At 41.0% G+C, this 72,089-nt stretch overlaps 1 protein-coding gene across 1 annotated transcript; it reads left to right on the top strand.

Annotated features, from left to right (window-relative positions):
• The first annotated feature begins 21,475 nt into the window (after positions 1-21,475).
• On the top strand, positions 21,476-41,612 carry SLC30A8 (solute carrier family 30 member 8). Its single transcript, XM_041407595.1, has 8 exons — positions 21,476-21,555; positions 29,724-29,932; positions 33,745-33,891; positions 37,439-37,592; positions 38,109-38,298; positions 38,675-38,780; positions 40,332-40,466; positions 41,467-41,612. Exons 1-8 carry the CDS (start codon positions 21,476-21,478, stop codon positions 41,610-41,612), a joined length of 1,167 nt encoding a protein of 388 aa, XP_041263529.1.
• Positions 41,613-72,089: the final 30,477 nt, after the last annotated feature.

The following is a 72,089-nucleotide window of genomic DNA, read 5'->3' on the forward strand; positions in this document are numbered from 1 at the left end:
GCATTCCCATCTATTAATGGGAGGAATATCAGTAAATTCTTCTTTTAGCAAATTTCTGCCATCTGTGTTACTTTTACCTAGAGCATTACTAGGAACCAAGTTGAAGAAGGCACCTAAATAGTGCAAAGGAAGGAACTTCAGCAAAGACAGACTTAACCAGGTTTCCATGTTGCTGGTCCCTTCTCTTTGTGGAATTTGCTTTTTCTTTTCTTTATTGTCTTTCTTTCTCTTTTTTCTTTTTAATTTTGCAAATTGACCTATGCTCCATAAAGTTCTTCTGACCTGTCCTCATGCTCTTTTTGTGTGAAGTTTTGAAATATCATCAAACATACGGACTTCTTTTATTATATTTACTGAAGCATATTTGACAGAAAAGTTGGCACCAATAAGTAGATTTAAAAAAACTAGATTCTACAGTTTTCCATTATTTACAGTTTAATTCAAGGAAAGTCAGATAGACTACTTGCCTAGTTTTCAAGAGTATGGATTTATATTCAACCAGAATTTCATGTATATGAAAGAAACTAAGTGAATATATATTTTAAGGAGATAACAAATCTTGATTAAGAGGGGTCTGAGCAACAAATACTTAATCATGTGCTTATTCAGCTAGCATGTACTAACTAGAACTGTTTAAAAAATGTTTCCCTCCCTTTTAATTATTTTGAATCCTGAAATCAGCGTAATTGATTCTCAGAATGCTTCTGAAAACAACTCCAAACACAGGAGGTGTGGTTTTCTCAAACTCTCCATAATCAAATCTGATTAATTTCCATACTTTGTTATGCTTGTCTCTCCCTTTCTTGTTGAGAAACCATCTACATCATGAGACCTTTCTGCAACAGGCCATAAAGAGAAATGTCACCTTCATGCCAGCAGGGCAACATGCTAGTAAAAGTTGAACCATGGAACAGCAAATTTGTTTGGAAAATAAATAAAAAACATCCACATATCCACAGAGAAAACTTTTGGTTGCAAAGTCATTTATCTGGAAAAAAAAAAACAAAAACAAAAACAAAACAAAAAAAAAAACAAAACAAAACAAAAAAACACCAAAAAAAACAAAAAAAAAAAAAAACGAAATTGCTCTATTTTCAATTATTTTAGCTGGCAGTTTAATTAATTCTTCAATTTATTTTCAAACTTCAGCCTCCAGCCATTTGATATTGTTGTTAAGGAATGACCTGCTATTTATTTTAAAATCATTCTGTTATCTGATATCCTTCTCTTATAGACACTTTTAGCCACTCTGCAATATTCTTTGGCTTTCAAAAGCTAAGTAAGTTCACCTCCTTTCATTTTCTCTCTTCAGGTCACAAATCTTCCCTACAGTTTCCCTCAATTCTTTTTAACTTTCAGAATTCCTTATGGACTGTTTTCTATGAAAGTTTTGAAACACTTGTCTTCCCTTTTCAAGCACACTCCTAACACTCTTTTTTCTAATGTCATTGTGCAGGTTCAAGAAGACAGGAATACATCTGAGTACTTACTTAAAATGTCTCACCACCCCCTCACGTACCAGAAGTAACTCTCCTCCTAAGGTCTGATATCAAAACCGCACCAAGCCCGTCTGTTCCTTGGGCCTCTGAAAATATCTGAAGTTTCAAATCCTTGTCATTGAAAGGATCAGATCTAAGCAGGACCATGAAGCAGGTTCACCAGGTCCCCATCAGTAGGTACAGTGGGAGTGAACAGTGCTCCTCGGACAACAAAAGAGCTCCACAGTGTGGGTGCATGGCGCTCACGTCAGCCGTGCCATGGCCGAGAGACCTGTGAAGATCGTCTGAAAATGTGCTGCACACTCCCACACAACATGTTTCTCATCTGTTTGGCTACTTTCCATCTTCTTGAGGTGTGAGAGAAGGCAGTGATCTTTGTGTGACCTTGCTTTTCCTGTTTCATGGAGCAACCATGACTCCTGCTGGAGATTTTCTGCTCACCAAACCCAGAGTGCTTTCAGCACACATTGCATAAATGCACATATTGCCTCACCATACATTAAGGAGAAACATGCTTGTGTTTCATTCATATACAGAGAGAGATGACTGCTCAGATACTGTTTTCAATGCTTCTACCACAAGACCTTCTGGGAAGAAAAGATACCTTTCCTTCAGCTGGGGAGAGCTGCTCACCTTGACCTCCTCATTTGGGCCGTGGTTGCTCTTGGGAAACAAGTGAAGCAGCAGGTTAAGTAAAGGAAGTAGTTGCTGTTTTCTTCATTCTTTTTCTGGTGAAGAAAGCTGAAGACACGATTATGATTTCTGCCTGGAGGCAAGACAATCTCAACAACCCATGCCAGTTGAGAGCTGGTTGACTGCAACTGCTCAGCTTTCAGGTAGAGAAAAGATCCTGGGTGAAATCTGTAACCACAGCCAGGCTGAAACTTGGGTTCCACTGTCTGGGGACTTACCAAGATTTAAAACAGAGCTCAGGAGAAGAAATCAGAGTAAAGATGAGAAGATACTTGAAGCAGTAAGAATGATTTGTCAGTTCCACAGATCCAGTGCATTTCCTTATCCATATGAGCCATGACCCAGAAGAGGTTCAGTACTGAATTGTATGTCCAAAATATTTATTAATCAGAGTAATTGTCCATCTTGCCACTTCTAGGAATCCAAGACATGTCTTTTTTTCTATTTCCATGCTAGTATTTTATGGAGACTAGTAAGGATAGAATAATTTAGGCTGAAGTACCTGAATCATATGCAGTCATCAAAATCAATGAACTAATTTTCAGAGATGCTAGTTATCTCTCAGTTCCTGTGGGAAAAAAAGAACCTTCTGTTTATTTGGGACTTGAATAGACATTTTCTATTTTTTATTCATTTTGCTTCAGTAAACCTTTATTCACTGAGAATATGTGGGTTGCTAGCTGTTAATTATTATGCTAACAGTATTCTGCTAAAGGTGGTCTGAAAATCTGTTTTCCCACTTACTGATTCATCTAATTTGAAAAAATATATTAAGACTGCTTAAAATAACTGTGACATTGATACTTTATCTAGTCCCCAGTTTAACAGAAGCAGTCAGTATCGTGTCTTTGCATGAGCAGATGAAACTGTATATAGCCACTCTAATTCTCCAGTTCTGTGATGGGATTTCTTTAGCATCTTAAGCTTAACAACAGTGCTTTCCACATGGAAAGATTTAGTATCCATAAAGGTCCTCCCCATAATGTGGTACTACAGGAGGAGTCCCTACATCCCTCTGAGGAACATGATTCTTTAGTGATTAAAGGTAACTCAGATTCAAAAATCCTCTGCAGTGCAGGCATTTAGCTCAAGACCGAGACATCTAAATTAAGATGTCTAAATGTAAGATCTTGATTCAGGTGCCTAAACATAGATGCCTAGTGCTTTTCAAGATGCCCTTGTGAATTTGCTGAGATGCTCATTTGGCCTTCAGCTGCAATTCTAGAAGCAGATGGGTCTCCTGCAGGTCATGGCTGTATCTACCATCTGTGTGGGTGTCCTAGATCATCTGAAATGGCACATGTTCACTAATTGAACAGAACCCTAACTACTCTGGGATTGAGGATCATAGAGTCAGTAGAGATTCAGCTCTCACCCGGTTGGCAGTTGGATCTGTCTAAGCTTCCCTGAGGGTACTGACTATAGCAGTGATTTGGGCACCAAGTTCCCATGCAGACATTTACTTGCAAACACCTAATTTTGGGTATCTTCATCCCAAACTAAGACCAACCCATGCCATGTCTGTTGCAACAAAGGATGAATTCAGAAATGGAAGGCAGAACATGCTGAAAAGAGAAAACTGCTATGTGTATGCCTTTGCAAGGGCTCAACAGGCGATACAAATATCAGCTGGCACCAGTTCCCCTCCAAATGTTTCAGTGGATGCCATGTCTAGGACAAAGGTGATCACAAAAGGGCAACTTTCTCTTTCTACCTTCCACTGCTTGAGGTTAAACAGTGCCTCTTCAATGCAAGACTGACATCAGTGAGCAGATGTAGGCCAAAGCTGCTCCAAATACAAGGACAGTTTTTTCATAATTGTCCTGTTCTTTCATTAACACAATTGGTTTAAGCACCAACCAATGAAATTAAAAATAATCTGAACTTGATTGTGCCCTTCTGTTTCACTCAGGAGTATCTACCATATGCTTGACAGAAAGGGGCAGTATTCAATGGTAGTGTATTTGAAGTGCTTCCAAAATTAGCCTTCTTGTTTCTTACACTGTTAAAAACAATTCTCTCCTGCTACTCAATGCAATTTACAGGAGGTGCTTGGAAGAAAACAACCTTGAATTTACTTATGGCACTAACTTCCATCATGATAAATCTCAAGGTGAGAGTAAACAGGAAGGTATGAGCCTCTTTTACAACCGTGTTTCTGAATGACATTATAGTCAAAGATGTTCTTTATACTCTCTGCTGAAAAAAAATGCACTGAATTTTATTGGCAGCATCTCTCTGACAGATGCCACTACTGTCCTTGTTTAAACCAGCATTAAAACATTAAATATAACTTGGAGAAAAAAACCTAAGTGTTTTAAAAGTTTAAAGTTATAAGAGTTAGCATTTAATGAAATACAAAAGTAAAAGAAAAAAATACCCAGAAATTAGAAATGAAAGTCAAATTTGATAAAATAAAAATTCTGCATTAAATGTAAGTTGTGTGGGACGCTTAATTGCAGAAATTAATACAAATATACATAAAATGGAATAGTTTGCATAATTGACAAAAGTTCTACTTGTACATGCCAAAACCCTACTTTCTGTCTTAACCACTCAGTGAGTTTAAGTTTTTTGATATCTACTTCTAGCACTGTTCTTTAGAAGTAGTGACAACTATTTAGAAACACTTTTACAAGACAGTGCCATGCCAATAATATGAAAGATGACTTAAGAGCTCCTTCCTAAGTGTTATGAATAAAAAGTTATCTATTTTTGCTTGCCCGGGAGCAACACCTGGACACGGCAGCACCAGGAGAATGGGAGTGGCATCAGAGCTAGTATGCAGATGAGAAATGCATTGCACCAAATTTTACAGTTTTCCAGGAAAACCCCTAAAAACAACGAGCCAACATAGAATTAGGGGACCTGGGTGATGTCTAAGGATGGGTGCGAAGTCTAGTACCTGCTTGGATTCTTTTTTGCTTCGCACCCTGACCTAAAAGGATGTTCACTGGGGAGGGGACCCGAAGTGTTGGACCGAAAAGCAGGAATCTGCGAATCTCCCGTGAGGACGCAGTCCCCAGCTCTGCCTGCAGACCAGCGGGCAGAGCTGCATCACCCTCCTCCTCCGTGCCACTCTTGGGGACAGCGGCGGCGTGGGCGCGACCCGTCGACTTCTCTCCACCTGAGCTGAATCTCTTTAATAAAGGCATTAAAAAAGGAGAAAGATCTCCTGCCCATTTATTTCACTAAGTATTAAAATGCTGCAAACAGAGAATATATTCTTCCTTTTAAGAACATAAAATTGTGTTCTATTTGATCTGTCACCTCTGCATTTATTGAGATAGTTATCAGGGGTTATTCTGAGGTTTGGAATAAAAATCCAAAATATCCCTGGTAGATGTTTCCAGCCAACCATTAATTAGTCTGAGTGCCTCAGTTTCTTGCTTTACTTTCTGTATTCACTCTTCCTATGATTGCCTAAGTGAGATTTTCTGTGATGTTGTGCTGGATCCTCCAGAAGTCTGATTTTATCTTTCCCAGGCATCATCCTGCAGTCAGGATCTCTCCCACAGATAGTTGCACCAACAGCAACTTGTGGGCAAGTAGTGAGAAGCTTGGGGTTTCTGTAGAGCTGCCACTGAGGACCTCACTTCTGTGAAAGATAACAGCCTTCTAGAAATCCCAAATCAGGGACCTGAATAGGAATGGCTTTAGATATCACAGACCCACTTATTGCCTTATCTGATCTGATGGAAAATTCAGTGATGTTGGTGGAGTTTTGCAGTTCGACAGGAGCCACATGTGGCCATGAAAGTGCTTGGCCCGTTAATCGTGCTGCCAGTAACACTGAACACGATAGGCACAGAGTAGGGTATAATATTTGTGTAACATTTTCGCAGCACGTTCTGTAGTGACATGCTTACTCATTATGAACAAAAACACACTTAGGGAATGGACCTGTAATTCTAAGTGTTTTGACCTCCACCATCTTGATAGGTATTCAGTAAATCTGTACTGAAGTAGAATCAAGAAAGCTATGCCAGACCTTAGCTCTCATCAAGAAATATTTCTCCTGATACTGCATTAAAGAGCTTTATATAAATACCTCTAAGGCAGTAAAAGATAGAAAGCAACTGCTTACATCAATAAGTCATTAGCAGCAATTAGGACAGAACAAAATTGGCATCTGGCTATTCCAGATAATGGTAAAAGAGATGCATAATTGTAAAAAATCATGAAAATGTAAAAGAAGTATTGGAAATCCATACTCAGTGATATAACACAGGCAGCCTGAGCACAAGCTGCAAAAGTCACTGGAATTTGACAAGCCTTTTTGAGCAACACAGTTCTGAAAGCAGAGAAAGGCATATGAAGTGTGAAATAGCATGTAAGTTAATAGCAGATAGACTGCCTGGTCTTCTCCCAAGTTCGCTTATAAGGTCTAAATAATCATCAGCAAAGTGAATGCAAACACAGCCTGTTTCCTCTTGCACTGGAGTCACCGTGCTGATGTCAAGTGAGTAGCATTTTGTTAATAAGAGTAAAATTTGGTCTATAATGAGAAAATAAGGCACAAATGAAACAATGACTTGACTAAATAGAACTAATCAAGTGACAGATTGGTGTTGATACAGCTCACAAGTGCAAGCAGGTGGGAGCTTCAGGAGATGGGACAGGTACCCAGCACACTTCAGTTCAAATAAATAATGCAGTTCAATACCCTTCATTTGGGATCTTCCTACTAGGAATCATTTGCAATAATTCAGGCTGATTTAGACACCCAACCATGAGTGTGTGAATCTCGTGCATGTATCCTTCATGCATGAAGTAGCCAAAATCCTCCTTAAATCAGGAAATGTGGTTGCTATTCATGGGGTATTTATTACCCCTTTACTAGCTGTGGAAAGCAACATGACTTTTTCCTGCTGTGTAAGTTACAATACTGGTATTTTTGCACTTTAAAAAAATCTAGTGGCTTTTCTTGTGAAGGAGATTTGCTGTATTTTTCCAGCTAGCATCACAAATACTCTGAAAATCCACAGAAGTGACTGCTAATGAATATGGCTTTGAGAGGTCTAATATTTCTGTCTCTATAGTACCCAGTCCTGCTGCTGTGACTACCCTTGATGGGCTGAAAGGCCGATGCCTGTGTGGCTGGAGGCACCTTCAGGGGCTTTCCTGCAGGTCATTAACCCTTTTTCTGCCCACCCTTATTGGAACCACCAGCATCTGTCATATATTACAACGATTTTTTAAAATTAATTGACTTAGTCAAGAGATTTTTTTATTTGTAGCATAATGTGAGGCATAAAGCATTGTCAATTCAATGTGAGGATCAAACAATGGTGTAACAAAAGAGGAATGCTTTTACTCAAGCAGCCTGTGCCCCTGTGGTCTGATTTGAAGGCCACTGAAATAGCTGGAACGAGTATAGTAATTTCCAATGGGCTTTGGAGCTCTCTTCTGGTTGTATCTGTGAAGTGCTGAGTATCGAGCAGAGTGGCACTTTTGGGGTTCTTTGTGTTATGATTATAAATATAATCCTTCATTCAGATGGTGTGATGCTGAAAGCTGTAGAAATCCCCCAAGGCTCATACATAGAGTAAGTGTGTTTGGTAAAAAGGAGATTCTTTTTCCCTTAAAATACTGCAAAAATGTGTTATTTCCATTTATTTAAAAGCAGCTTTCCAGCAGCCAGTTGGTATTTATATGGCTGGAGTATCCACTGAAGTATGGCAATTTCCTGATTCCAAATTGGTTTTTCTCCTGCAATGCTATCAGGTTGCTTTTATCTCAAAATGTTTTCCTGAGAAGACCAGTGACATTTTTTGGCTTTTACAGCTACAGAAACATCCTCAGAATTTCCCCATGAGCTATCCTGGTATATTTCAGTTCAAAAATTCTTAGCCAGGCACCCTTGTGTTCACTGCACTTCCCAGTGGATGACTATGAAATGAACTCCTTTAGGAATTAGCTCTTCTGAAGAGCTGTCACTGATGTTTCTGAAGATATGATGTGACCAGCAGGTCAAGGGAGGGGATTCTCCTCTCTGCTGTGCTCTTGTGAGACCCACCTGGAGGGCTGCATCCAGCTCCGGGCCCCAAAGAAGGACATGGACCTGTTGGAGTGAGTACAGATGAGGGCCATGAAGATGATCAGAGGGATGGAGCACCTCTTCTATAGAGACAGGCTGAGAGAGTTGGGATTGCTCAGCCTGAAGAAGGGAATGCTCTGGGAAGGCCTTAAAGCACCTCCCAAGACCAACAGGAGACAAGTAGTGACAGGACAAGGGGAAACAGCTTACAGCAGAAAGAAGCAGGCTTAGATGAGATGTCAGGAAGAAATTCTGTACTGTGAGGTTGTGAGACATTGACACAGGCTGTCCAGTCATGTTGTGCTCCATCCCTGGCAGTGTTCAAGGCAAGGTTGGATGTGGTTCTGAGCTACCTGGTCTGGTGGAAGATGCCCATGGCAGTGCCCATGCCAAGGGGGCTGGAACTAAATTATAGTCAAGGTTTCTTCCAACCCAAATGATTCTATGATTTATGATTATATGATATCTGGCCTCAAACTCTTAATACATTCACACTGTAGTAGAGGGGACTTGCATTCTGGTTTGTAAATGAAAAATTAATTCCAGGAAAGTTATTCTATTATTTAGTTTGCTGTCTAACTAGGAAAAAAAGGAATGAAGAAATTAGCTGTCTTATTTTATGTACAAAGCCAAGCACTTGACCTTTGATTCTCTGAATTTTTCTCAGTGTGGATCTCCTTCCTTCTTTCAAAGCTTCCACTCTGTGTCTAGGCAAGAACTGGAGAATACGTTTCAGACCCAAAAAACCTGTAATTACCTCCTTGGAGTAGACAATTCTTTATTTTCTTACATAATGGCAAATTTCTTCTCTCTCCCACCTTGAAATATCTTTCCTCTTATCTTTTTCCCATCCAAGTCTCCAAACTGCAGTGTGGCTGTTTATTTTGAAACGACCAGTCATGATGTGAAACCATTTTATTTGCAGGTAATTAAATTCATTTAACTTAATTGCACAGGTAATGCTAAGAAAAGTATCAAAGCTCTCACATGGCTGGTGGAGTTGCAGAGTAGGAGTTGCAATGTTTTGAACTGAATTTTGTACCATCATTGTCCTACCTACGCTACATATGTAGGAAAAATCTTGGGGAAAGAACCTTCAAGGATGTATTAAAGTCTGCATTCAGAGAAATGTGTACAAGGATTAAATACAAGTAGGGCTTTGTGCTTGTTAATGACAGACACCATTGTAGGGTCAGGAAGTTGGTTTGCATACAGGAGATTAAAGGTCTCATCTACCAACCCTGAAACAGTAATTTAAACTAAACATCTCTATTACTTCCTGATGCAGTCAAGCCATTATTAATTTGCTATCTTATCAAGTTTATGTGCTTCTACATTTGTCCATCAAGTGAAAATTTTAACAAAGAGCTTCAGTTTCACCATGATAAGTAGTGAAAGCATAGAGAATGTGTTCTTTTGGGAAAGAGTAAAAGCACCGCCATGGGAATTAATGAGGTGATAATTGATGGAGAAGATGCTCAGCATACCCAGGGTTCCACTCAAGCTTAGCTGTACCCCTTGCCTTGGGAGTATATGTGGGATAAAAGCCATGGAACTTCAGTCAAACACGACACCTAAGTTTGAAATTCAAGTTTTTCTACAGCTCTAAATGTGGTGTCACTGGGAATCGGGGATTGGCCTGAATGTGTGCAACACTTCACCCTTAATTCCTGGTCCCAGAGCTCTCAGCCAGCTGCTGCATGCATGAAATGAGGGATTGTTCCAAGACAAGACACTGCCTTGTAAGGAAGGCATTGCCTGAACTCCAGCCCCTGCACAGCAGAGCTGTTGGGAAGCTGCTGCAGGAGCCATCCAGAAGTGTCAGACTGGCCTGGAGATTCCCTGGGCAGCTTCTGCTGTGCCTGGATGGACTGACAGGCAATATTTATGTGTTAGATGTGTTGATTATCCTGGACAGGAACTGGCCATCCAAATGACTCACCCAGGAAGTTTCTGATACAGAACTGACCAGACTGTGCATAGGTAAGATACTTGTAAATAGTGGAAGCTGTGCAGATGCAGAAATGGGCATACAGCTCAGCATTTGGCACAAAGTTGAGATACATATTTTGTGCATGATTTAATATTATCAGTAGAAACAGGCCATACTTGTGCTGAAGTGGTCATGCAGGACCAATACCCAGAAGGATTATAAAATGTGAGCAGAAGTTTGGGGAGCCTCACCAGGTCCAGCTGAAGATGTTGTTGAAAGGACCCTCGCAACAGAGACTCCCATCACCATCTGTGCAGTAACCAACCATGCTGTTTGAGGCATTGGAGCATTACCCCATGGAAACAACCCCTCAAATCTATTTAGTTTCATCAAGTGCTCTGTGAGTGTCCATGCAACAGTGGTGCAGTGCTCCTGGGGCGCTGACAGAACTTGCATAGAGCAGCCCCGGGCAGACTCAACCCAAAGAGAGAGAAACATGATTTCACCTCTCTTTGAGCAGCTGTCCTTTTCACAGAAAGCAAAGACAGCCTCCATCTTACTCCTGATACTCCTGTTTTGGACCTCAGCTCTTGTGCTAGTGCATAATTAATGACTTTAAATATTGGATCTGTAAGAAATATTTTCTGCCAGCCTATAGGTATCATGTGGTGATTAAACAGTCTCCTGACAGGGAGAATTGAATTAAATCTTATCATGGATAATTAAACATGTATCCTTCATATCTCAGGAGTGCATCTGTGTAACTTTGGGTAAGATCTCTTGCAATCTTCTCTGCCATCTTGCTGGGGACTCCTCTTACTTACTAATGAGAGTCTACTTAAGAGCTAGGAGGACATGTCTTCCCTTGTAGGGTGCATTTTGAAGGAGAAATTAATATCTCTTTTAAACTCTTCTCAAAACTTTTGGTGATGGAACGTTTGTGTCCTTGGTTACTTGTTGCATTGAATAACTACTCCTCTAGCTAGACACTTTCTTGCTCAGCTTTCTCTTTTTCTGCAAATTGTCCTAATCTTGTCCTTGTTCTCTGCACACCCTCATCTCCTTCCTTCTGCCCTTCTACCAGTCTGCTAATCTAAGTAAAACCTATTCTATTTCAGTCATGCTCTAGAGAAAATATTTTCAAAGTTCTGCTTTTCTGAACATCAAGCCGAAGGTCTTTATCTCTGGATGTGTGACATCTAAACCAGAACATGGCACTCCTCGTCAAGGTTCAGAAGTGCTGATGGAAGGAGAGCTACTGTCCATTTTCCAGGTTTGAAGGTGCTTTCTGGCAACAGCATGACATCATTTATGTTTACAGCTCCCTGTAGCCATCTTTTCTGCTGTGTTGCCACCAAGTTGTTTTTCCTTTTTAATTTTATTTTCCTTTCCAAGTATAGCACTTTTTGCTCTTGTCTGTGCCATGCTCCATCTTCCCAACTTCAGATCACTTCTCCAAAGTATTGTTTTAAATTCTAACTCTCTCAAGTGCTTTCAGTTCCCATTTGTTCATTATTTTCACATTTGAGGACGTCCATGCGTTTTTGTTATCCAGGTTGCCAATGGGAGTATGGCACAGTACACCCAACTGTGTAGGATACAGCCTGTGTGAGTTATTGAAAATTGAGTGCAATCTTACAGCAATTACCACATTCACTTTTATAGTGTTTGATTACGCTAAATTCATACTCATTTCATGAACTTCATTGAAAAAACAGAGCTATACAGGCTAGACAGTTAAAAACAAAGTGTGATTGTGAGAACTGGATGGCCAAAGTACCTATTTGGTCAGATTTTCAGCAATAAAACATTAATCAAGCTTTTTCTAGAAATCTCACCAAATCCTTGACACTCAAGTTGCAACAGTGCAAAATCTATTGGAAAATGGGGTTGATCTCTTCTTACTTTACTAACAACAATTTATACCTGAAAAGCTATTACTTGCTATCACTGCTACAGTTACATTTTGAACTCTCCAGAATATATTTTACTTTTCATATATTTTCCTAAGATCTGCTACAACTGAGCATCTCTCTCGACATCAGTGTAACAGAAAGAACTGTTATCCACATACTTCTGTGAATAATTCAGGAAAACTTGGCTCAGTAAAATCTGAGACTCTGGCTACTGTTAAAGTTATTGCTGGCTCAGGCTACTAAATTTTTTGACTCCTTGATAAGTCATTTGAAACACAAGCTTTCCAGACTGTTTCAGTTTATTACTCTTTTTAAGTGAGCAGATCTAAATTAGAATCTCCTCAGATCAATAGCTCATTTTTATCACAAGACATTTGAACTGTACCACAGTTCAGATCAGATAAATCATCTTTCACTGCACTCAGAAGTTTTAAACTACAGATCTGTGGTGTAGAACTGCTATAGATTGGGTGCTGGGAAAATGATGTATTACAATTGTTTTTCCCTACTTATGGCTCTTCCTGAATAAGTGCCATGTTCCAGCACAGTGATTATTTTAATTGCAGATGTTTTCTCAAACTGCATGATGTATTTCTCTCTCTCAAAGCAGGCTGTTTACTCTTACATTACAGCCAGTGTTTCCTCACTGGGTGCTGCTCAGATTATTTACATCATGAAAACGACTAAGTAAAGAATTTGACTCCATGCAATCCCAATCAAAAGGAATGAGGAGATTCAAAGAGGAAGTTAAAATCACAGCCATGTCTTGGGCAGTGTACAGACCACAGGATCATGGAGAGTTCATGCTGGAAGGGACCTCAGGAGCTCTCTACCCTGTCCTCCTGCTCATATCCAGACTGAATTTATCTTTTCTTTATTTTTTTTTTTCATTTTATGCATATTATCTCTCATCCTCCCACCAGGCACTCAGCCTGGCTTCATCTCTTTGATGAGCTTGTGGGCATTAGGAGCTACTTTTAGCTACGTCCCAAGTTGTCTCTTCCCCAGGATGAGCCAGCGCTGCTCCCTCAGCCTGTCCTCACATCCTCACAGGGCGAGTGCTCCCACCGCGAGCATCTCGGTGGCCCTCAGCTGAGCTCCCTCCTCTTCGGTGGTGCCTTCCTTTCGATGCCTTCCAGAGGTGATTGCTCTTTGATTTTGATACTGCTGCCCTTCATGTACTAAGCCATTGTATGTTGTTTGCTGATCAAGAACAGCAAAAGTCATTACAAGGATTTCAAAGGCAGATGACATGACATTGCATAGAACCCCTTGAAATTTTTTCTGAAACACTCTTTTTTTCTAAAGTAGAACAACCCTTTTTGTAGTAATTTCTCATTTGTTTTCTTTTACTTCTTTCAACAGAAAAAGTTCTTGAGGGCATAGGAGATTTTTTTTCCCCTTTATTTTGCCTAATTTATGATATATAAAAATAAATAAAGGATTCTTAATCTCAGTTTAAAGTGTAAATCTTTTGAAACAAACCAATATCTTTGCAGACCCTGTAGATAAGGTGAGGAGCCCTGTGAGTTTCAGGGAGAAGGAAGAGGGATATAAAGAGGTATCCTGCAGAGGCACACAAGCAGGAACATGTACTCAGCATTCAGCAGGTTACTGGTGTGGAACTGCAGCTACCAAATCTCCACAATTAATCCACTCTCAAGGCCTTGACCTGAGTCTTTGCCAGGTTATTTGCCACATTTTATGGCAAATGTGAATGACAAAGTCTCAGAAAAATAACAGATACAGACCAATATTCCCACATGTTCTTGGGCACAGGTGTTAAAAATTAAGTCCTGAGGCCTTTTTCCAGGACACCATCTATTACCCTGGTCAAAACATGGTTCCAGGAAAGCAATTAGACTCCTGTTGGAAAATAAGGATAACTTCCTTACAGCAATGTGCTATCATTGCTTCTGTTGGACTTGCAGCATTATATTACAGCATCACCATAGCGACCACAGGTAGGCACCCACATCTGTGAGTTCTGTGCTAAATCAATTGCAGATTGTGTACACATGCACTTTAATTCATTAAGCTAGGGTTTCATTGTGGTCTGTCCTTCACCAGCAATATGCAGTATTTTCATTACTGCTATGAACAGAGGCATAGAGGATGTGTTTATTAATTTTTCAGAAGACTCCAGTCTGGAAAGTGTTACCTGAAGGACTGAAAAATAGGATTGGAATTCAGAATACTTTTGACAAATTAAATAAACAATTAAAACAAAAAAATAGAAGATGCAAATAGATCAAGTGAAAAGTATTTATACACAGGTAGTGGCAATTGTCTCCTCAAATATGCAATAGCCACAATAGAGTAAGCACCAGTATAACAGGAGAAGATCTGTCTGGGTGGAAAGGGCACTTAGTAAATCACAAGATGTAACAAGGTAAGGAACATTATACTGTTTCCAGAGAAATGTCCATTGTCTTGAGTTTTATAAGCAGGATTTTGTCTGTGTGGTGGAAATGTCTCTTCTTTCAGCACTGGCATGGCCCCAGCTGGAACATGTGCCCAGCTGCTGATGCTCAGAAGCAATCCAGCCTCTGGTGAATGTCCAGGGCAGAACAGTCCAAAATAACAGCCTGAAGGAACTGGAGCTGTTTGCTAAAAGAAAAAAAAGAGAGAGGCACTACTGCAGCTTCTAACATATAAAAGGTAGCTGTAGAGAGGGAAGGAATTAATTCTCCGTTATGAAATAATGGCTTAAATTACAGTGAGGTTTAAGTTAGGCATTTGAAAAAGCTTTCTAATAGCAAAAGTAATTAAGCACAGAAATAGACTGCATGAGGAATATCCATCATTGGAGGCTTAAAGAGAAGGCTGTGTAAGCTGTAAAGTAATGGGCAGCCCAGCCATGGGGAGGAAAAGGGGGAAGGGTTCTTCTAATTTGGGTGCTAGCAAGAGGAGAATATTTACATTTTCCAAATGCAAATCTAATGGCTGTAGCACACTGCTGCCTGTATAGCACTAGCACAAGATGATCTGGAGCAATTACTTCATTTATTGATGTGTGCAAACCCTAACAGAAGGCCTGTTTTTACAGATGGCACCTCAGAATGTTAAAACACACAAACAAGGCATCAAAGCAAATCCTCTCATTCAGCCCTTGGTATGAGGTCAGCCCAGATGCTCTGCAGGAATTGGGGTCCAGCTGATGCTGCAATGTTCTCATATTGATATGCCAGAAAAAGCCAAAAAGCCTAGCAGGTGAGTGCTACCAACCTTTGTAATAATCAGCATGCTCTTACTTAGATGCCTTCCTAACAGATTTTGCTTAGATCAAATTTTTATTGGTGTTTGAAAACCCCAGACAGTGGGGGACAGTAGAGGAAGGCTGATGAAGAAGTTTGTTCTAGTAGGGACACAAACTTGTATTTTACCAAATCAGCTCATACATTGGTATCCTACAGAAATCTACAAAACCCAAATACTTTTAGAGAGAAAACTAGATCCAAATTTATCAACAGAGTTTTAATATTAGAAAAAAGCAGGAGCCAGAGTCTTTAAATATATTAAATGCAAACTTATCCATATTCACCATGTTGATGCTACCCCTGGTATCATCAGGTAGCTCAGGGACTTGATTACAGTCATCATGACAATGCTATAATAAAAGATTATGAATAGCTTGTTGCTGACTTGGGAGCAATCTGGAAATCTCATATCATAAAACCAGCATTCAGTCTCCTTAAATTTATTATATAAAAAAAAGTTATAAAAACTCTCTGCGTAATTTTTACTGTGCTCCATACACAAGAGAGCCATTATTTAACTCTTCATTTAATTTCCAGATGCTTCATATGCACCACATAAAAGGTATCCAGAGAATCCAGGCAGGAAACAGACTTATGATAGGCAACTCAAAGGTATGCATGTGTGGAAAATGCCATTAAAATTATAGCTTATCTAGTGTGTTTTGCTTCCCTGAACTAGAAGTGTTTCTACAATTTCCACAGGGTTAGCGTCAGGCTGCAAGGTTGATGTCCCTTCAAGTTTTCTGGGAGTCCAGGTGGGCACTGCCTGGGGATCACACATGTGGTGCCCCTCTGAGATGCCAGATGCAGAATCCCCATGTGTTTTCTGCCTTGAAAGACAGCCAGTGTGTCCCATTTGGAACCCTTTCCTCATGGGTACATTGCTGCATGCCATAATGCAGTGCAAGAGTGGCAGTTCTTGAAGTCCCAGCCCTGAACTTATACTGGACTTTTCAGTTTTAATTTAGCAGAAAAGAGAGAGAAAATATGTGGCTGCAAAGAAAATATTTCCCAGTAGCAATTTCCAGAAGACAAAGCAAAGAGGGCTACCTGCCTCCCACCAGGAATTTTCAGGTATGCCATCCCTGTGCCGTGGCTCAGGTGTGCCTGGGGAGCCCTCACACTGCAGCCTGGCCCTGAGTGCATTGTACACACTCAAAAACTAGAAAGGGGGTAGGCAAAAAACCATCTCATTTCTTCAAAGTTTCAGTGTTCTTGAACATTGGAATTGGGAGCCCTGATTTCCTTCCTCCCAGTAGTACACATTATTGCAAAGAAAATTTCGGGAGTCGTGGAAGAAAGGAAAAGTGCTTGAGCAATGGCCAGTATGGCCCAGGCAAGAGGGATGTGAGCACTCTTTCAACACCCCTGCAACTCAACAAGCTTGAGAAATCCTGATTGCTGGGAAGCAAAACACAAATTGTCCCTGAAACTGCTCTTACCAGGTCGCTCTGTCCTTTTCCTAATTCAAACTGCAATTATAGAGATGATAAAATGGAAAATAAATATATATGCAGCAGCTGAGAAAAACCAATTAGTTTTGCACTGGTGAGAAATAATGCAGAACTCCTTGTGTTTTTAACAAACTGGCTCTCAATGTATTGTAATGTATCTTCATGACCCGAGTATACTTAGGAAGAGCATGACAATGAAATGTATGTTGGAAGTGTAATAAAGGAACTAATGCAGTAAAGTTACTATATTTTATTAGTAGAAGAAAACAATTAAAATGATATCCAGGTAGTAACTTAGGAGCCAAATGTCATAGCTGTCTCTTTTGCTGCCAAAATATGTGTACTCTCTTCCTAACAGACTCTTTCCCCAAGGAAAAATAAATGTATCTAAGAAATACTTGTTAGCAATGCAATTACAGGCTTAATTCCCCAACCAGCTTCAGACATCATAAAAACAAAACCAAGCAGAAGCCCTTTGCAATCACAATGGAAAAGAGACAGAAAACCACTAAGTGTTCAGAGAAGGATAATATATTTTTATAACAAAAGCTGATACAGTCTTTGACAGTAACATTTGAGGTGACATTAGCATTAGTTTTTCAACTGCACTGTCTTTTTCTTTTCAGCTACAGCCTAGAATGAAAAACTTCTTCTAAGGTTAGACTGTGCTACTCCTGGACAGGCCTTTTGGGACATTCAGACACCAAAGTACCTTGCCATATTCTCAGAAAAGCAAAGTATCAAAACAGCATTTGTTGGCACTACTCACTTCTGAAGGCCTGGTCCCTCCAAGGAACTTAATGACAGCTGGGTTATTTGTACAGTGGGGGTTCAACCATGAGACCTGAGACACTGGGAAGCTAATTCAGAGCACTTCTGAAATGTTGGCCCTAAGAAAGTGAGATCAAGATAAAAGTTTGAATAAATAAGATAAAAAAGATAAAAAATGCTAAAGGTTGCTTCCTCTCCTTCCCCCATCCTACCACACAGATTAGACCCATATTCATATCACAGCTTGGAGAAAAAAACCTTGAAGAGGCCTTGCATGGGCCAGAGGAAGGTCATGTTTGTGGTGTCCTGCAGGATTCCCATGGAATTCTTGGGAGGGGCTGTCTCATACCACTGGCTTCACCAGGAGAAACTCTGGATGCCTGGGGTCTAGATTCATCCCTATCTCCTCATCTATTTACCAGTGCTCCCTGCCCAGCCTGGGCACCCTGGGCTCTCCCACCATCCACAGCAAGGCCTTGAGCCCCTCCAGAGACTCCTGTCTTGGGAGGGGCTGTCTCATACCACTGGCTTCACCAGGAGAAACTCTGGATGCTCTGGAAATTCTACTCATGTGAGGAGTAGATGTCCTGAGCTGAAGCTCCAGGTTCTGCAGAAGGATTTCCACTTGATTTGGTAGCAGCATATACTTTTACTGTTGGAAGGAAAGGTGTACACCCCCATGAGTAGTTCCTTCTAGATCCCCACTCTCAATGCAAGTTTGAATTTCTTTGACAAGGGCCTCAAAAGTCTTTTTCTCCTCAATGACTTTGTACAATCTAAAATATCCATCTAAAACATTGCAAATGACTTTTACCCCTCAGTCAGTTACTATCAAAAGTCTCCATTCTTTTGAAAAATTGGCAGCAAACCCAAGACAAAAATATTGATGTTTAAAAATTTAGTATTTTAAAATATTGAACATTAACATCCTTTTAATGATTTTTAAAGTGGATCTAAATTGGGGTAGATATTTTCCTTCTGACACTCACTTATAATGGGTTACTGCATTGATGGGTTCACAAGAAAAGAAAAGTGGATTTCCTTTAAATCTGTCTTGCTTCCAGCCTTGGATCCCAAAATGCCAGATGCCTGGAAGGGCACTGGAACTTCAGTGGGTGAAAAAAGCATATTCTCACTACAAATGTGAAAACTGTAATAACCAAGCCCCAGAAATCACAAATGCCTGGATCCCTAGGCTGCAGGTGATGCAGTACAGAGCTACTAAAGCTGATGCCAGAGAAAGGTAGAGAAACTCTTTGCAGATGATCTTCAAGATGTTTCATGGCTCATAAAAATGATCTACTTCAGTAGCATTTTCAATTAATAGATGCACTGATTTTTTCTCTGTACATTTAAGCTGTCAGTATCTGCTCCTATAATGACAGGATGAGAGGGATTGGATTTTTTTCGTATTTGAAGTGTAGTTGATTAAAGCTGAAATGGGATGAAGGATATGCTTTTTTACTAACGGAGATTTTGGATAATAATGACAAGGAGCTTTCAATTGCAAAAGCCAGTGTGATGCTTCATGTGTCTGTATTGGATGCAAATCTTGAGAAATGTCCTTGACTAGGGTCATTAAAACTGGTATGATTGGATTTGTGGCATTTTTAATGTAGGTTCAGAAACAAACTGCATTATTATTGAGAGCCCGAGATGAATTTATTGAGATGGTCTGAATAATTTTTCTGAAACAGAAATTCCACAGACAGCTGCTGTCTCTCTCTTAATGAGTTTCAGAGTCTGATAAAGAGGAAACCCAAGTTTTTGTGGATAGCTCAGAAGAGACTTCTTTCTATCCTGCCTCACAGCCTGTCTCCTGAGAAGCACAACCATCAGCACTGATAATAATAAACACAAAACAGAAGTCTAGATTAAATGCTGTGAATGATCTATGGCTTCATTTTGCTGCTATGCACCTGAGGCTCAAGATCCTCTTGCAAAATGATGGAAACTCATCTATCTCACTAACAAAAGTTACATGCCTACAGTGATTCGAAACAGAAACTGGCTTTACCTGTAATCTTCTGAGGTGGATTTTAAATTTTCTTTAATTGAAGGTGCTTAGACCTGGTACTTTGGCTTAGCACCCTAGAAAAGCTGAGAACCACTGTAAATCATGTTCCAGGTCAGGTTTATTTTTCTGATATCTTGAGTCTGCAACAGGATGTTGCTATTTGTTAATTTCTGAAGGGAAGATTAGTTGAGATGCTTACAGAGACACTGCAATAATGGTGGCATTTATGGGATGGAGAGCCAGGAGAATCTCTCACTGGGTGTGAATTATAACCCTGTATCAGGTTCTAGGGTGCACAGCTGGAAAGGTCACCTTCGTTTTCCTCCCTAACACACTCTTGGCAGCTGAATAAAGTTACTCCTTAGTGGCATTACTGGGGTGACAAGAAATGTGGCGCTTCTGTTTTGTAAGATTTCTGCAAAAGCCCTGGATCCATACTACACATCCTTGGACCTGAGTCTCTTCTCAAACCAGCCTTGCTGGACAACGACATTTTCAGGTCCAGTAAGTGGCATCAACTTTAAAAAACATTCAAGAGCCACATTTTACAGTTCCGAAGGGGATAGGAAGTTCCAGGAATGAGTCATAAAATCAATCTCTTCCACCTAAGAAGGGTGCATAAGTGGGTATAAGAACCTGGGAAAAGGCTCTCAAGAAAAGGGCATTAAAGCAGCAAAGATGACAGGAAATTGGAAAAAAATGCATTTCTGCTGTGTCTGCTCAGAAAAATACCTGAGATAGTCAGCTCCTTGGTTCACAGGTTCCAGGGAAATGTTTGCACAGATCACTTGTGGGAAGCAACATGTGGATCTGTGATGGCATAAGCCAAATTTTTTCCATTTATATGTACAAATGTGCCCCCTGTCCCCATGAATTTCAGACAGAATGTGTGCTCTGAGAGCTGAGGGAAGAAAGGGGGAATCCCAGTTCATCATATTCATATTAGAGTACCTGTGATAAAAAAAGACTGCAGAATTTAAGTGCAGCTTCCCACTGCCTTGTTCTAATTTCTCCCATGAAAGCAGTGCACAGGTAGGGCTCACAGTCTGCTTCTGCCAATAATATGGTAAAACACAATCAGCACCAGTGGCAGATTTCCCATTAATGCTGAAGCAAATGTCTGAGGTCAGGCTGTGAGAGAGGTGAGACTGGGGGGCTTCTCCTCCCCTCCAGGGACTGCAGCTGTTGATAGAACAAATGAACTGAATAAAGCAGAAATAACAACCTGCAGTCCTTCCTGCTGAAATGAAGATTTCAATAACCTGTGCTGCAAATGGCAATAATAAGCAGCCTCTTCTGTTTCAAACCATTAGGAGAGAAGATGCCAGGGGAAGAAATCAGTCCTTAGAGTGATTGCTCAGATTAAAAGGCTTGCACAAAGCTGGAGTGAGAGATGTTGACTTTCCTCCCAAGCCAAGCATGCAGAAAGGCAAACAGGGGTTTGGCTGTTTCCAGCAAATCAGGCTGTTTAATGACCTTGGTTCTCTCTTTCAGTGCATCCACGCGAGCTCCTTTGTGCACATCCATGTGTGCTCTGCTGTGCTGGACCCTGGGCCTGGGAGAGCACACATCCCCTGTGTGACCAAAGAGCAGATCCAGCATCAAACGTGGAAGGAAAAAAAAGAAAAACAGGGAGGGAGGCCCGAAGTCTCCAATCTGACACGCTCAGCAAGTTACTGGTTGGCATGGTAGTGACGCCACCGGCGCTAGGAGAGAAGCTTTCCCTCACAGGTTCTCTGGGTTTATTGGGAAGTTTATTAAAACATTTTCTTTTTAAAATATTTGGCAGAGACTTCTGCATAAGTCAAGAAGACATTTCTGCCCATATTACTTCAGACAGAGAAAAGAGAGTTTAAAGGGAAAAACCAAGCAAAACCCCATTGACTTTCTTCATGGCTACTGAAAAAGGTCTTGAAAGAACTTGTCTTGTGAGCGAGAAGGACACCAAGAAGTACTCGTTGGCCCTAGACAGGTAACACAACTCTTTGTTTCCTTCACTGACATTTCTGTGTCAGAGCAATATGAGATCACCAATCTGCCAACCGGCTGCAGGAGTCAAAGTCTGAAGAGTTTCATCATGCATACATTTTACTACTTTCAAAATGTTTTGTTCAATTTTTTTCTTCCCAAACTTTCTTATTAGATATTTGAAGCATTTACTAGACAGAAGTCTGATGTGTCTGTGTCTGTGATGGATTGAACCAATCTACTCTTGAAGCAAGTGTCTCTTGCTATGTATTTTATAAGCGTAGTAGATTTATTGTAGGATGCAAAACCTCATGGATTATGCTGCAATTTTAGGCTGAATTATAATTGTGCTATTGACACCATGTTTGGCTCAAGGCTCCTTCAGGCTTGAATGTCTAAATTATCCATTTGGTTTGAAAGAAAGGCAATGCTTTACTCTTGTGGATAATCTGTTGGGCTTACAGTTAATGTACCTCTTGTATGCCAGAGGTCTGGTGAGTAAATGTTTGCTTGAGTGAGGAAAGATCCTCTGAAAACATGAGATACTGTAGATGGGGTTAAAAAAAGAGTATAAATGTCTATCACAAAATAGTTTTGCAGTTTAACCTTTTTCCATTCTTCCTCTTGACTCAGACTAGCAAGTATTTTTAAAAGAAAATAGCTGCTCAGTTGCAGTTTAGCACCTCTTGACATTTCCATTATCTCATTGGTTTTCACATTATTTATTGCTTGGCTCTCTTAAAACATGTGGGACAGAAACTTGGCGTAAACACTGTCAGTTCAAATGGAAATCTGTCTCTTCATGTTCTTATACTGGGGTCAGCGCCATCGTATTTTAGTCATTTGAACGTCTGGGTTATTATTTAAATATTATTTCATGGCTCCATAAATATAGATGGCACTGTCCAAAATGACTCCTGTGGTAATATTTATATTTCAAAAAGATCCCATATGATTCTGCAGTTCATTTTAGGTATTGAAGACACTCAGTGTTTTTTTGAAAGTTTTCAATGTTGTGTGCACAGCTTCAGTGCTTGAGGTCCTTTGGCCCCTTGCAACCTCTGGACACAAAGGACAACACTGGGCAATCCCATTATATGGTCCCCTGAGACAGGGACAGTTGTTAGGCTGCCTTGTGAGGAAGCATTTTTTCCCCTGGATCACTGGTAATGGGGAATATCCCTGCTAAGCGGAAGGGTAGGATGCACACTGGCGGCAAGAATCCCTGGCAGCTGATCCTCCTATCTGAGAGCTGACACACCTTCTGGAGTCAATTCTTTTCTGATAATTATTTCTTAATTTAGGATTGAAATTAGTTGGAGTGAATTGCTGCAGCAATTGCAATTGTTCGACTAATGCTGTAGCTACATGCAATAGACCCTGATCTGGAGAGCTGGTCCCAGAGTGCTCGGCAGTGGTGGTCCTGAGGTGGCTGAATGATGGAGGTGGTAACACAGCTCTCCAAAATGAAGAGGATTTGTCATCCAGCCATGTGGCTTTTGTGCTGCATCTCCATTTTGCTTTTTCTGTCAGATGAAATTTGATTAACCGCACAATTTAATTACTCTACTCCATAAATAACCAGAAATGGGGGCTGAGAGCCAGAGTCTCCCTCCTGTTGAAAAGAGCTGGTAGCACAGGGGAAGCCCTTGCCCTGCTTCCCATTGCACCCAGCAGCTTGGGGTGCCACCCAGTGCCCCGGGGTGCCAGCCTGTGAGGGGATGCAGCCCTCTGGGCCTGGGCTCACAGAGCAGCTGCCTTAAGCCAATAATAGCAATAGGCTCATCTTAGCCTTTGGTATAAATTACCACATTTTTCTGTCCCCCATGTGTAACCCTAATGAGCAGCTCTAATGCTTTCAACAGAATTTATTTTGCACACAGATTGCCTATTTCCTGGCCATCACCCAGACTCTTTCTTTTTAATAAATGCCATCATTACAATACACAGGGAACAAAAGTAGTTTTATCTTGACCACGTGAGTAGGAAGCCTGAAAGGTGACCTCTTTCCCTGCTCTCAGAGTTGTGGAGGAGAGTGTTTTGCACATGCCAGACCTCTTTGTAGTCACTAGACAGTTTGGATGCATTAAGGCTTCCCATGTCAAACTTGAAATGCTTAAAAGAGGGTGGGCTTCAACTGAGCCCTTTGAAAGTCAGATCAGTTGTAGGTTTCTTGTACAATTCACATTGGGAGGACCTTGAGAATGTCTCTGGTCCAACCAAGAGATTGAATAATGTTGCTCAGGGCTGTCTCCAGTCTAGTCTTGAAAAAAATCTCTCAGGATAGAAACTCCACAACCTTTCTGGGCAACCTGCTTCAACAGGGAATTAACTTCACAATCTTTTTTTCCCTGCTCATATTCAATCGGAACTTGTTTCAATTTATGACCAATATCCTCATCCTTTCTCCATGTAGAGCAATAAGGCTCCACCTTCTCAATAGCCTTCTCAGGAATATTGGCAGGTTGTATCTAGGTGCTCAAAAAAAGTCCAGTCCCCCCCGAAGTGCTCCAGCCTTTAATCATCCTGGTCACCCTCTGCTGAGCCTGCTCTGATTTACTGATCCTTCCTGTGCTAAGGACCCCAAAGCTGGACATGATATTGTAGATATGGTGTCACAAATCTGTCTGTCCCAGGTGCAAGACTTTATATTTGTTCTTGTGAGATTAGATGGCTCCTGCTGAGCTCTTCCTCCAGATTCTTTATGGCAGCCTTGCACCTCCAGGTTGGCATCATCTGCCAACGTGATCAGGGCGCCCTACACCACCTCCTCCTCCAGGCAACAGAGGAGGGCATTACACAGGATGGGTCTCAGGACAGGACACCACTTCCTACCAGACTTGAGGAAGGTTATGAACCATAATGGTTACAGGGTCTGAAGCTGAGCACTCAGAACCTCCTGCTTCATGCAGTATGTATTGTCCATAAGTCATACAGCATCTGTCTTTAAATTAGGTGTGAACTAGGTCTCTGAGATAGTTTTGTGTGGTCTTTTCACAGTCAAGGTGGTATTAAAAGAGAATAAGTTCTTCTAATGACTAATCATTTATATTCTATTTTTTTCCTATTTATTATCGCCTATATAGTGATCCAGATAACCCTTTAGCATGGTCTAGGCAATGGCTTGACCAAATTCCTCAAGTTTCCATGAATGAAGACAGGCAAGATTATTTTTATTTCTTGCTGGCAACAGATCACTGTAATATTGACCACAAATATTCAATATCCCACTTCATAAATCAGTGGATTTGCATCTGATTGTGCCAGCTGTGCTATGAGCTAGATTTTGGGTTGATCCAGCATGGATTTCTTATTATGTTCTTTATGTGTCTTTGTATTGGGATTTTGAATACCATCACGCTAGTGAACTCAAGGCATTAAGTCTCAAAGTTTTGATTTTTATTTTGTCTCTGAGACAAGAGACAAGGTGGGGAAAAACCCAGGGGTGGGCAATGCTGATAGCAGGAAAGTTGTGTGGAAATGTTAGAGTTTGTCTTCATGCAAAAGTTTTTAACACAGGACATTTACCTGTAGATATTCCTGTCTATAGACCTTAGACTCCTAATTGCTTCCTGTCTACCAGGCTCATACCAGCAAGCAAAAAGTTTGAAGCGAACCTGGGAGATGATTCCTTCAGGTGAAGAGTGATTTTCTATAGCAAACACATAAGACATATTTTGTTCTTTTTCTCCTTTCCTGCAGGTGATATGAAAACTCTCGCGAGATCAAAGAGTCCTCATCAAATATAGGCTTTCCAGCACTCTTTATGCTGTACAGAATCAATGCTCAGGAGGATGATAGGTGTTTCTTGTGATCTCTGGGCTGTTTTAGCTGAGGGCCCTGTGGTTGTCCCCTTTGCACTGGCTTGCCAGCGGGCCCAGTAGCACACAGTAACTCAGCAAACTCAAACCCTTTGCCTTTGTCCCCCTGCAGGTGACAATAGGACCCTGCAGAATGGACTGTGTCTTCCCAATACTGGCCATATGCCATCTCCATTATGCCCAATTCAGTTTTGCCCACTTCATCTCAGAAAGAGAAATATAACCAAGGTAGTGAGTTATATGAAACAGAAATTAAAGGCATCAGCTCAGAAAATTGATGGTTCAGAGGTATAACAATGATACATAAAATCATGAATGATGTGAGACAGGTAAACAGGGAATAGTCAGTCATTTCTAACAGTATTAGAACTAATTAAAATAGCAGGCAGACAGCTCCAGAGTGACAAAAGACACATTATTTTTACACACATCATAATTAAACTGTGGAACTCAATACTTTCAAGCCAGCTGGGTTTGTGGAATAAAGATCTGTAAAGAGATGTTGGACAGGAGCTCTGGTTCAGAACTGGGGAGCAGTAACTCTCTGGGAATGTTCCTCTTTGGTACTTTGACCTTATGTATTCCTTCATGTCCATGACAGAATTTGAATACTTGGCTACATGCACCTCTGGTCTGTCTCCAGGCAGCTATTGTTATAGTGTTATGTAGAAGGAAAACTCTTGACAATACATTTATGCTTACAGGGCCAGGCCCTCAAAATGAGGCATATAAGATATCTAAGGCACGAATTCCTATCTACTGGACATCTAAATGTATGCAAACATATAAATATTTGCCTTTATTTTGTGTCCACGGTAAGGAAAAGGAGAAACTGGATAGCCAGGTTATTAACAGGGTCTTAAATATCTTGAAAATATTCAAGATTGGTACATCAATTGAAATCAGAATGGTGCCAGCATAAGGGAGGTGACTATGGCTTTGATAAATTTGTCTCTGAAGGTAGTTTCATTATCCTTTCAGGCACCAGAAAATTACTATTTTCCCTCATGAAGGAGATCATCTCCTGTGGAAAGCGCAGTGATTCCGCATTTTCCTCTTGTGACTGGGGAACTCATAATGGTCTAGGAGGATAGCAATTATTCTCACAAGCCTGCAGATCAAGGCACCCAGCAGATCAAATGAAAATAAACAGAAAGGAAGTTGTAATAAAAAGCTATTGCTAATGATTTGTGTGAAATCTGAAATATGTATTAATATTTTCTGCTTCCCCCTTCCGGGGACAACTCAGTAGAAGCCTTTCAGTGACATTCCCCTGACTATCTTTTTTACAAAGAAAAGAGAATTTGAAATGGAGAAAAGATTATATCTGTGACTGTGCAATATGCTGGCACAGAGACCTGAAGCTCAAAGGCTACATCTTGCTCTAAAACACTATGAAGGAGTTTCTGGTCTAACAGAGCTGATCTTTGCACCTTAAGCTTTTGATTCACACTTTTATAAAACTGCCTCTTAGATTCTTAGATTCTTTTAATTAGTGGCAGGCAGCTTTTGAAAGAGAAAAATAATGGTTACGTATAGAAGCTGGCAGGAGTTTTCCCAACTCATCAGGCCAGATGCTGTTCTGCAAGTTCAAAGGAGCAGTGAATGACCACCTCTGGCAACCGGGGCACTTTTATTTAGGTACCCTTTAGACAGAAAAATGTGACATTTCTAGGTTTATACTGTCTCTGTTTGCTTTTGCATCTGTCCAGCAAGATCTGTGGACAGAGCTTTCCTGCCCCTCAGTGATGCCCTGAGGCTTTATTAGTTGACAGAGAGACTGAAAGACAAAAAAACAAAAGAGACTGAGATCACAGAGCGACCTATTTTGTTAACAACAAGGAAAGGACTTGGTGGCTCAGAATATGCAGTGGTAATTTTGGCATTCCTGCCTGAGAGGCTGTTGAGCTGATCATGACTCATGTCATTAAGATGATTTTAATGTTCAATGCCAGCTGATGAAAATTGAGGTAAGGGGAAATTAATTTTACATGCAAACGATAGAAAAGCATTGGAAGTTAACTCCAGAGAGAGATCATGAGAAAGAAAATCTTGCCTACCCTGATCTCCAGGGGAGAGTGAGAGAACGACAGAATTTTATTCAGCCATCTGGAAGGAATTAATTTGTGGTACCTTCTGTGTCTAATTCATCAGTAAAATATTGAACAAAAATGACCCAGTGCACATAAGGAACCCGATAAATGTAAAACTAAAGGACTGGAGAAGGACTGGCTGGTGGGGACCTCAGCTGCCAGATGGGCAGCCCATTCCCTAGTCCAACTCCTATTTACTTGTTGATGTGAGGAAAATAAAGGAAAATGCTGACAAAAGGACTAAGAAAACTCACTGTCTCCAAGCACCAGACATTAAATGTGACCAGTTGCTCTTTCACACAAGCTCCTCACGTACAGGGGGAAGCAGTCACCTCCACTGAGCAAACAGAGACCACCTGCTAACCTGGCTGGGAAACAGGCTGACTCAGGGGAACGTGGCACCCTTGGAACATCTCAGTATTTACAGAACCAAATCCACACTGATTATCTACACTTGCAGGGCTCGGCTGCCAAGGTGGGTCAGCTCTTCTTTCACCAGTACCTCTGTGATGTTGATGAACACAAATGGCCAAGACATCAGCTCTGCAGGTGCCTTTGCCTCTTACCCACCAGTGTGGGGCATCTGGCAGGACTTCAAACCTGCTGAGCAGCTGCAGCCCCCTCAGGCCACCCAAAAAAAGCAGCTGGAAAAAACTTGTGATTTCAGTACAGTTTTTTTTTTCTGGACATTGACTACTGCAGGTTGGCAGCCACCAGCTAATTTCTTTCCAGTGAGATTTTAGGCATCTTGACAGTTCTATAAACAGTGCAGAAGCATTACAGAAAGTCACCAGGATTCATGTTACTTCCTGGAGCACAAGTTTCCTTCAGCTGAAGAAACAATTCTTCCTAGTCCCAGAGCAAACTCTGAAGTCAAAATGGGGGAAAAGCCACTGTTATTACTGGGGCAACTAAACCCAGTCCCACATCCTGTCCCCAGGCTAATTTCAGACTTGGAAAAAAAGCAGTGGAGTTTGCTGTGTTCCTGGGTAGCCCCTGCACACACAGACCTCAAACAGCTGCAATATGTGATTACAGGGACTGTGTGCATGTGCATCTTGGCAGGATTCACCTTCTGGTGCCACAGTCTCAGTGCACTCATCACGTTAGGAGTAGCTCTGGCAACAAGTGTTGTATTGGGAGAGACAGAATGGTTTTAAGTTCCCCTGGGAGGGGGTTTAGAAGTTGGTTTAGTGGTGGTTTTTTGTTTGTTTTGGGGTTGGTTTTTTTTTTTTTGGGTTTTTTTTTTTTTTGGTTTTTTTTTTTTTTTTTGACAATTTGGGCTCTTTTCTGTTGAGAGATAAGGAGAAGGGAACATCCTTGATCCTTGCTCAGCAAACCACCTTGGGCCCTGCCAGGGGGAATCTCTAGGTTGCTCTTCTGAGTGCACCAAACATTGTTGTCATCCAGGAGCTTCCACAGCTGCTGTGCAATGAGCTTGGCCCCAGACCTCTCTACCCCCACCCTGTATTTCCTGTGCAGGAGCCCTGAGAGGCACACTACTGAGATTTGGTGGCAGAGCAGGTTTGGCTGAAAAATCACTTTGTGATGGAGCAGTGCAAAAAAAAGGGCCACTTCTGCTGGACTTCTCACCTTACCATAAATTCAGTGGCACAAAGGGTTCTACTATGTATGTTCTAATATGCACTATGGGTTATATTGATTTCTTTGATTTTTGAATACCTTTGAGATTTTTTGATGAATATTTTCTATGCTCAGGCTCTTCTGGAATATTGGTAGATTTTGTACACATGTGGAAATTTGAGATAAAATAGTTTTGTGTGCAAAGAGAGGAGAGAAATATCTTTAGCTGATTATATTTAAGAAGTTTGGGGTGTTTTTTTGACTAGCCTTCCTGACAAAGCTGTTGGGAATAAAATCCTGATTTTTTAGTAGAATTTTCTCCATGTTATGCTGAACTTGGTAGCTATTTGCATGAAGTACATTTTCTTTAAAGTCCTGTGGTGTGCATGATACACACAGCCTAAGAAAGCCACCCTGTGCTTCACAAACTGCTAAATGATGTAGGAGAGCCCAAAGAGCTGGGAAACAAAGCAAGAACACTCATTTCATGTGCAGCTCCCTCCCACAGAGCCTTGCTTGTGTGAGCAAGCCTGTTCTATGACCTGCTCTGTTGTTTCCAATGCTGCTTTTATCCTTTGAAAGCATTAATTACATCAGTTCTGGGGCTGTAGGGCCAGACTCCTGAATAACCAGGGTTTTTCTTTTTTAACGTTCCATTTCTTTCTATCCTAAAGGATGAGTTGGCTTCAGAAGAATTCAAATGAAGAGAGGCAGCAGCAGGAAGCAGAAGTTACAGGAGCTAATCCAGCATATCACTGTCACAGCTACTCACAGGCCTATGAGAACAGACAGAGGGAGCAGCATCAAGCCAGGAGGAAGCTCTGTGTAGCATCAGTAATTTGCACCTTCTTCATGATTGCTGAGATAACAGGGAAGTATGTGTGTTCCAAAAGAGCCCAGTCTGGTGCCTTGCCTGCACCAGGGACCATGCCGGGGTCCCTGCATGGGACCGCGACTGCAGGGACCGTGCCAGGGGTGAGACCCCCTGGCACTAAATAACTCTCCTTTGTCCCCAGTCATTAAAAGAATTGAGGGGAGGAGAGGGTTTCAGTGAAATTATCAAAATATTTTCATATATTCATTCAAGGATTGCACCTGGGTAGGAATACAAAGATCAGTTAATGGTCTGAACTGTTCTTCCAGGTCTTTAAGCTTGACTGATGCATGTCTTAGTATCACAAAATGTTGTCTAATAAATTGGTTACATTCTTTTTAAAAGACTGAAAGATTTTATGTATTTATCCAGGCCAATGAGACCTCAGCACTGATAGAGGCTGCTAGCAGTAGGGTCTGAAAATAAAAGGAAGAGTCTTTTCAAAATCCAGGGAAATCCAGGGCCAGATTCACCATCTGTTTTTCTACAGCTAAGTCAATGTCTTTATATCAGGGCACATTTATCTTTTAAATTGGCCTGCTGGTATGCCTCTGGATCAATGGAAGATTATTCCCCTACCTAATTAGCTTTCACTTCTGGACCCACCCTACAACATCCAATACAAGTATTTGGCTTGCTCATAGAGTATTGGCTTTCATTTTGTCTCACTGATCTGCTCTCTCCATGGATTCTGTGATATTTATATCCACCTGATAGTTCCTGGCTCTTTAATTTGCCCTTCTCTGCAGTGAGCTGAGGTAAGGGAAGGCATGGGGAATCCCACAGACTTTTGCCATATGTGTTCCAGCCCATGTAACAAAAATCAGCCAGGAAGGCCTCTGAAACTCATATTTTCCCAGCTCAGACATCTCTGGAGCCCCATGAAAACGAAACAGAAAGGCTTTGTCTTCCCTGCACGTGAGAAGTGGAGGCACTGAAAGAGTTGCTGCATTTCTGCCTTCTCCTCTGGCTGCCAAACCCAGCAGGGACTTCTCCAACTCTTCCCTCCTACGTGCTCCCTCTGCATGAAGCCCTGGTGTTTGTGGGTCATGTGCATTTCCCCCATGGAAACCAGTGCATGCTGCTAATCCCCATGCAGTAATTTCCAGTGCCAGAAGTAAAGCATTATTAACAAAACCATATAATCAGTAGGCTTAAGTTTGGTGAATGTGGCTGTGCTAGAGGGTAATTGGAAGGACAGCTGATATGTTAACTAAATGTTTCATTTTGCTTAATGAATCATGCAGCTTTTTTGCAGTGACAGCTTAAGTAACAGGCTTGAAGACCATTTTGCTTCAGACCATTAAACTTTGACAAACCAGTTATTAACTGCAGTTACAGACAGCTCTCTGTGGAGATTTTTGTAATTATGAACCATACATTTAATATTTTTAATCATTAGGCAAGACTGCTGTGCCTGATGATTGACCATTGAGTGACTGACAATTTCTACTGCTTGTGGTCTTTAAATCTATAAACATCCATTATAGGGAATGGTAAGTCTTAAAGGCCACTTGTTGGGAGTATTGATAAAAAGCTGTAAAAGCCTATAACTATGACACTTATTTTACTCCTGAAGATAAAGGGTATCTTCCCCTCCCCTCCTTGCCCTCAGAGGGCAAACAGCATCCCTGGGCGTTATTCTGCTAAACGGAAGAAACAAAGCTGCATCACTCTCAGAGAGGTTGAAAACTTGTGTTTCTTTGAATGCCTAGACCTTTCCATGACAATTTTCTCAAACCATTTGTGGTGGTCATTACTGCTTTCCCAAACGGGGCACTGCTGGTTGAGCCTGATACACCACCAACTCTCTTTGAAAGACAGTCACCTTCTGTTCTTCTAAGGCAGATCCATCACAATCTCCATAGATCAGAGATATCAGTCAGACCAATACTTGCCAGTGAGGAGCCCAAATATGAAAGTGCTTTCCAATGATTTTTGGTAGTTAAGGACCACATGGATTTCAAAGCACTTCCACTTGGGCAGTAGAAAGAAAGACAAACACTGCATGTGGTCTCATGTCAGAGCAGGACAGGAAAACTTGATCAGTGAGACAAGTTGCTAAATTAAACAGACTGAGATCTCTGAAACTCACCCAAGGCTTTAGTTATGCCAGCAATACATAAAATAATAATTTGCAAACATTTTTCGAAGGCAGTAGTCTAGCAGCAAGCTTTTGAGTTTCTGTCCCACAGAACATGGAAATAGAGTATATAAAATGCAATAGGGTTTTGCCACAGCTTGCGATCTACATATTTGCTGATAGATACCTGATACCTGGGTTATTAAATCTGGGCACTGCCAGACAAGCCTTCTTCCCCCTGCTAAGGAGAACTGCCTCCCTCTTGAGATACAGTTACCCTGAAAACAGTGAAAGTCTAAGAGATGTGCCATGACCAAAAAGTATCTGTGCATTTACACTTGAGCATGTGCTGGGAAATACTTATTCCGATGACTTTTTTGTTTTACCACAAGGAATGAGATGTCCCCAAATTCTGCAGCCATGCTTTCTCCCTTTTGGGAAGTAACTTGGAGCAAAATTCTGCACTGAAAAAACTTATGGTGTTAGGTATTCTAATCTAAAATATTCATACAGAAGGAAATTAAACAGCCAGTCCATCCTGCTGGCATGAAAATTCTCCACCTATAAGGAAACGAGATATATCTGCATGTCATTTTGGCAGTGGTATGCTGCCAAAGATTTGAATGAGGCATTTTATTATGTTTTTCAGGATTCATTAATTCTCATACAGCTTGTGGTCAGGAGAAATGGGTGAGCTGAAGTTAATTAAATGACTGAAGAATGGAAATGCATTGCCAAATGCAGAAACTAGGTTTTTTGGCTCTGTTTTTTCACATGTCTACTTTTACATTTGCACTTTGATGAAAAGATTCCCCTGTAATGTGTTGGAAGAACAGTGTCCTGCCTGGGATCCTTGTCTTCTGCAGCCACCAGGAGCTGGGGCAGTTTAATGCAAACATTTAGTTTATCTGGATTTGCCTTTAGCCCTGAGATATGGTTACAAGAATTTGGATAAATGCTGAGTAAAAGAAATGTGAATTAAAATAACCCAAAATGTTTTTAATTTGGTGGGGTCTTTTCCTTCAGAATCCACATAAATCCAAACCCCCACAGAGTAAAATGATATTCAGCCACATTTATTGAGGTCTAGCAGGAAAGTTAAGTCATGCATTTCAGATTCAAAATGATAGATTGGTCCTGAGAACAGAACATTTTTGTCTATGCCCTCACTAAAATGGTTGATTGCTTATCACAGTTCTTCTACTGGGATCTTTCAATGTATTCCTGTTTTAGTGTTGCCTGTGACAAATAAACAATCAGGCAGCAGGAAGAACATGCATATTTTCCTGTAACAAATAGGAAATAAATCCCATAAGCTAGGTCTCTGAACTGTTGTACATACATAAAAATATCGGTGTTCTGTGAAAAGATAGTGGGAGGATACTGGAAATGTGATTCCTAATATGGAATTTCACAAAAATATGGCTTTTTACAAAAAGAAAATCTGATATTGACATGGTCAAATGGTACAATAGTAATGTAACTACAGGACTAATGTATCACAACTCTTACTGTTCTTAGGTCTCTAGGATATTTGTCTTATGTATTTCTATAAATTCATCCCTTTCACTGCATGAATGAGGTACAAAATGAAATTATCTTTGAAGAGGCTTGGGTCTTGTGTATGATGACTGAAAATTGAGTGTTCCCTTTGATTCTCAGCAAGACAGGTCTTGAGTTGGATGTGGCTGGCTCCAAGCCCTGAGCAGAGCCGTGATCCGGTCGGTGTCTCACACAGGTGGGCAGCTCGCCGGGAGCCTGGCAGTGGTCAGCGATGCCGCGCACCTCCTGGTGGACCTGACAAGCTTCCTGATCAGCCTCTTCTCCCTGTGCCTCACCACCAAACCTCCTACCAAACAGTTCACTTTTGGGTGGCACCGAGCAGGTAGCAAACATGGCATGTTATGAACATCATGTGGAATGGGAAAAGGGAGCTATCATAGCCAGGGACTGGAGAACAAGCTGGTGTCCAACGCAGGTCTGCAGGCATTTAGAGACAGAGTGCTAATGCTCCCACAGCTCCAATATGAAACGCAGTGAAACAGTGAATTGTAAAGAGGTAAAGAGTCACCCCGTACCTAAAAGTATGTCTTTCCGTTCATTATTTACCAGTGTTTTAGGCTGTTGCTAAATAACAGCAACTTCTCTCAGTGACTTGAGTGTGTGGAGGATTGAGCTCCCAACTTGTTATCAAACAAGTTTCTATAAAAGCAACAATAACCATAAAAATTAGGGTTTGCTCCATTTCTAAAGCAAATGATTAAATTATTTTTAAAAGTTCACAATGTTACATTTGTTGAAAAGTGAGATCCTTTAACATTTACCCTCTTCTAGAATCTCTCCTTTCATATCTCTATATCACTGTTGGTTTTTATCAGATGCAAACAGGTTTTTAAAGTACTCTGTCCTCCACCTAAACCAACCATTTTACAGATGATACCTAATACCAAAATCCTGACAAGCAAACACAAGTGTTTTTGCAAAAGACAAGACACTAGCAAAATACTAACCATGAGAATCATTTTCTGGGAATATGGGTCTGTTCAAGATTTAGACACCTAAATGTCAATGCCTACATGCACATGAGCACCTTTAAGCACAGGGTCCAAGTCTCTGATATATTCAACGAGAATCTTAACTCCATTCAGCCTCCTAAACATGGAAGTCCAGTGTGTCAGGGAAGTCCAGGATGTCAGAGGCTTACGCACGGGAGTGGCAGCTCTTGCACAAGACTTGTAGGAAACTGCACAAGGTGCCAAGAACAAAATCAGGGCCTGTCAAATGTGACCAGACACTCATAGCTAAGAAACCAGTAAGTGTTCCCAGTCAGCCAGTGAAGAAGGGAGCTGTGTCAATCACCACTGATTTGATGTCCACTGTCCACAGAGGGAGCTTAGACACTTAGGTAGTGCCTACAGGTATGTCGTAATTTAGTTGTCTTTGTCTGAAAATAAGTCTCGTGTTGGATGTCTCAGGGCTCAGTTTTGTTGCTTATATGTGAATGATTTGTGGCATTTGAAATCTAGTTGTCGCTCTGGAAGTCTATGTGTTAATTATACACCTTGTGTCAAGCTGTGCACGGAGGTGTCAGTGTACCTCAAACGACTGCAGACACCTGTGCACCAGAACCAAGGACTCAGATGAGAAATGCTTCAGGGATGTTCAGCAGTAAAGTCCAGAAACAGCTTCTGACTCAGATGTCTGTAGGCCAGGGTTGGTTGTAGCTGCAGAGAGTAGCAGGGAAGGCATGGGCCATACTCACCCTGCCCTTCTGTAGCTCTCTAAGTGTATTCTACCATATCTGCTGGAAACAGGCTGCTGGGTGATGGGAGGTTCAGTATGGCCCACGCAGGGCTGGCATTATGTAGACAACACACAGCTGAATTTTGCAGCCTTAGCAAACTGCTACTTAACATGAGTTGATCTACCATTACCTTTCATGTTTATTATCTCTTATCCTGGGGAGAAAAAAGTGAAAGAGAGACCTCTCTTGATGATGTAGGTAGGTTCAGCCACTTCAAGTAACTTTAACCTCAGGCTGAACAAAATTATTTTTATTTTGTCATTGTAATGCAGAACTTGAACACCAATCCTTTATTGCCCTTTTTCTCCTGGTAGCAAAAAAAGCCTTGCATCAAATGTTAGAAGCTATTTAATTGCATTCCATGATTGTTGTCCTGTTTCTTGCTTATTTTCCCAGCTATATTCTCAGTTTAATATGCAGGTGGGCACCTTAATAGAGTAGCTGAGGGCAGTCAGGTGGCAAAATCACTCTTCACTGACTACCACGATCTTGAAGGAGCAGCCCTCCATGACACTGGAAGATGTTTCTTCTCTCAGACTGATAGATATTGTCACGAAAAGACTCTTTGTGGCAGTGCTCAGGTTTAGCCATCTGAATGCCTCCTGCCCTCCATGCCAAAGCAGTGCAGCTACTTTCACAAACACAGAAACACAATATTGAATAAGATTGATAGTGTGAGCCAAACTATATTCAGATACAAAGCCTCTCTTGCACCTTAATCTTCCTCAGCTGTACTCAGAGATTCCCACACAAACCCACATTATTGTTTGCTGTGCTGTTAGTGCTTGTAGTTCTGAAAAAAAGAAACTGAGAACATCTCAAGTGAAGTATTTAGTGCTGCTGAACTGATCTGCAAGCTTAACTAAACTTTTGCCAAGATGCTCCATTGAAAATTAATATGTAAAGATGACCACTAACATGTTCTGTTATTGAAGATATGCACAAATCCACACAGGTGGATACATGTGCTCACAAGAGCTCTTGGCTGCTTTCATGCCAACAGCACAGCCATCAATACCTTCAGCTGGGCCAAGTTTGCAGGAGTTCAACCTGCAACTTGCAGAAAAAAAATTGTATGATTTATGTTTACTTTTATCTACTTTTAAGCAAAACTAAATTCCCCTGTCAGTGCACTTTGATTTATTATTTTCCAGTTTTAGGCAAAACAGTTCTTTGATAAGCTTTTGCAGCCTGCAAAAGTGGGGATCCCCATAAAATTATGTAAAAAATCATAGGCTGTTTTAATGGATTGTCAGTGGAGGTCTGTGCAAATGCTTTCTGGCTATCTACTGCCTTTCACTTTACTCTGAGCTTGCATTTTCTTTGGTATTGTCTCAGTTGTGCTCATTTACCCATTCAAGTCACATGGCAATTACTACTCCCATATCCTATTAGAAGCATGCTGCACATTCATGTGCACTTCCCTAGACCTCTCCTCTAACAGTGCAATAAAATCTGGCCTTGGGGACTGGATTTATTTGAGCCCAACTCAAAACCAATAGAGACAAAATTAAATTTTGCTACCCTGGGGAAAAAATAACTTCTTTTGTTCTCATCACAGCTGGTGGCACAAAAATGACTTTGTGGCATTGGCAGAATGAGTTCCAGGATGAGTTGTGCTGATAGGACCTCGTTGGGAGCTGCTACTCTCTTTCTGAAATGTGAAGTGGTGAGAGGTGTGCAGAAAGAGGGAAGCTGTGCCGCTCTCCTTCCTTCAAACCTCTGCTCTTGTGATGAAAATAATCTTGTTGGGAGAGGAAGGCTGGCTTTTATGGGTGTCACACCACAGTCTGGGCCAGGCAAACTCCTTTTGCTCCTCCCAGAACTCCCCAAATGATCTTTTACAGACCTCCAGTCTCTTAGAATGTTGCATGAGCTCAGCACTGGAAGGGGACAAAAGCAGGAGCAGGTAGAACAGGGTTAGGCCACTACATGCACAAGGCTACCCTGGATTTACTATGGTCAGAAAGGAGGCTGGCCCATTCTTTGTGAGCTTTAAGACTGCCAGCATACAAGAAGTATCTCTCCTGGCTATAAAGCTCATACACCTCGAGCCATTATCATCAAACCCTTAACATTTTTTGCATTCCTATTCTGACTGTTAAAATCAGGTTTTTTTCATTCCTAGAAATTCTGGGAGCTTTGATGTCTATGATAATAATTTGGATGGTGACTGGTGTGTTGACATATTTGGCTTGCATGAGGCTGCTACACCCAGATTATGATATTGATGCTACAGTGATGCTCATCACCTCTGCTTGTGCTGTGCTCACCAACATCCTGTAAGTTATTTTGTTCTCCTCTCATATGACATTTGAACCTTGAACCTGCTGCTGTAATTCAATTTAAAAAAACCCCAAAACTATATAGAGATAATGGCCTCAAAAATATTAAGTGTTTATGAGTTCCATGAGGATATGGAAAGGGGTCAAAAAGAGAGGTCCTGCTTCTCACTGGAAGTTGCAGTTGCTCTCTTCCTTTCTGTTAGCAGACACACTGGGAATCTACAAACCCCAGGAAAAGATTATTCTCCATCTCACTTTTTATTAGACGTCAGAATATTCAACAACTCTATAGAAAATGAGGCCCCATTAATTACCCCATTCACAGACTTTCTTGATTATGCAAATCACTGAAAACCTAGGAATTGTCTGCTCAGCCACCTCTGCATTTCTACTTAATGTGTCAGATTTTACTGTTCAGCATTCAGAAGTGACAGGGGTGGTGATGTGTGTGGCCTCACTGCTTTCAGAGATGCAGTATAGCCTCTGATATTTGCAGCTTTGCATCTCTTGCAGACTAAGCCTGATTCTGCACCAGCGTGGCCACGGACACAGCCATGGGGCACCAGCCAGGGAGCACACATCAGCCCCTCTGGAAAAGCCAGCTCTGAGCAATGCCAGCCTGCAGGCAGCCTTCGTGCACACCATTGGAGATCTATTCCAGAGCATTAGTGTGCTAATTAGTGCACTTATCATCTTCTTTGAGGTTGGTTTTATTAGCTCACATGCCTGCCTTGCAATCAAGGCTAAGTGCTATTTTCACAGCATTGTGACACTAGGTACTATGTAAATATTTCCTCTGTCTTAATCATACACACTGTAATTGTATTAAGGAGAATTATTCTTGGGAACTGAAATAACTGTTGAGAGTGTAACCCTTGCTTCTTGCTGTTTCAACTGGATGCTTTGGTGTCTCCCTTTCTTCATCTTCATTCCCTGTGCTGAGGCTCCCTAACTGGCAAAGGGGGCCAGCATTTGTTCTGTACTAGATGAATAGAATTTATTATTCTTTCATGCTAATTAAAAATGACAATAACCAACAATAATGAAATTAACAAAGTGGTGTGTTCATATTTTTCTAGCCACAGTACAAAATAGCCGACCCAATCTGCACATTTGTGTTTTCAGTCTTTGTTTTGGCAACTACCATCACGATTTTAAGGGATATTTTAACTATGTTAATGGAAGGTAGGACCTGATTCCAGAATCAATACATTTGCATTTTGACTTCTTTTCTGTTGCTTTCTCCATAATGCTTATATATGCTGAAAAAAAGTATAATAGCACATTTCTGTATCAATTTCTGATACTCTCATAATTCTGATCATACTTTAAACCTACTTCTAATTTTAATCAAAATTGTTTTCTACTAATACATTAGGTTTACACCTATGCCCGTTTTTGTAAAAACCTTCATACTGCTGTTTTGCTAATGAGCTCTGAATTGCTTTTGTTTGCCATATGTGTAGCATTTCTTCCTGTCACCCCTTTGGCATATGAGATGCCTACTCACCTTGTTCATTGTTTATTTCCTTTACCTGTGTGAAATATAAGTCTTTGCCAAGAAAAAGTGGTTTTACTGTGGTTTGAACTGTGTCTGTGAAATAGGCTGAGTGCAAGAGATAGAAGTTTAAAAGATTTTTAGTTATGTGAGTCCAGAAAAGCAAGCTGTTGGAGCTTTCCAGTTGCATTCCAGTGCATGGGAATAGACAATTCTCAGCACAGCAGCAGTAAGAAGAGCCAGGCTTAACAATATTTAATCCTGTCAGCTATGGGCCTGAATATTAGATTTGCAAGGCCAAATGACTTGAGCAGTCGCAGATGCATCTTTTTGCCTTACTCACATTGAGTAATATAATGCAACCTCTTTCTCAGCTGTGAAGACATGAGGATTAAAGGGAAAAGTATCTCTAAAAGTGCAGGTTTTGAATGGGTACTCAGTATGACTGCCTGCATGGCTGTTTCTTCTCTCTTTCACTTGCACCTACTGCTCTTTGAAGAAATAAAATATCTGTTAAAAAAATAAAAATTAAATATCTGTTGTAAAATGTTGTCACAGTAGTTTCATTTGAGCATGGCAACTGACTGTATTTTGGCTGTCAAAATAGCAGATCTCTTTGTTACTGGGGAAAAAGAAGCAGCTACCAGGAAGGGGGAGCACCTCCTGACACTCAGGAGTCTCTTTCTTAAAGCACTGACTCCCAGCTTCTGTAAGCAGTGCTGACGTGCCAAAGTCAGCAGTGCTCTGTTCCCCTCTGCACCAAACCCACTGTCCTCTTGGGGAGCTCTGGGGAGTGTCCTATCTCCTAAGTAGAATATTCTGCCCAGAATTTTCTGAAAATAAATTGGATGCTGGAGCTGCTGTTTCAGTTTACTGATCCAAGGGGAGCATGATGAGTTCATGCTGTTCACGTAGGCATAGAGATGCACTCACAAAAGATGTTGGTGCAAAACTGTGACATGATCTGGCTAAACAGCTCACTACCCTGTGTAAACTGGACATTCAGAATATCCCCTAAAGCAAGCATGAATCTCAACCTTCCATGGAGCAGTTTAAACCAAGGCATAAGATTACATAGCACAGTGAACTCTGAAATAGATGGGCTTTCCAAAACATTGAATACTTTTTTATAGAAATGATACATCTAAGTGAATAAAGGTTCATGATTAATTTTCCTCTATTGATCACAATTCTTATCCCTTAAAAATATTGGTTTTCCATCAATTTCTCCTTTTCAGGAACATCAAAAGGATTTGCTTATGATGCTGTAAAAGCAAGAATTTTAACAGTTGAAAAAGTGGACTCTGTTCACGACCTTCGTCTTTGGTCTCTGACAATGAATCAAACTGCTCTCTCTGCTCACATTGCCACAGGTCAGTAAATTTCTGTAAGCAGGGAGTAACTATTCAGCTGCTGTCTAGTAAAGGTCAGTCTTTCTTGATTCAGATTAAGCTGACTTTATATCTGTTGCTTGTTAAAAAAATTGTCATTTTGTTGGAAAAATAAAATCAACAATAATAACAAATAAAGCTCTCAGATCCTCCTCCCAGAAATCTTGTCTAAACAACAGGGACCTCTACTTAGCCCAAAACTTGAAAATTGCAGAGGCTGTAGGACAACACAGTAAATGACAAGATATTAAAAATAAATTAAAATAATTAGACTTAAACTGGATTTTTATCACAGTTTTGTCAAACTTGAAAACTGTTGATCTCTACAAGAAAATCTTACAGGGCAAATATGCATTCCTGATGTATCTGCAGTAGTAAAGCAGTCTTTAAAAATAGATGGAGTTTGGAGGTAACTCCAGTTCATATTTTAAAATATTATTTTAAATGGTAGTTCTTATCCCAATTGACAAACTGTCCACTACCCAGGTCAATTTTCTTATCTGTCTGTCAGATTTTTATGTATTAAGAAAAAAAAAGCCAGCTGTGTTTGGCCAAGGATGGGGCTAGAGGTGAAGTCCTCCATGGAGTCCCCACTGTCCAAAAACAGAGGGTCTATCAGCCACCCAAACCACTTGGCACTGCTGCTACTCCCTAACTGGATGAACTAATCTTTATTAAGTATTTCTGCTTTCCTCCAGTCTTCTGCCAAACTGAATTTCTATGATGATTACTTAGCTTAACTCTTGCCAAAATTGCATATTCCAACCACATTTGAATGAACAAAGGTTTGCTGACATGGAGGTTCCTGAAAGGAGGATAAAAAGGACAAGAAACACTTTTCAAACAAACTTCTTGTTAAAGGTTTCTATCCTAGAAGTATACAATATCCATATTAGATATCAATGTCTATATTAGAAGTATGCAATACTTTAAAATATTATCAAAATATGTGTTTTGATTACTTTCTGCTTGCTATCTGTAGCAGACTCAACAGACAGCCAGAAGATTTTGAGAGATGTTACCCAAGCCCTGTTTGAGCTCTACAGCTTCCACTCCATCACCATTCAGATTGAATCAGGGGAGGATCAGAAACCAGACTGTGTCTTCTGCCAAGAGCCCAGGGATTAAAGGGAGCAGTGTGCTATTCCAAATAACCATCACCCCTCTTACAGGTCAATGGAGACTATACGTGCTGGTTGAATGTAATTGATTAGCAACAAATGGTAATTAGCTGACATAACAAGCTCTGCCATTGCAAGCGAAGCATGGGCCTTTCTTTGTTGATATCATCTACCATGAGAGAGCAAGTATTAAATCCAGCCATTTGCTAGATTGCCTGTCCATCAGCTGTTTCTTTCAATTACAAGAGAAATATCTAAATTATTCCTGACTAGACCAGCAGATTGGCAGTAAAGCAACATTTAGAGTGACTGTAATTACAGGTAACAAAAACCTAATCAACCTTCAAATTACCAACAGACAAATTATCACAGGTGTAATGAAATGTGAGTTTGGTGTTAGCAAACTCAGCACTCACTCAAGATGAAAGAGAGAATTTAAATTACTACAAGATTTGAAGAAAGTGATGATGTTTTCCCTGCCTTTTGGCAGACACTCCTCTTCCTGCCTGCTAAGGGAAGTATCAGACAGGTACCATGGATTGCAAGAGAATGGATCACAAAAGAGTTCATTCCATTGGTATTTGGCAAACAGCTCTTTGTTTTTTTAGCTCCCCCTATTTATGTTTTCAGCCAGCCTTCAGGCAAACCCTTTTCTGCCAGGCATGAGCAGCATTCTGAACTATTAACCCATAACTTGCACCATGATAAGTTATGAGAGAAGATTTGAGGTGGATTTCTGTGTGTCCATGTCACAAGGTACCACTGAGTCATGACAATAAAACAGACCAGGTGCCCTTAGAAAATGAAAAAATAATCAGGACAAGGAAAATCTGGGACCCATTGTGAGCACCTCTCTGGTCTCACAGCTCAGAGTGACCTGTGGGGTGTTACCCAGTGACACTACTTCCCCTGAAGTTATACCAGATAATTAAAAAAAACCTTTGGCATAACACACAGCCATTCATTGTAAGGGGAAGTGACATGCCTCTCCTTCAGGTAACTAATTCCCACATTTCCTAACAAGATGTAAGTCATGGCTTCCCCAGCTGAGTGTTTCCACCAAAAACACTCCAAACCACTGCTTGCTCACTCCCACATTCCCCCTCCCCTTCCCCTGCCGTGGACTGGAGGAGAATTGGAGGCACAAAAGGTAAAAGTTATAGGCTGGGATAAGAACCATTTACTGGAAACAGCAAGGAAGTAAGAAAATGAACAGTAATAGCAGCAATAGCAATGACAGAGGATACCAGAGGCAAATGTTTCACCTGCCAGTGCTCACCCCTGGCAATACCCGGCCCTGCTGCCACACTACACGACTCCTTTCCCCATCCCTGGGAAATAATAGCAGGTGGTATAGAATAACCTCCAGGTCCTGGCCATGCCCCCTCCTGGCTGCTGCAAAAATTAACCCTGCCCTGTCCAGAAGCAGGAGAATGTGTTAAATCATCCTCTTTTACGTGTCTGGCAATGCTTACAGCAGAACTGAGAACAAAGAGTAAGATCTTTCTGCAATCCCTCTATTTTTGTCCAACCAACTGAATTAAACTCTCACCTCTTGGCAAAAGCAAGGGTTGCACTTCAAAATGCATGCTCCAGTGCTCCAAAAAACAGCTTCAATTCTGCCCCTGGCCCTAGCAATGCTTACCATGCAGAAGTAGACATAATGTTTTCCCACTCCACCGTTCTCTCTCCTACAGCTGTAAGGCTCACTTTACTAACAGGTTTGTTAGAACAAAATAAATTATGTGATACCAAGTGGTACTGACTCTCCAGACTGATAGATGGAAGGACCATTGTGTTATTAAGGTATAAATGGCCCTTGCTTTTTAGGAAATTCAGTTTTATTAGCAATAGGTTCACATTAGTTTTCTCCTTTATCATTCTAAGGAGATTAGAATTTTTTATTGGGGCTTTTGACTACAGATAACACGTGATGATAGATTGATGTATTAAGCTGGCATTTGTTACCTGGTAGGGGGAACAAGAAATTATTCTGCTTAGTGGAAGATCTTACTCAGGTAAACCTCCCACTGAAATCAGATGAGGTATTAAAACGAAACACCCGCTAGGAATTTCGTGAGTATCTCATTATTTATCAGCTTGAAAGAGCTGAGGCTATAGCAGTGATATTCAGTACAGTGATAAAGACAATTCTTGCCCTTCACAGCTGAAACTCCAGAAGATAAGACACAAATAAATCAAAGCACAGTAAGAAATTCTAAATGATGAAGTTAAGTTGTATTTCAGCCAGTTTCTCTGCTGGTATAATTTAGCATAGTTGCCTCCTTCCAAAGGCAACTCAGCTGTGCTTGTCAGGTAACCTGCATATTCTTTTCATTACTTAGAGAGGACAAATTAATATCGTGGCCTTCATATGAAAGAAAATGTCTTTCCAAGAGTTTGGAGTAAAATGAGGATATAGACCTGAATATAATATGGAATTCTGGGGAAGGGTTTTGTGGTCAAGGCCAGTGTAAAAGATAACTTGGGTGACAGAAACGTCCATATAGGACATAGATTCAGTTCTGAGATTAAGGTTGAGGTAGGGAAACAGACCAGAATTTTAAGAGCAAGAGTGTATTTTGGAAAAGATTGAAATGGGCAAATGATATGCTCCACTAAGAAAGTTATGCTGAGTAGCAGAGCTGTGAAAAATCTGGATGGAAGCAACAAAAGAGGGGCTGGAAAAAAGAAGATTCAGCAGTCGGCACCAGGACTGCTGAGGCTATCAGGCAAATTAATTGAAAGGGAAAGTGGGAAAGTGTTTCATTATGTTTTGGAAAAAGGAGCAGTTAAATATAGGGATGTAAGGAAAGGAGTTCATATGAAATAATGATCTGTGATGAAAGAAAGTGGAGGGAAAGTGGTAAAAATTTTTAAGTAGGATGTGAGGCAGCAGCTTCCATCCATAGTAGTGTAACCTGGGTATGTGAGCAGTAAAGGTCAGGGCAGGATTAGGGAGGCAGAGGAGAAGTCTGGGTTTGTTAGCAGCAGTAAATATATTTCAAGCAAAAAGAATTCAACCACATGTCTTCAGCTAAAGCTAGATACCTAAGGGAATTTTACCTAAATATGATAGATTGAAGATGAATTTAGAGAAAATATTTACTTGTTGTTATAAATATTGCTATAAGGAGCTGAATGTTTAATGTTCCTGCTATGCATATGTGAATGTAAATGAATGTAAAATGTATGTTTGTTCTTCATTCCTGTCTAGTCTGATCCTCAGGGTTATGGTCTTGGCACAAGGTTGTCTTCAGATTACTGTCTGACTGACTGGAGAGGATTTCTGCAGAAATGCTACTGAGATATGCAGAGGTCAGAGACAATTTCTAGACTTGTCTGCTTTTATTAGCTTTACATCGTTTTGACTGTCAGAAGAATAAATACACGAAAACTGACCAAAAATTGCTATATCTAAAGTATTCTTGGAACCACTGTGAAATGGAAAAGTGTTTCTCATGTAAGTGGTCTGTTTTCCATGCCTGGCTGTTTTCTGATGGAGTTCAGTCCATACTGGCAAGTACTTTACTGGGCAACCCATACTGAAATTCTCTGAATATGTGTATACTCATTTTCCTCTGAATTTTCTTTCAAAATACAAATAAACTTTCAAGACATTTTGGAGTAGAAATCTTGAAATAGTCAAATGCAAAGCTAAACTTTCTTCATTCAGCAATGAAAAAAAGGTTAAAGTGCCACTATGCACTGAGGTGGCCACCAAGCAGTGACAGAAGTATTTATAATTATTCAAACTGGGAACAACTAAGGAACAAATCTATTATTATCACCAATAGAATAGTGTCTTACTGGATATAAACATAGTTCTGTGTTCTCCTGAAATGTTATTATGAGAACTGTATATGAAATCAAGAATTATACTGTCCACTTAGTGTGAGAAATCACAACAGTAATTTATCATCTCCAGATTAAGGCAAACAGATATCCCTGTTCATGGCAGCAAATGGTGGTCTGAGGAATAAGGACTGTGCATGTCTGCAATAGGTCTCTTTCCAATGTCAAGAGGTTATATCAATTTTGTTTTGGAGCATTTTCTCCTCTGCTGTAACAGCTAGCATGCCCCAACACACATTCCCCAGTGCCTTCCCCTCAGCCACAGGAGATACACTCTCCTTCCTTTTCCATTCCCTTTGACTATTGTTCCCTTCTTCCTTGCTCTTCTATTTTTGCCCATGTCTCTTTTTTCATCAATGCCTCTGTTACCCACCTATTCAAATTTCAAACCCAACACGTACTTGGAGCATATCCTTTCTACTTACAACTCTTCCCATTCCTCTTCAAGCTGTGTGGTTAGATAAAAGCTCCTCAGAAAGAAACTGCCTTTTGCTCCATGTTTGTTGAAAATGAGGCATAATGATGCATCTTATTTCACAACAGGAACTTAATAAAAACAAAGAGCAACAGCCATTCCAGACATCACATATTAGCACATGTCCAGTACTGCTATATATTTACTTTGTACTAAAGTTATTTAGAATGTTCATAGCAAAAAAATTTTCTGAACCGTCTCCAGATTAAGGTACTCTTTCATGTTCTCAAGCTTTCTGATAATCTCTTTCAGCTGAAAAAAATAAAATCCTTTCTCACTTGAGTACACACAGTTCAAGCAAGAAAGAAATTACAGACTTCCAGTTGCTTAAGTGCCTCCTTTGACTTCTCTCTGCTTGGACTTTGTGTCAGACAGTCAGTGTCTAGCAAGAGTGCACTGCAGCAAAGGAAGCTTTGGACAGCAGCCCGGTGAGAACAGTGTCTGGAACAGAAGCAAAACAGAGGGTTTTAAACATGGTTGCTGGTGCACATTCAGGATTTTCCATCCCAGGTGTTATGTTGATGAGAGACATGTCTGCTTTTCCCTACAGTCTCAGGGTTTGACTTTCAATTTTTGAAAAAAGGATGAAAAGAAATGAATGAACAGAAGCTAGAAGGGTTGTATTGTGAAACATTCCTGGTGGCAGCAGAGACATTTTAGCCCATGGCTTGCAGTCTAACAGCAGGGCTCTGCAGCTTTGCCTCCCAAACTGCGCTGCCGTGTGCTCTGCCGGCTGTGCTCTCTCCTACCACACACGCAGAAGCTGCCATGGCATGCAGGGAAAGGTGTCCTGCTGGCACACATGTCATGGGAGTCCTTGCATGACACAGCTACCAGCTTCTCCCCTCCCAGAACTCCTCGTGAATTGCAAGGGCAGAACCATCACCCAGGCTTTGGTGAAGCACTGGCTTCTTTTTTCCTACTGTGTCATTATATTCTGTGCTAATTTTTTTCTTGGAGACTGAAGCTGACTGGAACTGTTCATGCACCTTCTGTCTAAATAAGTAAGAGCAGGAATTCATTAATCATGGCACAACCTGCTAATCCACAAAGAGGCACAAGGCACTCTGGGCTAGCTCCTGCTCTAGGCGGTAATTCTGATATCAGAATGCTTGGAAGCAGTGTGCTTCCCAGCAGCAGCCTGCAACCTGGGACTTTAACTTTTGGCTCCTGCCCTGCTTTCTGATTTGCTGACAGGCAAGCATTAGCAGTGCTTTGAAAGACATGCTGTGCTTTGAAGGATGTGGTGCACTTTGAAGGAGCAGCACAAACTGCTGATGAGCTGAGGACATTTAATGCAGCTCTCCTTTACCATACAGACAGTTTTTGCAAAAGCAAATCCTTTGTAGGACAGAAGAAAAAATTATAAGGGTATAAATGGGAAACCCCATGGGCTGCAATGTTATCATGGTACCATGCACCTGGGAAATGGCTGGGAATGAACTGCAGAGATGTACTCTGCCTGCAAAGGTGCACATTGCCCCTCAATATGCATGAGCAGCAGCAACAATTCCACAGGAGTGCCAAGAGGAGAAGAGTCTGAATGCGAAATGAAATTTAAAAACTCCCTTTGCCCTTTAAACTACACTTACAGAATTAAATGCAGAATCAGGGAGCTTAAAAAATGTTCTCTTACAAAGAATAGTTTCGACTTTCTCTGAGTGCTTTCTGCACTCTGAGTGTTTTCAAGAATTGATCAGGCACACTCATTTCTATGGTGTATTAGCAAAAAATAGCTGGTCATCCATTAGTCCCCTGCTGAGTTTCAATTGCAAAGATATGACTGAAAGCTGGCATTAACTGTGACAGAGGCTTAAGAGTCATATAGGCTTCAATATTGAATAAAAGACGTGAGTCAATAAGGCTTTTCAATAGCAGTTTAATGTCATTAATTTGTATTCTCCTAGCACACAGAGTTTGTAGCAGGCACAGCTCAGGTTTTTGTGGTCAGAGATGGGCTCTGCCCTACCAGGGCTGGAGAGACCAAGGACAGGAGAGGGAACATGATGAAGGAAATCAGAGTGATTTTTGTGAGGTCGTATCTGAGGTCTGTGGTGAAGCTGTTATGCAAACCAGATTTCTCCGAGTGTGCTTTAATGGCCTGCCCAGGAACAGGCACAAATACCTATCAGCAATGACCTGTACAGACTGGGTTGCATTAGACAGCTACGTTAATGTTATGGGAAAGAAGAAAGTCAGAGAGGACTTAACATCCATGACAAAAAAAAGGGATACCAAACACGACAAGAAGGAAAAAATCCAACAAGTCAAAAGCTTCTTTCAAGGGTGCTAAGGAAGGTGTATTAGAACAGATCACCTCATATTACTTTATTTTTTAGCAATGTGTCCACCTAAGCAGGCTGACTTTGAGGACAGCCAAGGGTGCACCTGGGAGAGTCTGCATCCTTCTCCACGAGCCCTGTGTTACATCCCCTGCATAATGCCCAAGAAAGGGAATGAGCCTGCATAGTGACAGCACAGTCAAGGAGACAGGCAGCAATGAACACAGTACTTTTCTTCCTGCAAAAAATATAAAAAACATTTTATATTTATCATGGCTATGTCCCATCCTTTCTCTACCAAAAAAGCATTGAAGACCTACCCAGCCAAGCACATAACTGAGCCTGGCTGAAAGCATGAGTCATTTTTTTTCAAGAAAAATTAAGTTTTCTTTTTATGATCCACAAATGGTGAGAGGAGACACCCTGTCATGGAACAGTAAATTCAGGCTTAAATCCTGGGGCTGGAAAAAAAGATTTTATCTTTCCTTGTGCAATTCTTCAGGCAACTTTTAAGTTTTCAGAGAGTATTTTAAGCCTCAGCTAACACAGTGTTATTCCGTTTGGTAGTTGCCTGCAGAATACTATATTTTGTTTCTACCTTTCACTTCTGTAATTCCATTTTTTTCATAAGAAATAAATGCCTATTAATCAGGCTTGGGTTATTGTAATGGAGGTAAGGTCCTACCTTAGTGTAAAAACCTACATGAAAAAACACATGCATAAAAAGGAATTATTGCCACCATTTTAGGGCAAGGACATGGAGGAAATGAGCCCTGGCTTTGCAGGCACTGTCTGTGCAAACCTGGCACAGGACAGGTCTCACTTCTCTACCACTGCTGCATCCCTGGAAGTTCATCTGTAGCTGCCCAGCGCTGGAGGGTCCTCCACGGGTCTTAAGCAGGAAATTCAAACCTCCAGGGGTGCTGTGTTTTCCTGTTGGCAGGGTATGTATTTGGGAAGTCCCAAGGTTGAGACAGCTTTCATTCTTCCTTGTCACCCACTCCTTCTAAGGGGAGCCAGCCTGGGCACCAGCTGTGCATGGGAACCAGCCAAGGGAACAAGATTGCAGCATCTTGGAAAGCACTGCTGGGACTGGGCAGGGATTTCCTCTCAAGCAGCTCTCATTTATGGCAAACCCCAGACATCAAATACATCCTGTACAGACACTGCACCACATGTAATTTACAGCTTTCCTTTCTCCAAACACTGACCTGGGTTTAAGTGACCAATGAAATATAATTAAAAAAAAAAAAAAAAGAAAAAGAAAAGAAAAAAGAAGTGGAATTATTAACTACTAAAAACTAGCAAAACAGTAGGAGCCTTCTTGGACTATTTTTCAATGTATGTAACAAAACATTATTGAGAGGAAAGAATATAATCAATACTGAGTAGCATTATAGCTAGCTGTGCAGCAATTTAATGGTAGAAATGGATTAAGGTGACAGGAAAAGTCAATGCAGTCTTAAATTAAAGGTGAGGAAAGTCAATGAAAAGTCAAAGCTGGTTAGGAGTCCATCAAATAAGAGAGGCTAAAGCTCTGGTATGTACAAAGTGCCTCAGTAACCTTACCTTATCACCATAGCTCTATGTTTATGTGTTTGTTCAAAAGAGTAAGTGGGTATGTGTTTGTTCTCAGTTTGAACCATTAAACCATTTTTATTCATTGGGCTATTTCAAAGAGGATTTGCAAAAGGGGAGAAGTCTGGAGTTTTATCTTCTTTGCTTAAGGAATAAAAATGTGGAATTTTTCCTTAGTGTTTTATTTTGCTTTAGCAAAGTCTTTTCCCCCTGAAAGAACCTACAAACCAAACTCACTGGAGAATAAACAGGATTATAATGTTGCTAGTACCAGAGGAGACAGCTTTGGTTAAATAAGGCAGGGATAATTTTTACTTGCAGTTTTAGCTCAAATTGCAGCTTTTCTTTGTTATATGAAAAAAAAAAAAATTATAAGGAAAAAAAAAAAGATGCATTGCAGCAACACCTCTGCCTTTAATACTCTGGGATTTAGAAACCCTCTGATAAACTGAGAAAGCCCTACCTAATATTTCTCTCATTTCTTAAATAACAACAACAATAACCAAACAAAAACCCAAACAATTCCCCCCAAACAAACACCACCACACCACCCCCCCCAAAAAAAAAAAAAAAAAAAAAGGCCATGTCTCTAAATTTTGTTGCAATACTCAAAATCCTGGACATTGAACAGCCATGGCTGCTGTCAAAAGGCTCTGCTCCTAAGTCCCTCACTTCTCATACTCCTACTGGAATATAAAGCTGACCAGAAGAAGCTGAAAATGTCATGACCCATGTATTATGATTTAAAGGATAATATCTTGCATAGCTGTTGAGATTTCAATATTTCTTAAGCCTTGACCTGTTCACAGCAGTAACTAGCACTGTTTTCTCCATACTGATGAGGAGCAGTGGATTCTAGGTCTTTGGTTGCTCAAAGTGACATTTTTGTAGCTTCATTTTTGATGATGCTGAAGTTTCAAGTTATGTGTCAAGCCACCTCAGTGTTTAGTCAGAAGCAGCCTGGAAAATCTGTTTTTCCTGTCTTGTAATTGCCAGTATCTGAGATGTCAGGCAGAGCTCTCTCTTGCTTTTAGTGTCTCCCACATGTGTACCAGAACTTGAAGGAGCCTCCATCATTTGCACCAGCTGATGCCAGAGGACAAGTTGCTGTTTCAGTGCAGCCTTTGCTCCCTTGATGCTTAACACTTCCCCACTTCCTAAAGCAGCTGCAGTAGTCACCAATTATTTGTTCTCTGCTTAAATAACTGTGTTTAACAAAGCTGCTTTACCTGGGCTTGGAGCATAAGGCATGTGAATTTGCCCTTAAGCCAGGAGGCTGTATTTCAGAACACTGCACTTTGTGACATGAAATAGCAGTAAATCCACAGTGAAGTATGCATCATGCCTTTCCCCATCTGCAGATGACCAAACTGTCTGACAAGTAACAGGGACTGAAATCTCTGCCATCACAGAATACAGATAATGAGACAAAGCAGTTGGCATATTGGGAAGAAATTTTGGGGTGTGTTTGCCAGTGTTCAGCTCCAGTTTGCAAACAAGTCCTTGTACCACAAAAGCAGGTGATAAAAAGAGTTATAACAGATCTAAAACTGCAGTGTCGTCAACTTTGCTGTCTCCTCTGACTGGAGGTGTTCAAAGTGCAAAGGCTTTTGGGTTGAAAGGCTTTTATTCCAACAGCTAAAGAGCAAAATGCAGTCCAGCTCTCAGAGAAACCTGGAGAAGAAGATTTGCAAGGAGAAGACTTCAAGTCTCAGTTTGCCTGTTAAATGTTTTTTCATCATTCTGTTGATTATTAACAAGAGCACACACAAGAAAGGCAATAGGCCGCCACAGGTCATAAGCATGGATTTATTTACTCACTTTTCCTGTAATGGAATATGGAAGAGGTTTGAAGTCCATGTCAGTGGTCATGTTGCTCTCTAACAGAGAAATGTATATTGCTATCTAGAACTAAATATCTGCAGAAAGTCACTTAAGTAGCAACAACCAGCAGACTGGATTGATTCTGGCAATGTGAAAATGTCTATTTAAAATGACTGTCAAGATCTTCTTTTTACAGTGAGATCAAATCCAGACTTTTCTCTAAGTTTAGTCGGTTCATCAGCACACTTGTGTGGAATGTGGGCTTAGGAGACCATTCCAGCTGACATGTTTCTGCATCTGAAAACACCACGAAATATGGTGTGGCAGCCTCAATGACACTGGTGTCCCACATAGACCTGACATTTGGATGGGAGGTGTGTTTCACTCAGTCATATGTGCCCCTTTCATAGCTAACACTCGTGGCCTCTTGATGCTTAAAGTGCCTTTGTGCTGGGGATGGCTGTGGGCAATAAATTACATGACATTAAGCCTGTCCTTCCTGACTTATGTTTTCTGACTGCTCCAAAGGCATAAAGAGTAGACAGGGGCTTGAGAGCATTTTCAGTGAGCTTCAGACTCACTGCTGCTGCACAGTCTCTTGCATCAGTGTTTGTTTTTGCCATTTCCAGAGCTTGGGGCACTCCTGGGGAAGTTTCAACGTGTCTCTGTGGCAATGATGTCATTGAAACCAAGCTGCAGCATCGCTGAGGGCTTTTGTCTTGCTCTCTCTAGCCTTTAAATAAGTGCACACTGACTCTTCTTGGGAGGGCATCCAGAAGATTTGGCTTTGAGAGAAGTAAGTTGGGCTAAAAGCCGATTCCTGAAGGATTTAGCAATTTTTGTTGCTTAAGGGAAGAAATGGAAACTAGTGAGGAAGTACATGCCAATTTTAATGTGATATTGCTGTGCCAAACACAGGTTTGCAGAGATTTTAAAGTTCATGAGTTTTTGAAGAGTCATGCTTATACTTCTGCTAATATCATTCATATTTAACCTTGCCTTCATAATCAAAATAAAATGGAATGAGTTTTCAGTCCACAAATCCATCACATACACTTCTGTTCTAATCTTACTCACACACCAAGGGAATTCACTTCTCCAGCTAAATCCTTAACACAATATTATACAGATAACTTGACAGCTTATGTAACAAGCACAATTTGGGTTGGTGAATGTGTATGGGGAGTGTGGAGAAAAGGAAAAAAAGGAAGTAGGTTCATAAGGGAAGAAAAAGAGTGCTGTGAATTATTCTACCTAAATATTTCCTTGATCTGCAAGCATGCCAGTGTGGAATGAGATGAAGGACCAAGATTAATCTGAAAAACAGAGTAATGCTTGGTTCTTAGGGAAAAGCAAGGTGAAATGCTCTCAGGTTTAATCTACTTCTGTTTATCTCACTTGACTTATTTACCTCAGACTTCTAAAGAAGTAGGCTTGGTCGCATCAGATATATTTTTATTTTATTGTAGTTATACCAAAAGGCCCTAATCACTTTCTCTTGTCCTCCTAAGAGTCTGCAGCTGAAACATGAATTTTACAAGATTTCCTAAGACCTTATTCTTCCACTTGTATAAAAACTCTCAAGGGGCATAGCACAGCTAAATGAACAAAGCTTTTATGCTGCAAATGCTGAATGTCACTATCACCCATGGTCCTGCCATTCAGCCCCTTCCTTCTGCCTGAAGGTGGTCTGGTTACTGCTCAGGACTGTGAAGATCCAAGCAGGTCATGCTGGTACCCACTGTAGCAGAAGCTGGGAGCAAGGCTTACCACACTCCCCTCAGATTCGCACTCTGCCAACACTTCAGAAACAGAGAATCTCAAAGCAGGGAAACCAAAAGCCTTTCAATCAGCCAGTGAAAACATCTTGTTTTCCTGGCTCTTAAACCCACTGAATAATTTAAATTGGAGGGGACTTGTGGAGGTCACCCAGCTCAACACACAGCTCAATGCAGGCCTAATTAGGGTAGGCTGCTCAGCTCCAGCTGAGTTTCAGATGTCTCCAAGGATGGATGTTCCAATCTTCTCGTGGCCACTTATTCCAATATTTGATCACTGTCACAATAAAAGTTTTCCCTATGACAAAGAGGAATTTCCCAAATTTCATATTGAGTCTGTTGCCCTCTAATTCTGCTTCTGCACAGAGCTCTGAGAAGAGGCTTGTCTTCTCTGCACCCTCCCATTAGGCAGTTTCAGAGAGCAGTAAGATCTCCCTAAGCTATCTCTTCTCCAGGCTGAAAGAAATCCAGCCCCCTCTGCCTTTTTTCCTAGTCATGTGCTTGAACCCCTAACCATTTTGATGCTCTGTTCATTGACTTTCTCCAGTCTGTAAATGCCTTTCTTGTACGGGGGAGTCTGAAATTATAATTGCAAACAAGACTTCCACCAAAGGAATCAGCCATGAAAGAATAATGACATTTCAGTAGGAGCTTTGGGAACCTGTATCAAAACTTCCCTGTCTTATACCAGGACATGCCTATCTTAGCATTAAGATCTTAACAGGTTAAGATGAATCAGTCTGGAGTACGCACTTCCAAAAAGCATCAGCCTTACCCATAAATTCTCATTAGAAGCTGAAATTGGGGCCTTAATATAAAGTTTAATATAAAGATGAGTGCAATCCATGTCAGTTCACTGAAGTTGTTTCTCTAATCCTCTTACGAGTATCAGTCCTTCTCCCTCAGGGGACACAACACACACAAAGTGTTTCATTATCTTTATTCTTCCAAGCTGAACTGAAGCAAACTCTTCACAGATGAGGGCAGAGCCTTTTCCAGTCACAAATTTACTGAAAAGACTAGAGGGGCCCTGATGCAGGGAGGATGTTTTTGTAATGCAACTGCTGATTTTGAAGAAGCTTGTTCAGAAGAAGCTGTTTTGACTTTTCTCACTAATTTCGTTAGCAATTTCATCAGCACGCAATTTACATGCAAGTAGCAAGGTCACTGTTATATGTTACATCTTCAGAATCACAGAATCTGTTGGAAAAGACCTTTAAGATCCTTGGGTCCAATCTCTAACCCATCACTGCCTAGTCCACCACTAAACCATGTCCCTAAGTGCTACATCTGCATATCTTTTAAACACCTCCAGGGATGGCAGCTAAACCGCTGGGCAGCCTGTTCCAAAGTTTGATAGCCCTTTCCATGATGAAATTTTTCCTAATATCCAATCTAAACCTCCCTTGGAGGAACTTGTTTGATAGCCCTTTCCATGATTTAATTTTTCCTAATATCCAATCTAAACCTCCCTTGGAGGAACTTAAGGCCATTTCCTCCTTTCCTGTGCCTTGTTACCTGGGAGAAGAGGAGCAACTTAAGGCCATTTCCTCCTTTCCTGTGCCTTGTTACCTGGGAGAAGAGCTTGACCCCCAGCTGGCTACAGCCTCCTTTCAGGGAGTTGTAAGGATTGATAAGGTCTCTCCCGAGCCTCCTTTTTCTCCAGGCTAAACACCCCCAGCTTCCTCTGCTACTCCTACTCAGATTCGTGCTCCAGTCCCTTCCCCAGCTCCATTGCCCTTCTCTGGACACACTCCAGCCCCTCAATGTCCTTCTTGTAATGAAGGGTTTAAAACTGAGCCAAAGATTTGGGGTATGGCCTCACCAGTGCTGAGTACAGGGGACAATCCCTGTCCTGGTCCTGCTGGCCACACTGTATCTGATCCAGGCCAGGATGCCATTGGCCTTCTTGGCCACCTGGGCACACACTGGCTCTTGTTCAGTCCCTGTTGACCAGCACCCCCAGGTCCTTTCCCAAGGGCAGCTTTCCAACCACTGTTCCCCAGCCTGTAGGACTGCCCGGGTTTGTTGTGACCCGAGTGCAGGACCTGGCATTTCCCTTTGTTGAGCTTCATACCACTGGCCTTTTCCCATCAGTCCAGCCTATCCAGATCCCTTTGACCTTCCCACCCTCAGGCAGATCTCAACACTTCTACCAAACTTGGTGTTGGCTGCAAACTTTCTGAAGTGGCACTCCCATCCACTTGTTCATATCACTGATAAAGATACTGAACAGAACTGGCCCCGGTACTGAGCCCTGGGAACATTCAGGGCCCAGCTGCCAGCTGAATTTAACTCCATTCCCCACCACTCTCCAGGCCCAGCCATCCAGCCAGGTTTTTTACCCAGCAAACTGTTCACTGTCCAAGTGACGAGCAGCCAGTTTCTCCAGGATAATGTTGTGGAAAATGGTGTCAAAGGCTTTGCTGGTCCACGTAAACACATCCACAGCCTTTCCCTGATCCACCAGCAGGGTCACCTTGTTATAGAAGGAGATCAGGTTGGACAAACAGGACCTGCCTTTCCAAACCCATGCTGACTGATCTCCTGGTTGTCCTCCATGTGCTGTGTGATGGCTCTCCGAACAATCTGCCCCACAACCTTTCCCAGCATCAAGATCAGACAGACTGTTGTTCCCTGGATCCTCCTTCTGACTCTTCTTGTAGATGGGTGACACTTTTGCTAGCTTCAACGTCAACCAGGACCTCCCCAGTTAGCCAGGACAGATGATAAATGATGGAGAGTGGCTTGGTGAGCTTTTCTGCCACCTCCTTCACTACCCTCAGGTGAATCCCATCCAGCCCCATGGACCTGTGTGTGTCTAGGTGGTGTGACAGGTCACTGGCCATTTCACCTTGGATTATGGCATCTTCTCTGTCTTCCACCTCAGGAATCTGCATACCTGGAGAACACCTGTTTTTACAATAAAAGACTGAAGCAAAGAAGGCATTAAATAACTCAGCCTTTCCCTCATCCTTTGTCACCATGTTTCCCCCCCCCCCCCCCCCCCCCCATAATAAAGGATGGAGAATCTTCTTAGCTCTGCTCTTACTGCTTTTGAAACCCAAAAAGGTGTAGAGATTATGTCTCTGAGAGTGTTGGCACAGATTGGAGCTGACCAGACATCTGGTTCACCCTTGGTAAACTGTGCTTGTTAGTTCATATGTGGTTTTCACAACCTTTTCTTTTGCACTGCATTGTGTAAATCTGGACGGTTTCAACATGCCCTTTGTCCCCTTTGATGTAAAAAACCCTCTCTTTAATTTTAAGGGCACTTTTAAAGAGTTCTCCTGAGCCACTCTAGACCACAGTGGTGCCCCAGGACAGATGTAAGGTCTCTGCTTCCCTTTATGAAATTAGAAAAAGAATGGGATTTTTATTGTAATTTAAAAACTTAAGCCACCAGTAACAAACAGTTATCAATCATGGTTCCTATTTCAGGATGAAATATGCTTGACATGACCTAAAGGTAATTGTACCCATTTCTTATCCAAAATTTCTTTTTTTAAATCTTTGTTTTTGTTTTAAAATAGTTTGTTTCTCCAATAGAAAAGATAGTTTCATCTGAGATAAAGCAGGCAGAACTGATTCCAGTTTCATTTTTTAATAATTTGCCAGTTATATCCTGTAATTCCAGGGATGGTCTCTGCACTGATCCTATGTCAACAGGGAATTTTCTGTGTACTTGTACTCAAAGGCAAGCTGATGGATTCAGTATGACTTTTGCAATTTTGGAGCTTTCCTTTTTCCTGGCAGTAAGAGAAATCCCTTCAGTTCAGAGTGTACAGATTTTAATTGCTAATATCTCAGGTAGCATGAGGGCTGACTCAGTAGGTAACCAGAGTGGCTTGGCATTTGTGATGGAGAGGAGACAGAAATTACTTTGTTCACAAGATCAGAGCAGCATGTTTCCTGCTGCTTTGGACACTTTCTGGGATTTTAAAAGCAGAACACTTAACAAAATATTATTTATTTTATCATTGCATCTAAGGATGACTGATATGCAACACCATATGGAAAATCTAGGGTTTTGATGGGGCAAAACCATGTAGTTATCATGCGGCTGGGATTTGTGACCTTGGCACCATAGAGAAATTTTGCTGATTTTACCCAAATGTCTTTTGGAACATGTCCATTGGAGAAGGAAAAAAACAAGCAATCTATAGGAGCTATTTGTCCAGTATGGAAAAAGAAAAGGAGAGAAGGTCACAGGTATGACCTTCTTAGATCTCTTCCAAAGCCTGTGATGTAGTAGCATGAAAGACCTCCTGTGCAGATGCATAAGATTATGGAGATGACTTTGTGTAAAGGGGAAAGAGATGAGCCCACAATGGCTGTAGCAGAGAACCACAGCATGTGCACTCCAGTGATTGATATGTAACACAGCACAATTATTAAAAGGCTTTCTGATATTCTTTCCAACAGCAAACATTTGGGCATTTTGAATGTTCAGGGAGATGATTCAGTCTTCATTGACAGCAAAACATAACTGCGTTGTGTTTGCTGACTGCCTTGGCTAACTGCTGTCCAGAGAAGCAGACTCCTGTGCCCTGGCATTCTGTTGTCCAGACTGAATTATGTAAATCATTATCAATGTATAATTTACACTGAAGAAAAAGCAACAAATCCAGGGTTGTCTTTTCCTTTCAACTATGCTTTTTACACTGATGAAGTCCTACTTGTGGCTATGTGGCAATGCTGAGCACCCAGAAAGTCTTCAGCTTCTGAAATCTGTTAGAATCTGGCTTAATGTCTGGGAAAGAAGAGACTCCACACCAAAGGCAGGGTGAACAAAGGTCTTTCAGTCTGTCAGGCTATAGACTGAACATTTTGTGAAGAGTCTCAGGCCAATCACCATCTATGACTGTGTCAAACTTACAAGAGCAAGAAATTTACTTTGAAACAAACTGTGGGCAAAATACAATTTGATCAACTCTGCCTTAGCTGAAGGCAGAGGTAGGAACCTGAGCTGAATAACAGTGTGAGTGCCACATGAACACTGACATATTCATTCTCACCTTTAAGGAGTTATTATCCCCACTGCAGCATACAGAGAAATGAGAGGCAGGGAGAATAAGCGATTTGCCCAAGGTCACAGTTAAAATCTATAGTATGGATAGAAAATAAATCATGATCTACTGAAATCTGGATTTGAACTGCAAAATGACCCTTTCTCCATTTTATGGATAGGTAGTTAGAGGACTTAGCAATGTGAAAATAGTTTAATAACCCTGGCAAACATGCCACAAATCCATAGCTGTTGTATATAAATACCTCTCAGATATCACTGCACATCCCAATCTGTCCTCCATTCCTTTTGCTGGCTCAGCAAGGTGTCACATAAAATTAGACTGAGAAGTTAACACATTAAGCAGTTATTGATCTCAATAAGTTACAGTCAAATATGCCATGTCTTAATGAACAGAAATAGAAGGTCATCTAAAATACTCATACAGTAACTATGATGTGATACAAAATATTAGTTATTTATTATAACATACCAAATATTAAAGTCTTTAACTCTTACAATACCAAATTACAAGGGTCAAGATCCAAGATTATCCTGTTTGTCCAATCTACTTGTAAGACATCCCAAATAACTAGCATGTGCTTTGTGATCTCTATAAAAATCCTTGCCTAAAGTCACTTACTTCTAATAAAAGTTATTTCAGCTCCAACCTAGCAATATCAAACAGAGAGTAGTCACTGCTTTGTCCTTTCCATGGCAAGGGAAGCAGAAGATTAAATTAGCTTTACAAACCAAAGTGGTTATTTTTTTTTAAAGAAAAACCTTTCTTCACTTTGGTTGTCAAACCATGACAGCTCCCCAGGAAGTCTGCCCTGCCCTTTCTGTACACATTAGCAGAGAAGAAAAGTCTCAAATTCTGCAGGTGAAGTCTTTACTTTCCTCAAGGTGATGGCAAAATATCAACCAATTTAAGACTGTAGTTTCACTGCTGGCACTTAGCAAGAAAAAAGAGAAAAGCCCGTAATGAAGATCTCTGCCTTAAATGTCCCTGTCTCTGACATGTGCATTTGGATGGCCATCTACTGAAGATACAAGCAACAAATCCAACAAGTTTTTACCAGCTGCTTTGCATGACTGAGAGCAAGAAGCATCTTTTGCTAGAGACAAGGAAACTCCTACTAGTCCTTAGATGTCCTTGATTTGATGTAGCAAATGCTTTTGGGCTAGGACTAGTGTGGTAGTGACTTGCAAAGTCTGGAAAAGGGAAAGCCTGGGGGTAAAGCTGGAAAATTCCTCTTCAGCCCGTGAGCTTGAATGAGAAGGCAGAATAATTTTTCTTTTACAAATGCTCATTTCAGCTCAGAGGAGGTATGGCCTAAAGGGCATGCTGACGACATTCAGCTTTATATTTCTACCTCAGAAAGCTTGATGAGTGTGTTTGAGCACCTCAGGAAACCTCTTGTTGAGGAACTGGGTGAGAACGAGGTAACACAAAGGTAACTGAGAATTTGAGGAAGCATAAAAAGGACGTGAAAAAAACAAAGTTGTTTTATGCTGTCACAATTCAGTCAGTCGTCCTCCTAGTGCTGAGAATTCAGTTTTTGATCCTTGCTGCAGATTTCAATGAACATTAGGGACCTGGTTGCCTTTTTGAGAGCAGGCAGGTTCTCTCCTGGCAGGTCAAAGCATATTCTTGCTTGGAGACCCTCACCACAGGTCACAAAGTTTCCCTAAGAAGGGCACCTTGAGGACATCAGCAGTGAAGCTGTCTTGGTGTCCTTTAGGGTTTCTCTTGGCAGCCCTGCCCTGCCTGTTCGTTAACATTTGCTGCAATGCCGCCAAACCCAGTAGCTCCTTTTGACTGGATGCCCCAGCTAAATCCTTCCAGACTTCCATGTGCCTCAGCTCTACAGAAAGAGAGTGAGTGATGAACACTTTGTCATTCCTGCTGACAGTGGAGATGTCAGAAAAAATAAAAGATATCTTCACGGCAACCATGTAATTTAAACTTTAATAAACCTTTTGTCTCTGCGGTGCCCTTTGGCTGACCCACGCGCGGCCGGGGACGGGAGCTCAGCCGGTGTCGCCGCGGGCGCGGCACGGAGCCGGACCTTGGGGCTCAGGAAAAACTCCTGCTGCAGCACAGCACCAGGGCTCTGCAACAGCCACGGGCACGCTGACCAGCATCCAGAAACAATAAATCAAAGAAATGTAAAAGTTGGAGATTAATAGATGAAGGTGGAGTGAATTGAAATGCTTTCCTTCCCATCAGCACATCATTGCTTTTCACTTCACAAAAACTGGTTTGGAGTGAGAAAAACATCACTGAAAATACATCTTGGCCCTTATCTGGCAAAAGTATTCCTCTGTTGGGGCAACCTTCTGCTCTAGATGCCATGAAATGTCTTTATTATGGCATTACTAGATATCAAATTAAGTCTAAACTCCAAAGCCTATGGTAGTGCCCACATGAAACAAAATATCTTCCTCTGCAAGACAACTTCTGTAGACACAGAGAAACCACAGATTACAAAAATTCCTCAGCAAAAATCACCTGGCAAGAAAAACTTGCTGATAAAGGAGAATATTCTTTATCAAATTGTTCTAAAAATCCTGTGACCAGTAGAAAAGAAATGCAGCCAGCTGGGAAGAGGGAGAGACCCATAGGGAAATGAGAACATGAATCTGATAGAAACCTTGCATGGTCCCAGTCCTATTTGCTTTGAAATTTCACTTCATATTATTTCTGCAAAGCCAGAGTCAGATTACTGCCACCTTTTAGCCAGCCTGCTGCTGACAACCGTCAGCATCTCATTGATTCTTGCAATAGTTTATGGTTTGTCTCTGGAAGTAGGTGACTCACTGCCAATCTCAGCTTTTGTTATGAGAAAAAAAAGGCAGCCACAAGGTCCAACAATAATGGTCATCAGAAAATTTAAGAATGTAACATAAATGCTTCTTACTACAGGCTCAGGAATCAGATAGTAAATATAATAAATCTAACCTTTCATTCAGTCATGTAAATTTCAAGCCAGTCTCAATATTTGTAAGTCCAGCACGACTTTGGGGATAGGCAATAATAAAGTCTCCTTGTCTTCTTTGACAAAAGGTGTAGTCCTTCTGTCCTTTTGGTTCTTCTGAGGGCAATTTCTCTTCCAAGCTAGCAGTATCCTTGGCCCATGAGGCATTTAATGCAAAAACTACATCAGAAAGAATCTGGCAATTGCATAGGAGATACCCATTTTCCTTCTTCTGAATTGATTTTTCCCCTCTTCTTGCAGTTTCCTTCTTCTGGTAGTCAGGCAGCTCTGCTTACACACAAAGCCAGACCAGGATGAGTGGTCAGTTCTGCTGGGGGGGGAAGGTTCTCATCTCATTACTTCTGTTCCTGCTCTGCCCTTTGCACCTGTGCAGATCCCTGCCCCAGGGCTGTCTAACACCGCTTTTGGGAGTGTTTTGCACACCTTTAAATCTTCCTCACAAAACAGCTGATGATTAAGCTAATATTGGGCACACCAGATTAAAATGAGGACTGGAAGAGACTGACATTTATGTTTACTGCAGACTGACAGCTATGATTCTGGATATTTGTGCATAAATTCATTGCCACCTTTTTTTGTGGGTCAATATCATATGTTTGAATGACATATATTTACCAAAATTGGAAGTTACCTGACCAAGGAATGGCAGAATTAGTCATAAACTTTCTGAGAGGAATGGACAAATTCCCGATAGGCATGGATGCCATGGGCACAGGCAGACCATGTACTGGCAGGTCAGGAATGGAATGTTTTCAGGAATAAATCCAGCTCATTTTTCCAGTAATGAAGTGCAGTTTCCCCTCTATTTTCTGGTGCACTTTCTGCCATGGAGATATTAAATGTAATTTCCCTTTCTGAGGGTTTCGTCAAATTGTACTCATTAGCACTTTGTATAATTCAGCAACTTTCAACATTTGAAATGAATTTCCTTTCCACAATACTTTTTCTCCAGTTCTGGAGACTATTTCATCTTTCTGCTGTGACAAATACTGTCTACAAGATTGCACAGAAGCCACTATTAGTTTCCTTTACACTTTCTATTACTTGGAGGGTCTGCCTTTCCATTTGCAGATGTACCTGGAAAACTATAAACTGAGCAGGTATTTGCTCTACTAGTGATGAAGCTGCCCATTAGCTATAACTACAAGGAGAGTGACTGTCTCCTTATTTTTTATAATTTTTGATGATAAAGTAGAAATCAAATTATCCCAATATAATTTTATTTTTATCATCTCTGAGCACATGTTCGAGCTTCCTCACATTTTACACGCATTAGCTGATTCCTCTGAAGAAAGAAAAATGGCAAATCTCCTTGTTGGTACATCATGCTGAGTGCATCAGGAAAACCCCTGCTAAGTAAGGAATATGCAAATTCTTTGTGGCAGCACCATTCCCCCAACATCAAAACAGGAATATTTTGTTGCCTGAGCAGTCTTGGATAACATCAATGAAAAATACAACAAATACACCACAAGGGAAGATGCTCTTGAAACAGATCTTTTGCAAGATCCTATGTTCTAGGAAGTTTTATGTCCAGGCTGTGGACTGACCAATGAAGCAATTTAATAGTATAAGGCTCTGAGTACCAAAACAAGCTGTTCAAGATAAGGCTTTCAAAATCTCAAATATGTGTTGGGAAGAATTAAAAAAAGAACACATCCTGTATCAAAATATAACTTCAGAAAATTTCTCTGAGGTTAGTTTTTCTTGCTTGGGATTTTAAAAAAAATTTAAATAAAATAATTTAATGAAAGACATAAGTGTACTAATTGACTGTGAGTGATTAAAATTGAAACCCTTGGAGTCTGCTTCCATGTCCCAAACTGTACATGGTAGAGAGATGGCGTTCACAGCCTTCCTTCACTGAGGAATTCCCAGCAATGCAAGGGAAGGACACATCGCCACTTCCAAAGCTGAACAATTTCAGGGAATGCAGCGTGGTTACTTCCATATCAGGTCTGTTCATGCCTAGAATCTGACTTGCTTTATCCTGCTTTATGTACAAAATTCAATACTTTTATACATGCAGGTGTATATGTGAGGGCTACATGGGAAAGGATGAAGGCAATATATTGTTTAAACATGCTGTTTAAAACTGCTCTGATGCAAACCAAAGAAAATTGAGGAGAGTTAGCATTCACAGCACCATTTTACTGGTATTTACTGAGAAATCAGACCTAATACAGACAGCACCATGCACTCCTGATAACTGTGGTCAACCAGAGCAAATAAAATCATGTTCACTTCTTCCAAAAAATATTTTATCCTGGATAAAAGATTGTATCACAGCAGCAACATGAGCATAGGAGAGAAATCAGAATGACCAAAACCACCAATCAAAACAGACAGTAATAAAACAAACAAACAAATGTAAACCCAGGAAAGACAGGAGGTTTTCATCTGCATGCTCATCACTGGCAAGGAATAGCCAGTCTCCTTGGCACCTGGGCTGCTAGAAACCCCTGCTGCAATGGGAAGGTTATTCCACCCTCAGGATGTAAAACTGGCAGGGTGGTGCGAGGGCTCTGGCAATCGTCAAAGCAACGGTGATGGATGGGCTGTTGGCTAGAGATGACAGCAAGAAAATAACAAGAAGATATGGGGGAAAGCAGAAACTGAGGTTTGTAATGACAGAAGCTGCAGAAGCAAAGATGCCTCATTCCCATATATCATGAATAAAGAGGAATGAGGCTGGTAGTTCTATGGGACATGTTAATATTGAGTGCTTATGCAGTCTCTTAAACCTATGCACACCAACTATATGTAAATATATGCCAGCATAAATTAGATGAAGGTTAGAGTTCTGGATTAAAGGGGTTTTGAGTGTGGATTTAATTTCCTGACAAAAAAAAAACAGCGAAAGCAGATGTTTTCCATGAATGTTTCTGTTGCACTAGAAAGCTATTTTTTTTTTTTTAAAGGAGAGACATCAAGAAAGAATCTGCTCAGAATTCTTGCAAGAATAGACCAGAGGACAAGATTATCTTGCAGGTGCATTTTCTGTAGTGAACAAGGAACAGTTTGTGAAAACACACATTTGCATAGAGGAGAAATGCAATAGAAGGAAAATATGCTGGTATCCAAGTTCAATTATTTTTCTTTTTCCAATATTTCCAGCTATTACACATCTATTAATGCTTATAACACCAGAATGAGAACACCTCTGGAGATGTTGTATCTGCATTATAGTACTGGAGCTTTATTGGAACTGTTGTGCAATATTTTCAGAACTTTGAGTGAAGAGGAATGTGAAGCCAGACAAATTTTCCTTACACCAGCACATTATATTTTTCCTCCACTGCATTGCAGTAAAACAGCTGCTTTGGTTGGCAGAATGACATTTCGTTACCCAGACATATGGGAATTGATTTTTAAAATGGCTAAAGAATTAAAGTATCAATTAATAGCAATAGTTGAGCATTAATTCCCATTGAATGGCAACCGTGCATGTACAGACAGACTGGAGGATGAGAGGCTGGGGAGCAGTGCCATGGAAAGGGACCTGGGTCCTGGTCAATGGCAAGTTGGACATGAGCCAGCAGTGCCCTGGCAGCCAGGAGGGCCAGTCCTGTCCTGGGGGCATCAGGGACAGCATCACCAGCTGGGCAAGGGCGGGGATTGTCCTGCTCTGCTTTGCACTGGGGCAGCCTCACCTCGAGTGCTGGGGACAGTTTTGGGTGCCACAATATGAGAAAGATATTAACTATTAGAGAGTGTCCACACAAGGAAAATGAGGATGATGAAGGGCCTTGAGGGGAAGCCAAATGAGGAGTGGGTGAGGTCACTAGGTCTGTTCAGGCTGGCAAAGAGGAGACTGAAGAAGAGATCCCATTGCAGTTACAGCTTCCTCACGAGGGGGAGCGGGGTGGGGAGAGGGGGTAGGCACTGATCTCTTCTCTGTGGTGACCAGTGACAGAACCGGACGGAATGGCCTGAAGTTGTATCAGAGCAGATTGATATTGAGTATTAAAAGAAATGTTCTTCACCCAGAGGATGGTTGGGCACTGGAACAGGCTCCCCAGGGCAGTGGTCACAGCACCAAACCTGAGAGTTCAAGAAGCCTTTGGACAACTCTCTCAGGCACATGGTGTGACTCTTGGGGATGTCCTGTGCAGGGCCAGGATCACCCTGGAGGGTCCCTTCTGACTCAGCACGTTCTGTGATTCTGTGAAGTCTTTTCTAAGTAGTATGAACTGAATATAAATCCATGAAGACCACCTACCTAAAACTCATCATATGAAGAGGTTTCTGGCCTATTATTTTTTATTGCCAAATTGGTATTTAGACTTTTTTTTCTACCTCTTAATAGGAGATAACATTTCTTTTCATGATGCAACATTCCTGCTGTAACTTCAGAAACAGCACAGGCCCCTGACAACCAGATTCCAGGAGTTTCCACTTTTCTGTGTACAGCTTTGTGCAGGAGGGCTTCATCACAGGGAATTCTTAAAGGAAGCTGTCAGACCAGTATTTCAGATGTTTTGAATGGTAGGGAATAAGAAATTATTTCCCTAGCTAAAAGTGGATTTTCTCATTCCTTTCAAATGTGTCTATGGGGCTAGGAAAGGGAAAGTAAGGTTGAAAAAGAAAAGAGATATTTTTTTAGGAATTGGGAAAAAGGGGTTGGACAAATATATTAACAGCAGAAAAATAATTTTCTGCACATCTGCCATGAATTTGCATAACGCTATCTTAACTACTGTTCAAATCAAAGCCAGTTCAAGTAAACAGAAAAGTCCCTGATTGAACTAATTAGAAATTTCAGAGATTAGAAAGGCTAAGCAGCAAGTGTTCACAGGTTTACTTTGCAAGAGCACTGCAGCATACACCACAGAGCAGTGAAAAATATTCTATTCATGCACGGTTGTGTTATGATTGCCAAAATGGTTCAGTATCATTTTAGTTATTAAGGCACTAATGAACATTTAAATGCATGCTGAGTCCCAATGATGTTATAGATTTACTTGCTGGTTAAGGAGTGAAAACCTTTTGTATGTTTGCTTTTCGCAGAATAGAAATGTTAAGATTTTAAGTAAGAATTAAAATAATTTGACTTTAAGGCACCTAGTCTAAGCTAACCTCTTCAGTGCCATATAAAATCAGTGGAAACAGATAGAAATTCCAGAGGCAATTCATAAGTAAATGGAACTCTAAGAACAGGTAGAAGCAAATAGACAACCTAGTCCTCTGTTGTGTCTCCAGAACTGGTCAGTGTAAGATGCCAAGTGGAAAGTACAGCTCCCCACAATGCTCCCCTGCTGCTGCAGCCAGTGGGCTGGGGGGGGTCCAAGACCAGGAGCAGCAACTCACTGCCCCCTCAATGACAGCAGCCCAAGAGACAGGGCACAACTCAGCCTCTCCCAGTGCTTCTCTCCCACCACTGGCATGGGATGAGCATGGCTGCCTGGAATCCCCATTTGTACACGGTGCAGACAGTTGTGGTGATGTTTGCCCACGCCTGGCAGCTCCTCACCAGGCAGTGTCCACGCAGCTGAGGAGCTGCTTTACAAAATCAGGACAGCTGCTCCTTCTGCTGAGCCACAAAGCTGCAGCACAGGAGCCTCCCCTGCATGGCCTGCAGCGTGGTCACCATGTCCACCACCCATCCTGCACCCAAAGTGACAAACCATCCCAAAAGGCCATTAATCCCTGAGCTCAGCACAGTAGGTGCTCACGCTGCTCAGTGCCCAGCTAGCAGGAGAAGGTGCTGAGCAGAGCTCTGCTGCACCTGCAGACTGCTCCCCAGCATGTGGTCACTGCATTGTCATGCTAATTAGAAGCCCTTAACCAACAGGATGTATCTTTAATTTCAGCATGATTAAAGTTCTACTGTTCTCTTGTGCCTTTTGTACAAATGAACCTTGGTCTGCAGAAACAATGTCTATCATGTTATATATCTGTATGCATGCAGAAAAATCTTACCAGATGTCTGGGAATCAATAGGGAGGTGCTGGATTCCACTGGAAGTATCCAGACACCTGAGTCTTGTGGGATCTCAGTCATCCATTCACAGATGGCTGTATGAACCGACTTAAGGTATAACTTTGTAACTAATTCTGTTTTATTCTGACAGAAAGCTGAAGTCTTTTAGCAAGTCACACAGGGTAAATAACAAGCAGACCAGTTTTTTTGTTATTATAATTAAAAATTGCATCACCCTTTAAATTACAGCTGTTTTAAAAAGTGTATCTTAGTATGGCTGTCTGCTGCATGAATCGTGACCTGATCCTGGTGTCTTGGCAACTCCATCAGTTACTTCATATCTGGCAGCTCACACTGCTTGAGGAGATTGAAGCGATTTTCTCTCAATATCCAGGCTCATTTCCTAGCACCATTCTCATTGCCACATGTTGCTCCCATCACTGAACCTAACAATTCCAAGGACTTTATTTCTTGTTGCTGATATTCTGAGATTTGCAGGAAAACTACCACGAAACAAGGATTTGTTCTGTTAAGAAAAACATCCGTGTGTCTGAGGCAGTGCAGGACAAGGATGAGTAAGTACAGTAGTGTCCCCAGTCTGTCATTTAAGAGGAGTGGAATTTTATAAAAAGCAAATGAATGAAAGGAAGAAAGAAGGAAAGAAAAAACATTTTTCCCCCTGCCCAGTTCCAGGCAAAGCACCACCTCTGTCTCCAAGCCACTCTCAAAACACTTTTCATGCTGTCACCAGGAGAAAGAATTATTTGTCAAATACAGGTCTGAAACATCTCAGATCCACTTTTTTCTCTTCTAAACGAAAAAGGCAGTAGAATGGAGATTAACTGTCTGCAGCTAAGAATCAGGCTGGAAGGGAAATAAGCAGCAAAAAACTAAGAAAAGATTTATGTTTTACAAAACATGCAAGGTTAAACCTGCTATTAATTTTCATGTGCAAATGGCAGTTCTGCAATTAATATTTAATTAAATCTGAGGAAGGGGCTCAAAGGTATTGACTTTACGATCCTATCTACTAATTAGCTCATTCTGTCTATGAAATAGAAATACTTTCTTATTAAAATCAAAGTTATATCTACTAATATTGGATTTGATCTAATGTTAGAGAAAATCTAATTACTACCTAAATGATAACTATGTAATCTCCTGGAAAAAAGTTAGAAGAAGGATTAAATAGTGTCATATCCACTCTGGAGATAATATGACTAAAGCAGACATGGAGAAGGAAAGGAAGAAAAACAATTTAGCCACAACACATCTGGACACAGTGCAGTGAATGTCTTCTCCCTTCTCTGACACTAAATGCTGAGATCTGTTCATTTTTTCAAAGAACTGAGTCCACACTGGCCATGCCTGTACTCATAAATGAGACTGTGCCAAAGGTTCCTAGAATGATAACCCATTCCTTTAAAGTGGTAAATTTTTAGAACCAATCGCTGGCATGATTTTGCCCAAACCCAGTTAGCTCCCTTCTAAATATTTCCCAGGCAAGGTTCAAAAGTTGGCACAGCCAACTTGGGCAATCTGCACTTGGCTAACCTGCCTTGGGACTGATGAGTGCAGGTGACAGCATACCAGGTGGCCTCAGAACTGGAGAATAGACCTGGACATATTTAATTTACCTGTGTGGTCACAAACTCCTCAGGGAAACATGACATTGTCTAGAAATGACAAAAATGATAAATTTGATTGATAGCATTAAGCAAGTTTAGGAGCCTCTCACTCACTGCAGAAGCCACAGACACATGCGGGTGTCAGAAAGGACCTATTTGTACTGGATCCCAATTAAACATCTTGTGAAAGTGGATGCCCATTTCTAAATGCCTTTTTTGTAATGCTTCAGATTTACAGCAACACAGAAACTGCTGTCAAAGAGCTAGTCGCTTTTTTCTTCCCCATTCAAATCCTTGTTAGCCTTTGAGTCAAACAGTAAAGATGGTATTTTTCTGTTGTCAAATACAATCCACTCTAAGTCTAGACCTGAATTTATTTTGTGACATGAAGAAAATTTATTAATTTTCCCTTTATCTCTGCTTCTGGAAATGTATTTCTTCTTAAATTAAAGTGTCTAAAATTTGCTAGCACCATTTGATTTATTCCTTTGGGAAGAGAAGAGGAACCCTGATACATTTTTAGATCTGACCACCACTGGAAATGTTCAGTGCATAAAAAACACGTGCAGAATGTGTAGAGAAAAGTAATAGGAATGTTGTGACTGGTGTGAATGGGGAATGAAAGGAAATGTCAGATCATGTTTTGAAGACACCTAGAGATCAGCAGCTCATCACAATCCTAGCATGCAGCATGCAGCAAAGTGCAGCTTCACATGTCACCCAGGTGGCAAAGGACTGAGTAAATCCTGACAACTCACAGAGAAGGAGAAGTGGAGACACAAAGGACCATCAGGCCCAAAGGAGCACAGAAAGGCACACACACGAGTCAGCACAGGGCTCCCAAACCAGGAGACAAGATACGGATTCAATAGATGGTATCCTGTCCTCCTCTAGGAACCCTGGACAGACCACACGGACTCAGGGATCTTTGATGCTGGACAGAGCACCAGTGTATGTAAATCCTGGTGCTTGGTGTGGAAGTGTGAGTGAAATCAGCAATGTTTTCAGGTCAATCACCTTCTAGTCCCATTTCTGGGGAGCAGCAAGAGCTGGGCAGCTCCATAAGAAAAGAGGAGCTGGTAGCTCAGGGTGACCACATACAGGCAGCAAAAGTCCAAAGCAGCCATGCCATGGGCTGTGGAATTTGTATATTTTCTTATACAGGCCTTGTGATAAGGCTCATGGAAACCTTATCACTGTCTACAATTACTGCTCTCTACAAGTGCCTGGACACAAGTCACATGAATATGGCCACAAAGATGCTCAGATGGATGGAGCACCTCTGGGTGCAAGCTGAGGACAGCTGGGATTGCTCAGCCTGGAGAAGAAAAGCCTTTGGTGAGACCTCACTGCAGCCTTACAGTACCTAAAGGAGAAGAGGGAATGTTTTGTGTGGGCAGACAGTGACAAGGGGCAGTAGTTTTAAACTGAACGAGGGCAAGTTTAGATCAGGTGTTAGGAAGAAATTCTTTACCATGAGGGTGCTGAAGCCCTGGAACAGGTTGCTGAGAGAAGCTGTCAATGCCCCATCCCTGGAGTGAGTCCCCCCTGGCTGAGACATTCAGCACGATAGTGCTGCTCTTCCCAAGTCATTGTTTGTGGGAGCCCTGCTCTCCTGGAGCTGGCCTGCCTGCCCATGGGAAGCAGTGAACGAACTCCTTGGTTTGCTTTTGCTGTATCTGATGAATTGGTTTTGTTTCAACCTATGAGTTTCTTCACTTTACCCTTCTGACTCGCTCCCCCATCCCACTGTGAGGGGAGTGGGTAAGAGGCTGCAGGGTATTTAGTTGCCCTCTGGGCTTAAGCCATGACAGCAAAACAAAGATCATCAGTTATAAGAGGAAAGCTTATTATTAGCAATGCCAACAACAACAAAAAATCCCATAAAATAAATAAGATGAAGATTAAAGGGCAAGCTATTATTATGGAAAAAATAGAAGTAAAATACATCACAATTTTGTTCTGTTATCTATTTTTAGAACTTGTATTTCCAATTCAACACATGTAGAAAATAAATTCAGCAATATACAGGGAAATGAATATAGAAAAAATATAATCAGAATTATAGTAAGAAACTAAGGATCGAACTGGAGACTTTAAAAGGGAGTCAAGAAAAAATCATATATTGAAGTGTGTGAACACATGCTTACACAGATTAACAGGCTGAGTGTGGGTGGTGGCTGTGCCCATTGTAAACATGCATGGATAAACAATATGCAAAGCAAAATAGGTTAAATCAGCACAAGATGTCTTAGCAAACAGAATAGTCAATTATTGTAAAAGGCTTCAATATAGGAATGACTCATAAAAATCCTATCCAGAATGGCCAAGATGATGAGGGAAAAAAAAAAAGTATTATTGGAAAGAAATACTTGTGGCAATATTCAAGTTTTTATCAAATATTAATGCAGTATTTGATATGTGAGGAGCTGTTAACATTAAAGCATAGTATTGAAATTACTAACATTTTTCCTTCTGATTTGTTTTAGGAAAATAAGTTTTCTTGTTTTTCCTTTCCCTAGAATTCATTTATAAATCAGATATCACATCTGTCATTTTCTTGTACAAATTATTTTTACAATTCTTATTTAAAATTGATTATTTGGGCTCAGGTTTTAACTAGAACTATTCTTCACCTCAGGTTTCAGTGAGATGGCAAGAGAATTCATTCTGAGCATGAGTTCTGTAGAGTTCATTTCAATTTATTATTCACTTTAAGCGAACTAATCTAAATTAAAATCTCCTTGAATCAATACCTCATTTTTATCATAGAATATTCTGACTATATCACACAAATCATTCAACTGCTCCTGCATCTGGCAAAGGTAAAATGGCTTTGTGGTGAAGATAGGCTTTTCTCCACCAAATGGACTTACACTCAAATTCCACATGCCCAAGCTCTTTATCTCTCACAACATTAGTTCTTTGTATGCTCATCAGCCAGCATGCTCTTACCATTTATATTTGCATCATTATAGGATTATTCAAATAAAATAGCAGCAAAATACTAATGATGTACAGGAATTTATGCTTGGCATGGAAAATAATTCATTTTTTACTCTTTCAGCTTCCCAATTTAGTTAGCAAAATGAAGAGCCAGTTTGTGCTGTTTCTAATCAGCATCATTGTATT

The sequence above is a fragment of the Onychostruthus taczanowskii genome, unplaced genomic scaffold (assembly GCF_017590055.1).
Source record: "Onychostruthus taczanowskii isolate IOZ18803 unplaced genomic scaffold, ASM1759005v1 scaffold27, whole genome shotgun sequence".
Lineage (NCBI taxonomy): Eukaryota > Metazoa > Chordata > Aves > Passeriformes > Passeridae > Onychostruthus > Onychostruthus taczanowskii.

Bases quoted from the DNA above. Each gene is read 5' to 3' on its own strand.
- SLC30A8 (XM_041407595.1), top strand. From the start codon at position 21,476: ATGGCTACTGAAAAAGGTCTTGAAAGAACTTGTCTTGTGAGCGAGAAG. The intron at 21,556-29,723 runs GTAACACAACTC...TCTATCCTAAAG, and splicing joins TACTCGTTGGCCCTAGACAG to GATGAGTTGGCTTCAGAAGA. The intron at 37,593-38,108 runs GTAAGTTATTTT...CATCTCTTGCAG, and splicing joins GCTGTGCTCACCAACATCCT to ACTAAGCCTGATTCTGCACC.